The sequence below is a fragment of the Choloepus didactylus genome, chromosome 8 (genome assembly GCF_015220235.1).
Source record: "Choloepus didactylus isolate mChoDid1 chromosome 8, mChoDid1.pri, whole genome shotgun sequence".
In the NCBI taxonomy this organism is placed as follows: domain Eukaryota; kingdom Metazoa; phylum Chordata; class Mammalia; order Pilosa; family Megalonychidae; genus Choloepus; species Choloepus didactylus.
This window is the reverse complement of record NC_051314.1, coordinates 123,456,716-123,517,663: the sequence shown is the minus strand read 5'-3', so window position 1 is coordinate 123,517,663 and position 60,948 is coordinate 123,456,716. Positions and strand designations below refer to the sequence as shown.

The 60,948-nt window shown below is 36.0% G+C and overlaps 1 protein-coding gene across 1 annotated transcript; it reads right to left on the bottom strand.

Annotated features, from left to right (window-relative positions):
- Positions 1 to 570: 570 nt before the first annotated feature.
- LOC119543428 (ovostatin homolog 2-like) lies at positions 571 to 32,559 on the bottom strand. The gene is made up of 28 exons (XM_037848246.1): positions 32,506 to 32,559; positions 28,995 to 29,106; positions 27,510 to 27,619; positions 27,021 to 27,179; positions 26,083 to 26,310; positions 25,057 to 25,111; positions 24,471 to 24,616; positions 23,978 to 24,127; positions 20,246 to 20,416; positions 19,314 to 19,461; positions 18,159 to 18,267; positions 17,453 to 17,681; positions 16,945 to 17,074; positions 13,737 to 13,855; positions 12,985 to 13,036; positions 12,226 to 12,309; positions 10,695 to 10,871; positions 9,843 to 9,924; positions 9,050 to 9,206; positions 7,071 to 7,145; positions 6,059 to 6,224; positions 5,455 to 5,666; positions 4,243 to 4,452; positions 3,719 to 3,843; positions 2,557 to 2,647; positions 2,124 to 2,192; positions 1,465 to 1,567; positions 571 to 755 (listed from the first exon to the last, which is right to left on the bottom strand). Exons 2-28 carry the CDS (start codon positions 29,035 to 29,037, stop codon positions 703 to 705), a joined length of 3,453 nt encoding a protein of 1,150 aa, XP_037704174.1. The 5' UTR covers positions 29,038 to 29,106; positions 32,506 to 32,559; the 3' UTR covers positions 571 to 702.
- Between the last annotated feature and the right edge of the window lie 28,389 nt (positions 32,560 to 60,948).

Below are 60,948 nucleotides of genomic sequence, written 5' to 3'. Positions count from 1 at the left end.
AAATTCTGAATGCCACAATGTCCAAAAACTTGAATTCAGAGTTAAAAACAATAAAGCAAAATATCTTGGTTGCTATCAAACCAGGCCCTGAGTTTTCTAGAATGAAAAACTATGAATGATGCACTGGAAGAAAAGAAAACCATAGACTCAGATGCAAAATCACAGCATTTAATGGGATAATAAAGAAATAAAGTATGACAAGACGTCACAGCAGATTGCAGACTATTCCAGATGTGAGGTGGTTCATGGTTCTCTCCCAGGAATGACAGAAGAATGAGTGGGTTCAAAGTAAGTAGTTTCCACCTGGGATTTAAAAAATAGTGTAAACAATAAATAAATGTTTGCATATATAGATATAGTTCTATAGATATAATAACATATATGTACATATACAAATACATATATGACATATATATATTTAATGATGTTTCATCTTATAAAGCAAACAAGAGTGATTTATAAAAGGTGGATAAACAGCTGTAAATTCTTTAAAGCTATTTAAAAAAATTAATCAAATCTTAATGACTATCAATATACTCATCTAGCATGTGCAGCTGCACAAACCTTGTGAAATACCGGGAACTTCTCTTTGCTTCATCCATTGTTCTATCTTCCTTAGGTTTTCTTTGTCTTACCAGGTATGCTTTCAGCTGTCCATGATGTATGTAATTTTCTTACCTTTTCCTGTGCTTTGTTTTTTTCTCACTGGGGAACTGAAATGCTGTCGATATTGTAAAAAACAAGTGCATAGTCATCTGGAAAATAAAGTGTAAATAAGTACTTCCTTACTAAAGTTCCAACTTGCTATACCCAGGTTATGTCAGACAATGTACACACACCAGGGCTAATATTTCTGATAATTTTGCAAGAGAGTCACTCCCTCCCTCATTTTACGAATCGAGAACTATCCCCTCAAAGTTTAGGTTGCTTGATGAAGTATTTTGAGTTTGTAAATAACAGAGCCAGAATTCAAATATTCCTTGACAAACTTCGCATGGCATTCAACACGAAATTAATAGCATTAACATTCCAGAGAAAACTTTCATGTCTTTACAACATATTAGTAATTGCTTTGGAAAACAAAACTCTCACAATTTTCCTATAACCCTTCCAGAATGCTGCCCCCTTGCTTTCTTAAATCAAAGTCCACCGAGGTGGCATGGCATGGTAAATCCTGGCATTAACAACAACAACATACCAGGCCGCTTAGCCTGGTTTATACTTCAATTAAAGGGGAGTCTTTTTGCATTATATCAGAAGGATTCTAAGTGTTGAAAAACTCTGGTATCAGAAAATGGCCCTGTCAGAAGACATAAAATAGAGAAACAAAAACAAAAACAAAAACAAAAAAACACAAAAATCCACGTACCGTATAAACCATCTATTATTTGATCTTTGAAGACCAAGGATGTTTTGGGAAAATTTAGCAGCCCAGGGCATTAGGACATGATTTTTGCAGCCTACCTTTTTCATAATAGTCATAGACCATGACTGGGGCTTGCTGAATGTTTGACACAAGGTTGGTTTGCTCAACAGAGAAAGTGAAACTTTTTGCTGTATCAAAAACCTATAAAGATACCAATTATAATTATAACAGAGCAGGTCTGCAAAAAGAAAATCACTTAGCAAATTAGCTCCCCAAATTCATGATCTACTCAATTAAGTGGATCAAGAGTATCATTACCTTACATAATGGCAAAATAATGATTTAGTTAATATTAAATTGTATGCAATGTTAAGTTCCATTGCTTATATCGAGGTACAAAGAATTTAGTTGTAACTGCAGAGTAATGTAGACAGTTGCGTGAATGATAATGATCTTCATGTAGGGTGGCTCTAAAACTCATACCAGCCTCTGCTGGAGTTCAAGACAAGCTATAAAAGAATTATATATCCATTCTGTGACCAGACTATGTTAGCTCCTGGGAGAAATGAAAAACAGAGGCGTTCCTCCACTCTGGAACCATCTGGTCAGGGATCCAAGGTATATATGAAATAACTTGAGAGTTAACAGGGAAAAGATGATTAGTGGGACAGAACATGGGCAATTTTTAGCATCCCATATTTCTGACGAAACCTATCAGGCATATTTATAAACAACAGAAAATTATTGCTGAACTTACATTTTCCAGGTAGAAAAGAACATGGTCATTCTTGACTTCAGTTTTCATCACTCGGCCATTGTTTCCAAGCTTTGAAGAAAGAAATGGCAGGGAGGGATAGATATTAGAACAAATGAAATTATCCTTTTGGAATTGAATACTTCTTGCTTTTTATTTAGCCAGTTATCAAGAATCTATTTTATGGAATGTTCCCACAGTGCCCTGATATTTTCCCAAGCACAGGAAGGAACTAAATAAGGAAATACATTATGCTATGCACCATGGAAAATAATGACTAATTACTAGGAATTAAGGAGTCCATCAGAAATAGAAATATGGACTCTGAGTAAGTTTGTTTCAATGATGAATTCCATGATTCAGTTTGACTAACCAATTATTTCATTTATACATTCTATAGCTTTCTCTGCCCTGAAGATTCGGCTTCTATTTTTACCTCCTCAATGGATGACAAGACTGGAGTAAATCCTGAAAGCATTTTTACATCAACAATGACCATATTGGAGTTATTGCGAGTGCCAGTATATCTGAAAATGAAAGAAAATGAAAAAACACTAGTTGAGACATCAACTTAGAAAGGTGACATCTCATGGTGAGGATGGTGGGTAGGGAGATAGACTCTAAGTCTGGAAGAAAGGCAAAAGCTGAAGAGGAAGCACCTGAAGTTGTTCTGAAGCATCTGAGTATAGGCTCTTCCAGAGTGAAGAAAGATGAGATGACACAAATCAACTTAAGTCAGAGCAAATAATGAATCATTTCAACCTAGCACTTCCGCAAACCCTGTTCTTAAGCTTGCCTGAGGCTGCAAAGTCAGAACTTATAGAAAAAGCTTATAAATTTATATTACATCTACTAATGTTAGCCTTAGATTTGCACAACGCTTGAAAGAGATCTTTGTTTAAAAAGCAAGATGTTGGCGGAACCATAGAATAGACATAGCCCCATGAGGTCTTCTAGGCTATGCCCCTGCCTCTAAATGGGGTTGTTGACACGGAGGTAAGGGTTCCACCATGTATTCATTTCTCTCTTAGCTTGGGTGTTCAGGAGACTTTCATTAAGAAATCCTAAGAGAAATCCCCCAAACTACTTTTACTCAGTGTTTCCCCAACATATTAAACAAGGCTAAAACCCTTTGACTTCTATACATCTAATCTGAATTCACGAGGATTCTTTTACCTACTCCAAAAAATAAAAAATCTAAAATTCTTGCTCTGTACAGTTAGAAAATAAACATTTATAAGCTTTCTAATATAGGAGGAAAAATATCTCCATTGTCCAAAACTGACAGCGCTCCCATAAAAGAAAGTCTAAGCATTGCTGGAATATATGTGTGGCAAAAACTTTCAAAATAAACTTGGATACAGTGCAACATATACTTATATAAATATAGCTCTGATTTTGCTTAAGACATACTAAATTGTGATGTCTACAGAGAAACTTATGAAGTGACCATGCTATAGAAATATTACTGCCAATATGTGAACTCATTATAGTAACCATCATTCATATTTGTAATTTCATAACTGTTTAAAATAATTCTTTTTTGGTATATTATCATTTCTATACTTTTGGTACTGATATCAAAATATGACACTTACTTGAGAGTCACTGTTAGGTCAAAATTAGCTTGGAATATATTTGAAGAGTTTTTCTTTACCATTTCCAAGGAAAGGGAAAATCCAGATGCCTTCTTACTTGGTAGCACATTATACCTAAGGGTAGCCTAGAAAAGATAGCAAATGATAAAACCCAATTCACTTATCCTGTAGTAAAAACTGAAGGACCTATTATTGCTCTATTTCTATTACTAAAGCATTTTATTTCACATCTTTCCAATCAGGGAAACTGCTTAGTTTTCAGAAGACACAAGAATCTTTAACAACACAATTTAAGGAAGATGTCAGAATACTTTCTAGCAGTGATATCCTCAAGAAACTTCTCAATTACCCACCTATACCTAAGAGTGTGTGCCTGTTTATAAAATAACTTACATTTTCAAATGTTGATTAGAAAACATCAGTGAGAGAAAGAGCTGAAGTATGCATAAAGAAAAGCTGGTGCTTCATAAAAAAACTGAACAGCCAGCCTGACCTTTACTCCATATCAGGTAGATTCCTATTACCTGGATAAATATACAACCTTGCCCTTCCACTTCTGCTGTGTATTGTCCATTCACTTTTGTTATTTCCAAACATTGGACCAGTAAGCGGTTGTCACTGTTAACCTGGAAAATCCCACTGGATTCTTCACTTCTAAACGTGACAATGTTTTGATCCTTAGAGAAGGTGCACTTCATGTAGCGGGTTATGGCGAGAAGACAGACTGCGGTGTCCTGCACAGAACATTACAAGTAATTATCTGAGCTCTGTTACGATGTAATATAAATTGTCATTTGGCCATCAACTTTAAATCAGTCCACAGAAATACTTCAAATGTAGGTCAACAGAACACCAAGAAGCAATATCCTTGAACAACAGAAAAACATATTTGCACGTGCATAAAAGTTGCTGCAATTTAAATTAATTTTCTTCTACTGGTCTTAATTAGATTTCAGTTTTCTAAAGAACTTTTATAAAGTATCATCTCTGCTATTGAAAATAAGTGTCAAATCTTTTCTGAAAGTTCAGGTGTTATATAATTCAGTGACCTAACAGCTGCCTGGGACAATGCTCATGCCCAGTCATCTTCAAAGAAGAAATGTCAGCAGGAGGCAAAGCTGCTGGGAGATTTGCTAATATATGATTTTACTCAGAACTTAGGCCTGAATAAAAGAAAGTAAGGAAGAAGTAAGGCCTTTCTCCTGAGGATAAAAGTACATTTCCTTGCATTTTCATTTGTTTTCCTATTAAGGAAAGACACAACTCACTGTTTTCCTACACATTTCTCCTATTAGCCATTCCCTTCCTTTGCTCTTCCCAATGTGTAGACCACAGAAATTGAGGAAAATTCTTCAGCTTTGAAAAATAAGTCATTTGCAAAAATGAATTCATCCAGTCTGACCCTAGTGCTATCAGATATCTAACCTACTATAGAGACTCTTCTAGACTTACATTCTATTTTTACTGTGTAAATGCAGAGACAGAAATAGGGCAAGAGTTCTTTGAAAAGGGGGCCTTATTCCGCAAATTTGTATATAGACACTTCCTAGTAGAGGGCCTGATACACAGTAATGGCCCAATAAATGATTGCTGAATAATAAGATATGACTTATAATATCAAATATTCTGCATCTCAAAGGTATTCTTCTGTGATAATTTTTGGAATATAGATTATTAAAAAGTAGTGTCTTCTTCCTTAAACTTATTGACATTAATATCAGGCCCACATCAATCACCTGGGTGGAAGAGAAGCCTCCATGGGAATTCATCTGCTGGGCAAGCCACTGGACAATCTTACTGGCATATGTGAGGTCAGGAGTTTTTCGGGAAATGACAGCCAACAGCACATAGCAAGTCTTTTCAATCTCAGCGGAAGGCGCCCGAGGAAGGAAAGAGAAGGATTCCTCTGTGTTGGGTTTCTTTGCTCTTTCCCAATAGATCACATTATCTGAGAAAAAAGGAGGATTTTCACACAGTCCCAATAAAAAGCACTGATTACACATAAGAAAGATGCAGATTCCATTCTTGGCCTCAAATAGCAACTTCCTAATGTCAAAAGTGGTATGTGCATGTGTTGCACAAGCAGTTATTTTTGACTGTGGCATGGGCACAATACTTGATTTCCTTTACATCACTCATTTGAGAAGAAAATGGCAGAAAAGGGAAAGCGACAAATAGAAAATACATAATGATCTTTAAAGGAACATTGAGAAATTCCATAAGAGAAACAGAAACATTGTGGTGAAGGTGCTTCTATTGCTAAACATCTACATGACTGCTAAAACTTTCATTATTTTGTTCTCAAAGTCATCTCCATCAACAAAAGCTGATCACACTTACTTATTTTTGTAGCAGATTCATCCAGGATCTTGAGTAAGGGTTCTGCTTGCTCCTCTTTTCCAGCTAATGTAAAAACATAAGCTAGCATTGCATGATTGTAGCCTTTAGTGACACCATTTTCCAATGCCTCTTGTAGGCAAAAGAGCCCATCTCGTAGAGCAGGAAACTACTCAAGAAGAATAATATATTTTAAAACAATGCTTGAACACCTTACAAACTTGCTGAATATTTAAAATAATCATTCTTTCTTATGTATCTAATAAAATATCCTTGAATTATATTTTACACATAGACCTATTCATACATGCACATATGTATTTTAGTTCAGAAGTGTCAGTAAAACAAAATTTTAGTGGTGTTATTAATATGGGAAAAATAAAATGTAAGTATTAAGAAAATGGCAGTTTCTATAACAGGATAGTAATATTTTAGTTAATGATATAAATTTCTTCTATGGGGCAAAGCATATGAATTCATTATTAGACATAAGATGTTTTACTCTTAATATCTAAAATAGAGGCTTACATTCCTAAAGATGATTTTTGAGATCTACTAATGACTCTGAAAATTCCTAGTATCTAAGTTGAGGAATAGATTTTGAGATGAGATAGCTTGATTTATGGATTGGGAGACAGTCAGAATGAACTGCACTGAAGTTGAAAATCTGTATCTACTGAATAGGTTAGAGAAACAATGCTGGTTTATGGCTATCCTTAAAGCAGGGTGCTTCATCTAAAATTCATGGCTGAAGTTCAGCAGTTATATAAATTCCTGTAATTGCATGAAAAGCTTGTGTATGTATGCATATGTGCATTCTCCTGAAGGAAGAAGCCAGTAGTGTTCATCAAGGGTATCTCTGAATCAAAAACATTACAGTAGCATCACCTAAAGGGGGGTTAATGAGTTAAATGCTCTCTTTCATCCTATCTAAGAATTCAAAATCCCTTTGAATCCATAGTCTATTTAATGTGCAGTCAACCGACTGATACCAAAAGATGATGCAAATGCATACGGTGAAGTTGAGCCCAGCTTCAAGGAATGCTCCAACAATATAGGCAGTGAGTAAAACGTCCTCTTCATCTCCACCCTAAACACGAAGGAACAATGAGTCACATAGGACAGTAGAACATAAAAGAGCAGCTATGCTTCTAAAGTGAAACCAGGAAGGAAATACTGGATGGATACAATTAGTCATAAAAATACGTGAAAAGATGTAATTTTTAAATTAGATGACTAGTAGCCATGATATCTGAGCAAGAATCCATCAAGACCAATGTTATAATAAAATAAAAATACAATTAATCTCATATATAATTAATGACACACATAATCATATTTCTGTAGCCTGGTATTAAAAATGTATTCTAAGCAATTTGTATGATGTTACTTGACTCTATTTGGTATTAAAGTGAAAAAGGCAAACAAAGAATATCTGGTGGGGTGAAATAGAAAGTTGCTGTGAAGTTTCCTGAACATCCCTGGAAAGATACCCAAGGAGGTTATGATAATTCTTATACTGTAAAATTAGAAAGGCATTTAGAAGTCATGTGGTTTTCAAACTGACTGTGCATCCAAATCTCCTGGGGAATTTAAAAATTAAAGAAAAACCAGATCCACACAAGAGATTCTAACTCAGAAAGGCAGGAATATGATACAGGGAAATGAACAGTAATGAGTGCTCTAATAAATCTGATAAAAATAGCATCCAGGCTCACATTTGGGATTCACTGATCTAGTATAAATCCCTCATTTTGCCTATTTAAGCAAAAGGCAACCTCCCTTTTCCTTAGAAAAGGAAGTTTTAAAGGTGCAAATAATTGTAGATGGTGGAACCAAAATAAGATATAGGGATAGGGACTCAGAGCACACAAATTATTGCAAGTTGTATCACCCTTCCTCTGCAGTATAAGTTTTCCATTTTCCTTTGCTTCTTTCCTTCTTCCAACATAACACAACGCAACACACACACACTCACAATTCATTATGAAAAGGACTAGGGAAGCTTAGACAAATTGAACAGTGATCAGTAATGAACCCAATAAAAAAGAAAAACATGGAGAAGATCTTTTAGAGAAGAACATAGAAAAGTCTGTGATTTTTCTACGTAGGAACAAGAGCAGTTCTCCATTAGGGTCCTCCCATGTGAGGAACAGGCTTAGACTAATTTAAAGACATTTTTTCACATCAAAAAGAGTAAAGCAATTCAAAGACAATTTGCCTTAAGACTAAATATCTTAGATAGTTGCTATTCATTCATTTTTTGAAGTGGATTAGTTTAATCAACTTTCCATTCCAAAATCCAAGAACAGGAAGAAGGCTCTAAAGGAAAAGTCCAAGATATTCAAGGCACATTATGGCATACTAAAATATTATACAGGGAGATAGAGGGAAACACAAAGTTTAGGGGATTAAAGTACGCAGAGGATGGACTGGAGGTGGACAGCTTCTCTGCAAAGAAAGGAAGTCCTAAGGAAGGGAGAAAGCCCAGTGATTTACCTAATTATGGACAAGGAAAGGGTGGGTACTGCCAAGGACATGCTGTACCTCATTTGTATTTTGGCCTCGGGTAGGCTTGGTTTTTGTGCTCTTCATTGAGAGGGTATTGGAAAAGGTTGCTTCATTGAAACAATGTCAATTACTAGACACTCTTCTGAGCTTTCTCACCGTCCACAGATAGGAAAGAATTATCTCCTCAAAGCCCCATCCCTTAATTCATTGGCTGGTTCCAAATTTACGAATGTTTCCTCTCCGGAAACCCTCTCTCTCCCCTCTCCCCTGTTTACAACTTATTTATTGCAGGGGACTGATTCTATGGAAGGACTTAAGACTGAGTAAGGCACTGAGAAGATTCATGAGAAGTTATAGCTAGGCTATAGGATTTCGAAAGGGCAAGATTCACAGTATCCTGTTCCAGATAGGAGGAACCAGAGATAGGGAAGGTAGGCAGTGTAAAGGAGGAAAGAAAAGCACAGAGTTCTGTTAATCTCTCACCTCCCAGGCATTGTTGAAAAGTTTGCCATCACTTTTAAAGCATCCATCTGTTTTCTGTTTGCTTGAAAGCCAGATTAAGGTCTGTTTCTGAATTTGTTCATCAATGAAAACATATTTCTTCATTCCCTCAAATGTCTTAAAAGTAAGAGCACTGAGCCTGTAATGGAAGTTACCAGAGTGAACGTTAGTTGAAAATGAAGTGATGATGTTGGCTACTTAAAAAGTTTCACTACCATTAATAATTTGGAGTAATTCGATTATGTGCAGAAATTACTCATTTCATCCAACTCATCTAATAGTGATGGGAACCAGTCTTTATTGATAGTGACTCTTTTCTTTGGGTCAGTAAAAGGTCATAATAATAGACAATTAACAGTGTGCTTCCACGTGAAGTTCTTGTTATAGAGTCCATTATATTATCCATACATGGAGATACAATGGGTGTAATCAGATGTTTGGGGGCCTTCTAGTCTTACTTTCCTAAATCTAAATGGGACAGTGAGAAGTGCAGACTAAGATGTGCCATTTTCCATGGCGTTAACCAGCTGTGCAAATATGGGGAGTCATAATTAAATGATCATACTGCTAAGCAAATTGGCATTGTACTCTAGGCATATTGGTGCATTGCAATTAGAACAATAAAATATTTTAGTTTTATCTGATTATCCACTGTAAATTCACTTTGGAACCCACTTCCCTTCTAAATCTCCACTGACTTAATCCTGTTAGCTCCTCCTCAAGCCCAATTCAGATCACTCAGATCATTATTTAAAATAAAAGTTTTATCACTCACCATAAGCTTCCTTCCTGATTCCTCTGTGAAAACACACTATATGAACCATCAAAGTTTTTGAAAGATAACTGCTTTTGATAACCTGAAATACAACATTGAAGGAAATTATTTTTTAACCCATAAAAGTTAGAAGAAAAAGAACGGTGTGGCGCATGCTCTGGACTTTGATGTTAGATGTAAGTTTCTAGGATGAGATGATCATTTAAATTTTAATTGCTAAGACTCGGGTTCTCCATCCATAAATGTGAAAATATAACTCCTACCTTATGGGGTTTTGAAGACAAATAACATATAACATGTGAATATACCTAGTTCAATAACTGGCTCTTAATTGGAACTTAATGATTGTTTAATATCCTTTCTTTAAGATTATTTTAATTCAGTGTTACCTTTACGAGAAGAAAACCCAGAGAAATTATGCCCTTAAACTTTTTCTTTAACATCACATTTTACAAGGGTTATATGCCCTTCTTCTATAAACAAATCCAATCATTTCACTGCAATGGAACATAATTGAGCAGAAAAATATAGAAGTTGATGCACAAACCAATGGCAGCTACTATTATCAACAACAGAAATAACAAACAAACCAGTTTGCAAAATGTTAGATATACAAAAAAGAACTGAGTTCGTAATTTGAAAATGCATAGTCCTAAATTATGAGGGTAAATATTTAGACAGATTTTGAAAACTTTTGAGTTAAAAAGTAAACATAACTAGAACTCAAAGAGCCTCAGTTCAGATTCACTTTTCCCTCATCAGACTTCCTTATAATTATAGCTTTATGAGATCTTGGTATTAATAATAACTGATTTCATCTCTTATATGTATATATTACTTAAATCATCTCACCATTAGATAAGAAAAAGAAAGCCTGAGATTTAACTTCCTCTGTCAACTGTTCAGTGGATTTCAGATAGTCAAGGACATAGATATCAGATGCTAGTAAGGCAATATTCTGCTCGCCACATCCATAGGGCATTTGGAGAAGATTCTCCAGATTTTGTAGCGCAAGTCCTAGAATATCCCCTGAAAACAGGAAAAGCAGAAAATTAATGTGGCTGGTAGGTGCCATCTCAGCCTTCATAATCACAGATAATAGGCACCACGAAAGTGGGAAACACTTAAAATTGAATCCAAAAAGTGGGAACAAGGAAAGTTTTCATAAAGTAACAAGTTTTCTGAAGGTAATTCTAAAGAGAAGAAAACTATGAAGGGTGAAGTTAAAGGGGTTTCTGGCATGAAAATATTTCTGAAAATTTCATATTCTCATTACTAGAGAGAGAAAGGGAGTCAGGAAAGTATATTTGTGTGTTTGATTATTTGTTTTTTGAGAAACTGACCCTATGAATAGGTCCCTTATAAACTGTAATCCCCCCCTTTCTAAAAAGTGGACAAAAAAGTTTGCCTTTTGTTAAACAAGTTTCTCCTTTTATTGAGGAAATCCCTAGCATCTTTAACAGGCAAAGTTTATTCTGTGTGGTAGGGGACAGTCCTAGCTTGGCCTGCTGTCTTTCTTTGGACCCACAAATATCTCCTGTGTTCAAGACTAGATGTATCAGTGAGAAAAAAAAAATCCCCTGGTAGATAAAGGGACTTCCGGTACATTCCTTCCCCTATTGTCCAGAGCATATATAAATATTCACCGGACAGTTTGACTCTGCTGGGCATGTTTTATGGCATCAGGCTCACACCCCTGTGGTATATCTGCTCCCAGAGGACGGGGACAGAGGAAGTTTCCCCCACCATGGCAAACACACATGAGAGAGGAGTCCTTCCTGTAGAACATGGCCATGCACGGGCCACAGATTGACATTCGCCAGCTCTCCAGGAACTGATGCCCACCAATGCAGCTGACCTTGCTCTGTCTCTTCTCTATGTGAGTAAGCATTGTCTCATCCAGTGCTGTGTGAGTCGTGCTTCTGTTGGTGACCCCAACACCTACAAACCATGGAGTGGGGTGGTTCCCCCAGGACTGAGTTCCTGGTGGCAGGCATTGTCAAGCTCTTGCCACTCTCCACGTGTTGAGACTCCAACCCAGGAAGCGCTAACAGGTGTCTCTCCTTCTGACCAATATTCTGCTCCTCCCAGAGTTGGGAATTTCATTTCAGGTTCTTGGGCTATAATAGAATCCTTTGTTTTCTGAATGCCAGTTACCATCTACCAGAACTAGTGCTCTGTAAGGACACAGGTTTGGAAATGGTATTGTAATCCCTTCAAATCCTGCAGGGCAACAAACATAGAGGATGATCCTGAACAATAACTCTCTTCAGCTGATAGCTTAAGAGAATCTTTCCATCCTGTTGTTTTAAGAAAAAATTTTTGAGATTCTCTCACCCCAGATTTTCAAATCATTGTGTAACACAAAGTTTAATAAACTTACCCACAACAGTGAAAAATGCTCTGGCTGACCCTGCTACTAAGCTGTTTGGCAAGTCCAATATTATTGCCTTAGAAGTTTTGGTACCTGGAAAGAAATATTGATAAAAAATAATGTGATGACTTCTTCTTCTAAACAACAGCAGCAGATTTGTGGGACAAATATATTAGAATAAGATTCCATTTGTTTTATTAATTTTACAAGTTGCTTGATAGGAGAGATGAAATTGAGGTTTTGATCTAGTTTAGAATAATGATACATTCAGAAAATAGTCTATAAACCTGTGTGCTAGATACTGGACCCATTATCTATCAGTTTAGTGGCACCTGAGCTACTGCATGTATGAAAAAATGTGAAAACTACTGACTATGACACACAAAGTAGCACACACATAAAGTAAAGCTTGAAGATTCCTACTAGGCATGAAAACCAGCTCACCATCATTCAGGCAAAACAATACTCTTTACAGCCATAAAGGAGGGGGTTGAGGAGCAGTGATTTATCTATGGGCTGTCTCACCCTAAAAATACAGAAGCAAAGATTATATTATGTGCTGTTGGCATAATCCTGATTTCCCAGGGTCCAACACTGTGAGACATTCATAAGGCGAGGAACCAAGAAGCTACAAAATAAGAAAAACAGGCTGAAGCCGATCAATGCCAGAGGTGAACTACAAAGATCTCATAAATACACTTTTTGTTTGCTAAAATTACACAACCAAGATAGGGCGTTACCTTTTGTACAGATCAGGAATACCCTTACCTTTTGTACAGATCAGGAAACTTTGGCTTTCCTCTTTTTCAATACCTTCAGGCTATCCAAGAGAAAACAAACACAAGAACAAATAATGAGATCAGACCATTTTTCCACAAAGGAAAGGTAATCGAGCATTGGCTCACATAGGCATGGCTGGTACATGTTTATCTCTGGAAGATCTGTGCAAGTCCCCTTCTGTTTATATCCAAAAATTACTGACCATTGTCAACACCATTTTAGGGCTTGTGTTTCCAGGAATAAGACAGAGACAAATTGTGTCATTAAAAGTGTCACTGTCAACTCCTCTGACCCTGTCTAAAACCTCCAGTACTCAAATGAAGTGTTTTGCCGAGTAGAGGCAGAAGCCAGAGGACAATGCTCCTTTGATAAGCATTGATTCTTTTGGAGGATGATATTTCTGCATAGGAAGGGAGGACAAATATATTTGTCTCTTGGATTTGAGAGACGGTAAAAAAGGGGAAGGAATAGGTATATAGGAAATAATATGAGTCAGGTGCAAACAAACAATTATCAAGCATTGGGACAAGTGTTAAGTTTCATTATCTTGGGTCTGGTATTAATTTAAGAAAAGATGACTTTGATCCCTGTTTTAATTCCTTTAAAATGGCATGTCTTGCATCACAAGTAAGTATGGTCATTAAAGAAGTCGACTCAATGAAAACATCTTTTGATATTTAACCTGTTGGATACCATCTATTTCTTATTGGGAAGAAATTGATGGTTTTGCATGTACATACCTCTACCAACAAAGTCTTGACCACAGTGTCTCTCCATCTTAGATTTCGCTGTTCATTATTTTTATGTGGGCAAGCACTACTTTGTTGGGTCTCGGCAACTACAGTGATATTCACTCTTCCTGAAAAACATTCCAATATAAGTTAATTGACCACTGGCCCCTTCTGTACTGGGAAATTATGGAGTCTATGAAACAGTTTTTGGATTTGGTGAACCATATCCCATCTTCATATTTATGCCTAGACCAAAATACCTTGTTCTTTCTCCTGTCTGGAGATAATTTGGTATGTTCTATTTTACCTATTTCAAGATTCCTTATATTAAGAATATATTAGGTGATTTACTTAAGTAGAACATAAGAAATTTTTAAGGAAATAACTTTCTGCAAAGCCTACTGATTTGATTCCTTGATATCAATTATTTTTAAAGGGGACATAGGACAAAATCCGCACATAGAATCAGGTATCCATTAACATAGGAATGTAAGTATCAGAGCTGTATTGAAGGAGAATAGGATTGAAAGGGTTGTTTAAAGGCATGTCTCCCACAGATCAGCACCACAAATATAGATAGGGACTTGCATGATATACTTCTAAGGTATGACACTAGCACAGAGAGTTGACAACAGAAGGGTATATGGGAAAAATCTACATATTGCATACTAGGGACTATAATTAATAGGAATAACATACTAGTAACTACACAAATACTAGGGACAAATAATTAAGGACTGACAAGAGCTACAAGATGTTTTGGGTCATGAGAATTGTTTAAAATGGAGAGTGATGAGGATTGTACAGCTAAGTGATGATAATGTGAGATATGCTATATGAACTTAGGAATCCCCTACTTTATAAGAGGCTTGCTCTGGTGAAACTTACGGTTGTAAAGGGGAGGCTAAGCCCATCTATAAATATGCCTGGGAGTCACCTCCAGAGAACCTCTTCCGTTGTTCAAATGTAGACTCTCTCTCTCTAAGCCTAACTCTGCAAATAAATCCATCACCCTCCCCCTGATGTAGGACAGGACCCCCAAGATGAATGAGTCTTCCTGGCGACATGGGACACGGATCCCACAAATGAGCCTGACCCTGGCATCAAGAGATTGAGAATGCCTTTTGACCAAAGAGGGGAAAAGAATGGCAACAAGATGGGTTTTCAGTGGCTAAGAGAATTCAAATAGAGTTAAGTGGCTGTCCTGGAGGTTACTCCTATGCAAGCTTCACCTAGATATGCCAAATGGCCACAGTATGATAGGCCCAAGTCAACAGTAGTCACAAAAAAACTTAAGGAATACCCAGATCCCTATCTGAGACTCTATAAAGGTTCCATTCACTAAGTTTATTCTTCAGAAACTTAAATTCTTCAGAGAACTCCTGTGCCAGCTAAGTCCAAAACCCAGAAGCAATAGCCTCTTCAAGAACATCAACTAGATGTGTCCCCTTTGCTCATAAAGTTGACACCCCTTTTCAACAAGAGCAACTTAGGGTGGTCACTGCTTAGACATCCCTGAAGATCAGGAAAGTGATTAAACTAGAGAAGGTAGTAGCAACAGACAAGATGGAATTTAACAAAGGCTTAAGAATACTGAATCTTTATAAAATTTTCTTTTACTTAGTGGCTGGAGTATTAGAATAGCTAGAAGGAAAGAACTGAAATGGTGGAACTGTAAAACATAGCATCCTTTGAAATTTGTTCTAGAGTTAATTGGTAAATTATAATTTGAAAGCTATCACTTTTTTGTATATATATTTCACAATAAGGAAATAACTGAAACTATGGTACTATAACTCATAAGTAATTTGGAAATTTCGTATATAACTACTTGTTAAAGCATGCTTTGAAAGATACTGCCTTTTTTTGTATATATGTTGTATTTCACAATGGGGAATGACTGAAACTGGAACTGTAACCTATAATATTCTTTGAAATTTGTTCTCTACTTGTTAAATTTCACTTGGAAAGTTATCACTTCTATGTATATATGTTATATCCTACAATAAAAAAATATGATAAAAAAAGAATCAGGTATCTAGGGCTCCTAACCTTGCCCAACAATATAATAAAATGTGATATAGAGGAAAGAACACTGGACTGAAATAAAATGCTAGCAAGAAATCCACTGTTTTTAACTCCCTGTGATATCATGGGTCATATAATTAAAATTGATTTCTAGTTTCCTTGCTTATAAAAATTAGAGCATTGCAAAAGATAATTCTTTAGGTTCTATTTTACTTACATGTCTACTATCAATATACTTTACCAACATACTACTACTCTTGTATTTTGTTTATTAGTTTGCTCTTTTTCATTTGTTTGTTCTAGAAAGCTTTAATACTCCACTCTTAGAAATGTGCTCTCCACTTAATGTCATAAAATAACAAGTTAGTAAGATACTATCTTTCAATTGCCAGGAAAACAATTTTGAAAACCTCATATAGTAAGAAGTTTGAGAAACTTAAAATATAAGAAAAATAAACCGAGGCAGACTAATGTCACAGGTGAACTAGAATGAACTAAAATACATTCTTTGCTTGCTAGGTAATACAATGAATATAGGACATGAAATAAATGAAATTTTAACTAGCAATAATGAGTATTACATGTCTACCACATCTAGCATCCTTTCTTTACTAGACTCTTTTCAACTTTTCCCTTTCCCTACATTTTCAACAAGATATGATTAAATTACTTTCTTATACTGCAGATAATATTGGGAGACAAAACTCTTCTTAGTTTTGTTCTCCATCCAAGTATACTGTGTTCTTGGTGCCTCATGACATATTTAGCAAATTTGCAGATGCTAGAAATTCCATAACTAATCATTGTTATTGGGGAGAATTTTCATATTAGTGACATGGGTTGATGACAGTAAGAGAAGGAGCAAGTGGAAAGCAAAAGAATTTAAAAATTGGATCACAAAGGCAATATTAATGAAAATATGGCCTTAAGAATTGATTTGAGATGAATGTACAATATTCTAATCACACTATGGTTTTGCATAAATGAATGTTAGTTTTGCTCTATGCAAGTATTAGCAACAGAAAATTAGATTATAAAAATAAGATTTTTAAAGGAGAATAAAGGAAAAAAAGAATTAAAATGTGAGGAAGAAAATTAAAGTTTTTATGGAGGATTTAGGGAAAGTAAGTAGAGGCAGTAAAAATGGGTGGGCTTCCCATGAGACTGGCATATACATACAGTTACTTACCCAATTTCTTAGGTAAAATAGTCCAGACATATGTTTTTCTCTCTCCAGCTTGTACAATCTCACCGTCATTGTTTTGTGGAGTGTTGCTATTTGCCTCATAGTCCTCCGATGCTTCCAGCTGAACAGAAATCTGAAGGAACAAGCATTGCAATGCAGGTGGCTCTCTAAGTACTTTTCTGTTATTGTCCTTCTGCCCATCTTGAGAAAACTCTGCTTTATCTATTTTTTTTAAGTCAACAAAGTAAAACATACCAAATGACTCTTCTCACAAGACAATAAATACAGTAGAATGTACATCGTTGTGAAATATCATTCTCAAAGGAGTATTTATACTGTTGCTGGGAATTAAAGCAATTGTTTCTGAGTGAGGAACATGGCATCATGCCCTTCACTTTGTAGTCCAGTTTGCATTTGAGAATACATGAGAATACAGCAATATACAAAGAAATATTAAGGAATCTTTTGGCCTTGTTAGATTTTTGTCTCCAGATCTAAAGATTTAACATACCTCTACACATGTATTCAGGTAGTTGAAGACACTGACAATCAAATCAGATTGTTCATTTCGAACAACTGAAAAGGGTAAGGAAAGTTCAACAAAGAATGGCTGAAAGACTTCCAGAGAAACTGTTGATGAAATGCCAAATCCAACATCACCATTCACACAGAAGCCATTTGCCTCCCACTGGGTTATAGTACCAGGGATGGAGAATGAAAGATCTGCTGAACCTGAGGAACTGCACAGAGAGATTAATGGTAAAACGCGTTTCCTTCTCTTAATCAAGAACCGAAATTTACTCCAAAGCAAAGGAAAGTAAGCAAAAAGTATAAGCTGCAGGTTAAAATGAGTTACAGTGCCTGGGTAGGGCATTAAATAGAAATCTTGATAGCTGAATTTCTGTAAAATTTTATTTTAAAAAGACCACATTTAAAATTTTCATGTTTCTTTAAATAATTGTGCTTTTTAAAATTGAGGCAGTTAGCATCTATATGCATGGAATAAATAGATGAGAAACACCTGGTGAAGAGAAAAACAATGTTAGATTAAAAAAAAATAAAACCAAAGGTACGATGAATGCATACAAATGAATGGAATTATATATTTTACAATTATTTTACTGCTCTATTTTCCTGGGAATAAAAGTAAAGAAAGAAAAACAAAAAGAAAATAGAAATAAAGATACATAAGAGAGAAAAGTGTGTTGTAAACTCACTTGACAGCGAGGAGGGTCCATATCCATGACTCTGGAAAGTTTGTTCTTACTGTTTCCTTTATAAAAGCCTTTTCTGCAGATGTAGACATATCATTGTGGACTCCCAAAGCTAAAAGAAAAGACAAATGCTTTATTTATAGAGGATAAAAATACATGTCTCAAGGCCACACACCTATATGCAAGGTCTTTAACTGTACATTCTTGATGTGCCTCAGTGTAAAGCAATATAGAGATTTACTCCTGGGGCTCACAGCCAATAAATGAACATCTCAACCTGGGCATCACCATTTCCATGCTCAGATATTTCCCATGATAAAAACAAAACCAGAAACAAGGCAAAGTAACAAATATCCAGCCAGCATTGCTCCTCCACAGCCAAATTTAGAGAAATTTGTGCCTATTCACTAATCGAGTTTCTCATCTGACATTCTTCCATCTGTCGATTCCACTATGGTAACATGACTTATGCTAAAGTTTCCAATGACATTGCTACTGCTAATTCTCATGAACACTTTCTTTTGCTTGTTTGGTCTCTAGGCTACATCTGATACTGTTCATCACTCTGTCGTTTTAAAATAGACACAATTGTTAACTTCCAGAACACCTAAACTGAACTTAGGTCCTCTTTTCTTCTTACTGTGCACCATCTCCCCCATGATATCCTCACCACAAGGTTTCAATGTCGGTGTTGTTTCTGATGTCTCCTAAATCTTCCCACCAGGATGCTACAGATTTCAGAGAAGGTGTGGCCTGCCGATACCTTGATTTTGTATTTCAGGCCTGCAAATTGTGAGCCAATAAATTCCTGTTGCTGAAGCCAAGCAGTTCATGGTATTTTGATATAGCAGCCTTGGTAGGCTAAGACAACCTTCCTCTCATATCTCCTCACATTGTTTGCTCCCATACACTTCTAAAATTGTGTTCTGCCAATAAAAATAAACTTCCTCTCATACAAGAAGCAAATTAATCCTTCCAGTCAAAACCATTTATAGCCTGCCTTATCCTGCTTTGTTCAACTGCAGGGTGTCTAATTGTAGCCAAAATCAGGATATAATTCACATGTAAAATCTCAGTTCTGTATAGTTTTATCTGAAATATGTCCAGTTCCACAAATCCTTGTGCCATCCCCCAGATGTAAAAGTCAAGATTATCCACCTGCTGTTCTAGATGAGATACTCTGCGTCAGGGCATATCCTCCTGCTTTTATTAGAGGTAAGGGCCTAGCAAATGGCAGCCTTCTCTCCACTGCACATACTTCTGGTTTCTGGTAGTGGAGATTGGTAAAGACTTTCAGACCCATATCCTTCAAAGGAAGAAACAAACAAACAAAAGCTGTTGAGCATTCTTTTCCCACAAAAGCCAAAAAAGTCCTATCAGCTATATTGTAATGGCTAAATACACACATCTCCTGTGCTTGCAAGGGTTCTGAGATTCTAGAAGTCAAGACACCTCTATTTGATTTATGGAATATTCCTAATTTAGAGGAAAAATGATAATTGGTATGATTTATCTAACACATTATGTGCTAGCATTTTGCTAAGCAATCTACATAATGCCCTATTTAATGCTAAAGGGAAAATTACTTACGAGATATACACTTTCATTACTCTAATTAATATCAGATATATATACACACACATATACACACAATACTCAGCCAGTAAAGTGGAGAGCTGGGATATGTACTAAAGTTTGTTTGATCTACGCCCCATTTCTTATAAGCCCGTGTCTTTAATTAGCTTACCTAATTGATAACCTAGCTACATATGGAGCCCAGAACTATGTTGAGACTCTTGATTTGACTACTTCCACATGAGATTTATTAGAACTGAAGGCTGTCTCATTTTCTAACATGGCATTTTATAATTCTAGCCACATAATTTATTTCCAATGAAAACAAAAAAATCAAGAAAAATTAATAACTCCTCTTTATAAGACAGTTGCTGAGTGCTCTATTAGCAGATTACAGATACCAAGCTCAAAGAATAGGAAGAAAACTACATAATCAATAAAACATAGATATGCATAATGTAGAACTAAAATTAAAATTGAAACGAGATATTTTCTAAAATCTTTAGTGAACTCACCCTGACAATATTACGAATGTCTCCATCACCATAATTGCTTACAGGCGTATAATACAAACCATTATAAAACATATCCTTCTGAGGAATGCAAGGATCTAGCTTTTCATCATCAAGGTTAAGGCCATGATAGAAATAACCAAACAGTTCCGTTTTTGGAAGCAGACTGTAAACCTATGAGAAAAATCATAGGGTTCCCAGTGATTTTAAGCACTCCTTTCATAATTACAAAATTGGCAAACTTTGTGCTATAACCATCCTTTCCTGTTTTCTTCTTTAAGACCATGACCACAGTATCTGAACCAATACTTTTGAGCCATCTCATCCTTCCAAAAAAGGAAACCTTCAATTTTGTTTTACGCAGTCAAAGTCACGTTCACAACTGTTTTCAGCTTTGGTGCAGGATTTAGGGGAGAATGTGAGCAAAGGATTACCTGGAGATCATTAATTAATTTACGATTAGTGCACAAATAATTCATTGAAATTATAATGCTAAAACTTCCAGGTCTAATAATGGCATAATGGCAGCTGCTTGATTCCAAATCTTCTCAAATATCCTTTTAAAGAAAACATAAAATCAACAAAAAGAATAATAGGATCCATGACTATATCTCAAGCATTTCTAGGAGACAGAGAATACTGTGGACTTCAAATTAATTGTTAGTAGAGAAATAAACACCAAATTCCAACAGAGGTCCTGTTGCTGCTGAAAAGCTGAGGGTGTGGAAAGCTGGAGAAGGAAGGCTTAAGTGACTACATGAAAAAAACAGTGGTGGAGCCCCTCAATTATAAATCAACTACAGACAAAAGAAAGTCCAAATACAGTGCCAAAACACAAAGCCCAAGCACCATCCTGGTATGTGATCACTCCCAGTCCCAGCTACAGGGAAAGTTGGCTTGAGAGTGAATAGGTGGGAGGTGGCAAATTTCAAATATCATGGATAACTGCAAAAAATAAGATAGTAACAGAGGAGGTGTGGTGACCCTTCAGGACAGAGCCACTGAAAGGAAGGATGGATATAAAAGGGGAAAATAAAGGACACTGAAGAAACAATAGAGGAATAATACATGCCACTCTCTCCTCCACCCCCATTTCCCCCACCCCCAATATTTTGCATCAGAGAAGTCACACTGTGCTAAAATAAGAGAAAAGGGCACTCTTTGTCTAGGAATACTGTCACAAAATGCCAAGAATTAGAAAAAAACATAAATTTTCTTCATAAAAATCTGCTATAAGAAGAAAATAGAAAATGAAAATGTAAACATTTCAGCTGATGAAACTTCTCTGCAAAAGTAAGTTAATAGATAATAAACAAAGGAACAAATTCATGAAGCAGAGATGGACACAGTCTTAATAAGCATAAACTGCTTTTTAGTTCAAGGGGGAAAATTATCCAATGAAGACAGATGAAAATATCTTGCTTGAGTGATCAAAATTATCATCATCAATGATGGGCAGATGGGAATTGTGTGCTTCACATGTGATACCCTGAGAAGCACACAACTTCACTCATGAGGTATCCTCCACCTAAATGTGAGAAGGATTGGACAAACCTAAAATGAGGAACGTTTATTAAAGAACTGGTCTGTGTTCTTAAAAAACTCCAATTTTATAAAAGACAAAGGAAGCCTCTGATCTAGATTAAAGGAAACTAAAGTGACATGGGTATTAAATGCACTATGAACTTTGGCCTGGATCTTGTCTTAAAGGAAAAAAAAATGCAGTAAAGAGGATGACTGACAAAAACTGAATATGGTTGGTAGGTTAGATCAAAAGTATTGAATCAATGTTAAATGTCCTGAATTTGAAAACTTTATTACAGTTATATAAGAGAATGCCCTTGCTTTTGGGAAATGAACTCTGAAATATTGACGGGTAAAATACCATAATATAGGTAACTTAATCTCAAATAGTTCAGAAAAACTATATACATACATACATATGTGGGAGAAAGGGCAGAGAGACGGGGAAAAAGAGAGAAATAAAAAAAGGTGGCAAAATGTTAAAAATTTTTGGATCTGAGTATAGGGTGCATGGGAGTTGGCTATATAATTCTTGCACCTTTTAAAATTATTTCAAACTAAAACTTAAACATATGAATGGGGAGAATTAAAAATGCATTCATTTGCATAGCATTTATATTGATTTACACTTGATTTAATGTTAATATGGCTGGATACACATTTGAGCTGGAATAGATAATAAACAAGGAAAATATTTTTGGGCTCTGGTATCAAATTTTGAGACACTTGAATCTTCTTATCTGGTAAAATGCCTCTGAAACTTCCTATTTGTGATTCCTTGAGGATTTTTCTGCAAGGCAGTTTTCCTAAGACCTCACCACTTTTTGTTGCAGGAAGAATGAGCAGAGGCGATTTACTTTGGAACCACGAAACTCCTGGACAAAAAGATAAACATATATATACAGATATTCCACATTTATAGATAAATCTGTCTTTATTTATTTGTTGGTGCATCTCCAGATTCTGAAATCAGTTAGAACATCTCAGTTCCCTCTAAAGTGAAACTTAAATGCATTTAAGTTTTACATTGAGAAAAGTGATACATAGTTTAGGTCATGATTCATGGTTACCAAATATTAATCAATTTTCTAGCTTTATATTTACAACTAGACTACTATTGAGTGTTAGTTTTAAAAGCAGTGAGATTTCAATTTTCTCTCCCGAGAAGTAAAAACGTAAAGAAGCCTAAGTGTGAAGATCATAGGTGATTTAAAAAGTTTCATCCCTTACACCTTTGTATATTTTGCACAGTCTGACAATACAAAGTGTTATGGGTGGAGTTGTGTCCCCCCAAAATATATGCCAAAGTCCTAATCTCTGGTACCTAAAAATATGACCTTATTTGGAAATAAGGTCGTTGCAGATGTTATTAGTTAAGTTAATGGGAGGTCATGCAGGAGGTGAGTTGGCCTTTAACTAACATGACTTGCATCCTTCTAAGAGGAAAAGACACTGAGAAAAAAGGCCATGTGAAGATGGAGGCAGAGGTGGCATGATCAATCTACAAGCCAAGGAATCCCAAGGACGACCGGCAAACCAGGAGCTAGAAGAAGCAAGGAAGGGTTCTCCCTACAGGGTTCAGAGCCCTGCTGACCCTGGGACTTGGAGCTTACAACCCCCTGGACTGTGAGACAATAAATTTCTGTTATTTCAAGCCACTCTGTTTGTAGTAATTTGTTACAGCAGCCTGAGTAAATTAATATACACAGGTGTCCTTTTAATAATCAGGAAAAAATGTTATAATTATTGAACCTAGATTTAAATATGATCAAAATGTCAATAGTTACTTACATATTTGTATTAACAATGAAGAATAACTATCTTATTAACTGATATAATTTTGATATGAAATTCTGGAATTGCTGGTCTGGACATGCTTATGAAAATGTAAATTCCGTTAAGAGATAATAACCTTAGACACTAAGTATCCTTTAAAACAGAGATTTCTTTTGATCCTAGGTTTCAGTATCTATTGTCGTATTTATTGTTGTTGTATTTATTCCTAACCAAGTCTAATTATTTATGGAACTCTGTATTGTTACGAGCAGTGGGTCAGCCAAGTAAAGTAATTCAGTATGTGACCCAAGAAGAGGGAAAGTAAGAAAACATTTGGTATTTTCCACATGTTCCATTTCAAATAAACACATTATCTGAAGAGTACTTGCAGGAATCCACAAAAAATGAGAAACATGAAGACTTCAGGGAACTTACGCTTTCAGCTGACAGCTCTTGTTCCGATTTCAGCAGCAGAACACTTTTATCCACAGCTCTGAGGGCACAGAATGAATTAGCAGCTGCTTGAAGATGGAGATTAACATTGGAGCCAGGTAGCCCCTGCTCCTTGGAGAACGTTAGGCTAACCTGAAGTGCAGAAGGAAGGAATGAGAGTAGAAGTAAATCTGTATAAAGATAATTGGAAGATATTCAATATTTCCCAAATAAATCCTTATATATTTCTGTACCTATATCTCCTCTGTCCACTCTCACCCTCAGCCCTCCTCTCATCTCAGGATCCTCATTGCTGCCAAAGGTTATTCAATCTGTTTGGTGGTTCTTCTATCCCCTAGTAATTTAATTATGTCAACCTATATTGTGAGGCTACCATGTAAAGCTTATTATACTAGTCAGATGAGAAAGAGACAACAGAGAGCAAACTTTTTATCCCCTCTCGCTAGGGGCAGATCACAAATAGAAGTAGCATCACCTTGTTTTTAAAGCACTTGTCCACCTGAAATCTGACACTGTCGGCCACAATTTCCCCACTGGGGTGAAGAGTGTAGACAAACATGACAGCCACAGGCGCCAGATCAGCACTGATGTCAATACGGAATGAGAAGTTTCCATTCCAGGCTGTGTAAAAAGCAGATGTCATCAGCAGACGCAATGCTCAAAATTTCCTGGACCATTGGGTACACTCAGACAAACAAGAATGAATTATGAATAGAAAGAATAATTTGGGCACTATTTTAAAGGCAAATGAATTAAACAACAGGAACTGCATATCCAAATAATGAAGATTGCATAATTTAGGCCATGAAAACATTCGGTTTTTGGATATCACTTTCGTATAATATATCTGATAACCTGGAAATAATAGAAACAGGTTAAAATCTCCTTCATCAGAATATTTAGTAGCTTACCCCAGGCCAAAATAACTGTTGCCCTCCATCCACAAATCAAAATGTTAAAATGTTTTTTCTACCCTCTTGACTATTTCACCATAATATTTCCTTAATAAAGAAAAAAAAAAAGGTGGAGCACATATTACAAAATAAATGTGTTATACACACCTGTGTTTCTGATTTCCTTTTGTCCACTAAGGAAGACAGCTCCTCTCACCATTATCTATGCAGAACACAGAAAACACAATCTATGTTAATATCACTAATGATAATTTTACTCCATAGGATAAGGGAGCCTCCACAAACAAGTATTAAAAATGGACTATGAACAACTTGAAAGAGAACAGGAAAAGTGACTACAATTTGAGAGTCTATTATGTGCAAGAAACTTGTGAACAATGTGCAATGCTCTGAGTGAGGTGGTGTCTAAGGCTCTGAATTCGTCCAGATTGCTGGCTTCAAATCTGCCTTTTATGTATTCATTAGCTCTGTGACCTCAGATAATTTTCACCTCTTTGTGTTTGTTCCATTATCTGTAAAATGGGGCTATTCTTAGGCTGTGGTGAGGACTGAATGAGTTAATACATACGAAGCCCTTATAACAGCACTTGACATACGGTATTTTCTGAAGGGGTTGTCTTATTATTTCCATCTACACATATACAGCTGAGAAAGCTAAGGCTTAGAGAGTTTAAACAACCTGCACAAGACCAACTAGCTTGTAAAAGAAATAGGAGGGAGGGTGGGATTCAAAGTAGGAATGTGTTAATTTCCAATTTTCTGTATCTTTCTACTCTTCAATGTGCCAAATGTGATAAATATAGGGCCAAAACAAAAGGGCTAATTTTTTATTTTGCTTATCAAAATCAGGCTTCCACTTTATTTTTTGGTATCTGCCTAATATTTTACTATCTTGAAGGGTAGTAAATACTTAATATGAATTAAAATGGAATGCTGAAAATAGCATGCTTTACATGGCATTTTTTCAACCTTAGAGGAAACTGATATTGCTTAGATCTTTCTGCATGTTTGTGGGTGTGCGTTTTAAAGGGATCAGATAGTATTCACCATCGAGGTAAGAAGGCTGAGCTCACTTAGATTTACATGGTGTGACTGATGTATTCCTTTCTAAACAATTGTGCTACACATACATCCAATCAGACAGATTCCAAGAAGTCACCAACTGAGACTTACCAAATAGAAGAAGATTACTTTTGAATCATCTGCGTATGCTTCCCTGTTTAGGGAGTAAAGCACAGTAACATTCTTCTGCTGATTGCAGCTAAGCTGCTTTGATTCTTGGACAATCTTCAGGAAGCTATTGGTTCGGGAGTAAAAGCGTTTGACGTAGAAATAAGCATCCGAATACTCAGGCGTCAACCAGCTGTAAGGATAGCAGCTCTTAGGTCGAACATATGTGGCCTGACATAAAAAAGGAAAGCGAAGGATCTTAGACTGTAAATACCTCCCAAAGAAGTAATTACTACAGAATGAAAGGCTTCTGACTTCCTCAAGGCAGAGAGGAATCTTAGCTTGAGGCTGACATTTCCACATTATGTTATTAGAGGTAAAAACCATAATAGCACGCTCCTCATTTTTGTATACAAATCATGGCTATGATTATATGAATGCTTCCTCAGACCTACAATGTATTATTTTTACTTTCTAAATGAAGTCAGAGAATTGGTTTTAAGCCCCATTTACATCAGTTACATCCGAATACTGAAAAATTCGTTTAACTGTAAAATTCTGTTTAAGTAGCAGAAAGACAGAAATCACAGTATCTCCCCTATCTATGCATAAAATGATCTAAGGGAGAAAGCCAAATCATATGTATGAGGTAATTCTGGTTCCTCAGAGAATAGTAGTTGTTAGAGAATTCATCACAACTTTAACAGACTATTAAATAGACTTTAATAGACTTCAATAGACTATTAGCGTCTCATCCTCTTGAATACAAATTCTCATATAGTACTTCACAAATAAGCAAGTTACATAAAATACCATAAATTTTAAAATTGTGTTAAAATATATTCACAGCACAAGTTATGTTTTAAGAGGTTCCTAATGTTAAAAATTCCTAACATTCAAGCCCTTGGTGGATTTGTTTTCATCAACTCTTTGAAACTTACTTTCAGGGTGAACTCTGGATCGAATATACCTGAAGTGTTAATATAAAACTGAGCTTCACCATTCTCATCTGTGGTGTAATTTCCTATAAATTTGTCACTGAGCTCCAACTGCAATAACTTGTTTACCAACGGTACATCATTAGGACCGGAAAATTTAAGCTGTATGAGAAAGGAAGCATTAATATTCTTAACACACAAAATTTTCAAGTTCCTACAGAGCAAGAATTTTCTATTTATAGACATCATCACTTAATTATGATTTTCTTAAATTCTGACAGAAAGATGCTCTTTAAAATAAATATATAATGTGAAAACAGCTATAATTTTATCTGTCACTGTCACTCATCCTAGAACTTTTTCATCAGATCAGACATAGTAATGCTAACTATGTATTAGGAAACCAGGAAAAAAGTGTCTAGAAATTTCCAGAAGACAATCTATAGTCCAAAAAAATGAAATGGGAATATATATTTCTCCAGTCAAACCTACAGTTCCAAAATAAGTAATTCCTCTTCTATAGAAAGTGTCCATGTTCTCAAACTTCACACTCCCAAGTATTTGACTAATAGAAATAGAGGTCTTTTCACTGATCTGCACACCTGTAAGAAAAGGTGAAATGTCAGGGCAGAATGTAAACATTTGATCAAGAATTTAAAACAACAACAACAAATAGCTTAGGGTACATGTGCAAACTTCTATACACAGAGTTATATTCTTGTTCTACAGTGAAAGGGAGTTGTGGATGCTTTAAAGAAGCTTCCAGGGAGCTCTGCATCTATCTGGGGTTAGTAGTTTATTTCAAACTGAATAATGCAATCAATGTGAAAATATTAGAATTAGAAGTGGTAGTAAACCTCTTTAGTTCCTTGTTCCTGCCACTCTTCTCAGTTCTGGCTTGTGATACTTCTTGATGATGCAGAACATCATGGACATCTCAACTGTAAGATTTCACTTTCTGAAATCTTTCTCGAGTCTGCCAAATAACTATGTATTTGGACTTTTACCAGAATTGAAAAATTTCTGATCACAAAGGAAATAAAAATGCCATGTGATAGCAACAAAGAAAGTAGATAAGCAGAGTAAAACATATCTAGCTAAACTACTTTCAACAACATCATAAATGGCACAAACTAACACATTATGAATGCCATCACAATATTGATCAAGAATATTTATATAAAGCATTTTATACATATAAACCAAGCTCTTTTTAAGTAATCAGAAATAACGGTGATTATCTGGTTTCCCTACTCCAAATCTTTTTCTTTTTCTCTTTCATTTCTCTTTTACTTTTTATTCTTTTAACAAATATTTATTGAACACTGCTACATGCCATTGTGTAAATTTCTCACAATAACTTCTGTAATTGCAAATGTTACCAGTTGTGTTCGAACATTGGTTGTCAAACTTTTTCTGTAAAAGTTCTGATAATTAATATTCTAGGCTTTGGGCCACATGGTCCCTGAGTGGCTGCTGCAATGCTCAACTTTGTTATATCTCTATAGCAAGGTAAACAAATGAGTGTGGCTGTGTTTCATTAAAACCTGACTTAACATAAATAGGCAGGGAGCTGGATTTGGTACTTAAGATACAGTTTGTGAATCCTTGTATTAAATCAAAGATTAGGCCCTGAGAAATTGCTTAACAATGGTTTAACATAAAGTTAAAAAGAGATACTCTGTGTTCAGCTAATTTATTAGCTTAGCTCCACTGCTTTAGAGGAAAGCATCTCCATTTGATTGATGCATGCACAGAAGCAGATATAAGCATGCAGCATTTACATGATAATATGATTTTGAATATTATTAAGAAAATCTTACTACCAACCTCCAATTGGCCTATTGGCAAATGTACTTCATTTTTATATTTTAAGCAATGAGTTGATCTGTATTTTGTCCATATTATTGACTCAATAAATTTCTTTCTATTAAGCTACCCTTTATCCCCAAGTTTCCCATAAAACAAGATCATTACCTGTCCCAATTTCTGTAACAATTGCAGTGACATAAAATGACATGAAAAATCCAGAACTGTAGAGTTGGAAGGCTTTTGTATTTACAGTTTGAGACACACAACCATTTCTCAACTAAAAAATGAAGAGATGATATAATTAAAAAATCAGGGATCCAAGAGTCTTAAAATATACATATAGCAGTTTTAGCACAGATATATAACTCCACCCACTCTCATGGCTCCTCACAAATTTATTGAAATTACCCAAGAATTGAAGAGGAAGAAAAGAAGAAGAAAGAGAAGGGGAAGAAAAATTTAAACAAGCATTTAAAACAATCTATTTCTAACAAATTTCAAGGAAATTCTCTTGGAAATGATGTGGATGGGAACAGATTAAAGGCTGAAAACAGAGCAGAATGGTATTTCAAAAGAGTACAAGAATTAAAACCATCTTGAGAGGCACTGACAGGCTACATCCACCCCATGAAAAATTGAATCGGTGGTGTGGAATACAAGTTCAGGAATTTCACTCCCCAAAAAGGGAAAAAGCAGCAAAACTAAAAACTACATGAGATAAGATGATGATTATGGGAGACAAATGATGGTTATGTCTGTGTATTTTAAGCTTCTGTAGAAGAACTAAAAACAGATAAAAGAGAATCGTTCACATATATAACAGTATAACACTATTCCTGGTAAATTCTATAGATAATCTTTCATCAATGACATCAATAGTTAGAGAAATATAGAAATGGAAATTCAGTTATATGTTAAAATAAAATGTGCTAATTAATTCCAAATATAAATGTTAGCAAGATACATCAATTCATTTGATCCTCAAAACTGCCATGTGAGCTAGGCCCTATTATAAACCCCCTAATATAAACGAGTGAACTGAAGCTCAGGTAGGTCATATAACCTACCCAGGGTCACGCAGCTGACAGGTGTTGGCACTAACTAGGCAATCTGGTCCAGAGTATCTGCTCTTCTCAACTATCAAATATTACATCAAATTAAACAAACAACTTTAATAATAAGTGACCAGAAGAAACTTAATTGCTTTGAAATTAAGAAAAAACGTTTCTCAGAAAATCTTGAATCAAAGAGAAAATAAAAAATCAATAACTTTGGATATTAGTATAAAGAAAAATGCTTTGCATCAAAATCTATAGTGTTAAGCTTAGATTAAAAGAAAGTGTAAAACTAAATGTTACCTGCTACTAAAGAAGTAGCGAACATATTAAAAAGATCAATAGAAAACAAAAATTATTAGGAAATGAAACAATAAGATAACAGCTAAAATATGTGATTTAGTAACACAAAAATAATATTGGAAAGAAAACAATTAAAAGCAGAAGTCAGAATAAGGACCACTAAAATTTTATGAGCATGATTTAGAATAAAGAGAGAAAGAACAAAATTTTTGCAAGATCAGGAGCTCAAACAACTGATCTGGGGGGGGGGGGACCACACCAAAATTCCTTATTTTAGACCATAATCAAAAATTAAAAAAAAATTTATTAACTGTATTTATCAAAAAATAAAAAAAATAAAAAATAAACATTTCCAGATAAAGGAACAGAAAAACAAATATCCTGATATAACTTTATTGCTTCCAATAAAAAATTAACAAACCATAGTCATTACTGAACATTCCCATATCTTTAAGATTACCCTCAATATCTTATCTGTTCCTATTAGATTATCATAATTATAAAATAATATAATCAAAAATTAACTCTATGTGGATTAGGGAAACAAAAAGCAATCTTCAAAGGATACCTGATGGCTACATGTACAGCACAGGGGCAGAGGAGACCTTTTTCTAAGGCTAAAATCCCATAAATATTAGAAATTTGGTATGCCAAAATTCCAAAACGTCAGTGGTTAACAGAGTTGAATATTTTTTTTTACTTAGTTGATAGAGGGTAATCTTTACAAGAAAAGAAAGTTTCAATTTCACAAGAACAAGGAAAACTATACACTAGAAAATAGCAAAGGAGCGGAGGGTGACCCCCCCGCTCCTGAGCGTCCCATTGATGTGTCAAGCAGATCTCGGACCACGCATGAGGTGGTCTCAATTACAGGCTCAGCGTCACGATGAACTAAACACATCCGGCTCCAGTGTTTGCAAGAGAAGACTGATTGGAAAATTTGTTCAGGGCAGTCAAAAAATTTGTCATTAAAAAAAAAAAAAAAAGCCCACACAAAACAAACATTTCTTTTTGATGAGGTGTACTAATCAGAAGGAAACGATTTGAGAAATTGCAGTCTCCATTTCATAGTGAGATAAAACCACCTGAAAAGGTTGGAAAATGATCATATTAATCTAAGAGGGTCCTTTTTTTAAAAAAAAAAAAAAAAAGGGAAAAATAGGCAAGGGGTAATCAAGAGTTCTCAAAACAACAAATCCAAATTGATAACAGAAATATGAGAAGCTGCTGAAACTCACTTGTAATTAGATAATACAAATCAAAGCAAAATAAATTTGTGTCTATCCAAAATATATTGCTGGTAGCAATTGGAGAAATATGGTATTCTCATATATTGCTGACAGGTATTTGAATGTTTAAAAGCTTTTAGACAGCACTATGCTAATACTTCTTAGAATTGAAATTTTATATTTATATAAAATATGTTTATATACTTTGACTCAGGAAACCCACCCCAAGAATATTATTTCAAATTAATAAAATATTTCATATATATATCTTTTCATTTATATAAAGACTGTTTTCACCAGACGGTACACTGGGAAAAAATAAATAAAACATTAGCTGCATAAACATCCATCACTGGGTAAAATGGTTGACAACATTCCATTATAACCACTCAATGGAATGAGTGTAATTCCACTTAACCCTCCAAAGCCTGCACTTCCTATCTAAAGGTAGGTCTATGTCTGTCTTTACCAAATATTGATATTGACCTAATGAATGGTCACCAAATTTGGTGAGTAACTTCAGGACTATCAGACTTAAAATATAAACTGTGTGGTACATACAAATTTCATTTTTAGACTTCCAAAGACAATCCTCAAAGAGATTGGTAGAGCTTTTAGCTGATGGAGAGATTCAGCTACAGATGGAGAAATCAAATGGTGACTTCAAATATGAACTGCAAGTCTAAAGTAATAAAAGTAGATGCTCTGAATTGTGGACATTTGCAAATGAGCTGCTTCCCATAGAGGCAATTCTAGGTTTCATAGAGAGTAGTATCAGAGATTTGTTTATTTGAAGGATGATTAATGATTCTCCAAGGTAGCAGCAGGGAGACCACTGAGGCAGTATATAAAAAAAAGGCAGCCAATGAGATCAAACTCTAAAATACTTATAAATTTATAGGTGCATAAGAATTTGCATGGCCTAGAGAAAATGTATTTTCTCTTCAACCTTCATCTTCTCTAACTGCAACCGCCACTATCCACAAAATGAAAACAATGTTAATTCCCTTTTATAATAAATGGAATCAAAGAAAAAATAGTAATGAAAAACATGAGAGAACTTCTCAGAGTAAAGATTGTGGTTTGTACCTGTGCAATAAATTGTTCACAGATTGCATTGTTGTCTGTCTCACAGTGTCCAGAGGAAAATGATTCCCTGCACACCTGGATTTCGGTTTTCCCTTGCACAGGTTGGCCATAGGTATACCTAGTGGGTGAGGGTATACTTATAGTTACGGGTGGGCATACCATAGTAATATTTTATAATCTTCAGAAAACATGTGTGAAATCCTGAAGTCATGAATATCCCACCCCACCTAAATTCAGTTGGGAACTCTCATCTATTACTGTGCTCTTCCCCACAGAATTTAGGTTAAATTGGGCTTTTTATCTGTTATGAGGATTGGATTCAGCTGTTTGCTTTTTTTTTCCCATCAAATTCAAAGTGATGTAGAATCTAAAATAATCTAAAATCTCAGTAAAAAAGATTTAATGATTAAACTGAGTTTTTAAAATTGTATTTTAATCTTCTGACCAAAATATTTTAAAAATTGGTTGCTGCTATTTCTTCATCAGAAAATATTTTTGAATACAAATATAACATGGATGATTCATGACTTTGAAGTATTCACAGGTCAATATTTTAGACAATTCTCGTTTTATCACTCAATAAATAGAAAAGATATGGGGATTGGCATAAACTAAATAAGCAATGACCAAAAGCATAACACTTCCTGGGTTGAATAAATATCTCATTTTCCCCTAAACTACACACAAAATTACAAAAAAAAAAATTTTTTTAAAGGTACAATCTTTTGTTAATTGAGGATTTCTATCAAGGTTTATAAGACATAAATGTAAAACTTGTATAAAGTAAAACTGAATATCTTTAAATCTGCAGATTATAAAATTTCTTCCTATTTACTGAATACTGCATTGACACATTATCTCATTGCTTTTTCTCAGCGACCTTGAAATTTAGGTATCTTATCTCATTTCACAGACTAGCTAACTGAGATCGAGAAACACATGTCCTCACATTATAATTGACGGAACTAAAATTCAAACTCAGATCTTCCTGATTCCAGATCTCCATGCTCATTCCATTCCACTAATCTGCTTTTCTATCTAAAAATCTTTAATGCTTTTGAGATCTAGATTTAACTCGATCACTAAAATCATCTTTCCAATCTGAATGTCAGCAACATGAAAAATAGAGGCCAGACTGAGGTTAGGTAAAAAATGCTATGCTTGAACATTGTTTAAAAATTATTTCTTCTTACTTTATTTTATTTACAAAAGGAAACACTTATCATAGTAGTATCTGCAGGTGAATGCATAGTTCAGCTCTTCAGATGAAACAGAGTATGTTCTCTGGGTAATGTTCTTCCTATAAGAACATTCTCCTTTTGTGATCTGAAAAGCTACTGAAGACTCATGCAGTTTCTTGAAATCTTGCTTATGGCAAATTTTCCTCTCTCTTAGAAGTCTAAGTCATCTCTGAGGCTGTTTGCTAAAATAATCTAATTTGCTGGTATATTCTCTAGCTGTTTCAAGCTGAATCCCGGAGAATACAATGCACAGGCATATTATAACCACCTGAGGTAGGCAACAACTGATGTTAACTTCTAGATATACTGATTTCATTCAGCATATTCTCACAGCCTGCCCAGAAATCACCTTGTAGTAAGCATAGCTCCTATCTGAGTTGCCTGGCTTTGTGTGGCAGGACCTTATTATTGCTAATATGACTTACTACTTAATGTCAAAGCTATCTTGAATGTAATGATAAAGAAGTTTCAAGAAGTCAAAATAGTGGATTGTAAGCTGATAAGATGTTGAGGAACACAAATTCCATGTAAGAATTTAGCTTAGCAAGGCTTTTGTAATGGCCATACTTTATGAACATTTTGGCTCTCCTGATTTGTGCGTGTTGTACTTTTCTAGCATATCATTGAATAAATAAATAATTGGCGATGTTAATCCAAGTGATAATTCCCGGTTTTGTGAAGGGCTTTCCTAGTGAAGCCAGTTTAGGATCCTGTGTTTCTTCAAGCCTATATTGGTTAGCTGATCAAGTTTTAGATTGTCTAGGATCACTCACATATAACATTTACTACTCTTCAGTGAAACCCAGAAACTTTTTATGATCATTTTTCTAGACTCTGAAGGAGATTTTAAATACTGTAAATAAAGGCTAAAAACTGGCTTTTAAGACTTTTTGAGGCATCTTTGAGCATAGTCCCACAAGTTTATTAGACAGTCTTTTACACATGCATCTTTATCATACTGCTGAAAGTTATTCAAAAGCAAATAATTTTCATATTCTCAATTAAATAAAAAGTATTTAAAATATATCAGATGCTAATTTTTTTTTCAGTTTATATAAAGTATCACAGAAGTGTTGGTTAGGATGGTAGCTTTGATACCAAACAGCCTAGGTCTAAATTCTGGTTTTGCACCAAAAAGCTCCATCAGTTTTGACTAGTTCTTTAACCTCTCTCTGTCAGTGTATTTCTTTACAAACTAGAGATGATAATAGCTCCTAGCTCATAATATTGGAGTAAGAATATAATATATAGGGTGCTTAACAGAGTACTTGATACTCAACAAATATTAGCTATTTTTTATTATTACAAATCTGAGAAAAAGCGTCACACTAAATAATGGACAAAATGCATTAGAAATGACTCCCCAAAAATAAAATCAAGACTTTTCAAATCATATTGGGAAGTTTTTACCTTAAGGAGATTCAGAAAGATTCAAATTAAATTGATGAGATGTCTTTTTTCCTTATGATATTGTCAACAGTTTATTTTCTTTTTTTTTTAAATGAAAATACCTAATAATGGTGAAGATGCAAGTAAGCAGGTAATCTCTAGCAGCTGATAAAATTGTATATTGGCACAACATATTTGGTGAACAATATGGCAATCAAAAGACTAAAAATTGGCTCCATATATAGTCTTGGCAATTCCATTTTTGAAAATCTTTCTTAGGTAAACAATTTTTAACATAAAAACCATTTCTTACACACTCATACATAAAGGCATAATTGCAAAATTATTTATAACTACTAAAACAAAATGAAACATCCTAATGTTTGGTATAGCCACATAAAGATATGTTTATGCAGCAAGGAATTGGAATTCATGAAAACACTGGCATAATATGGAGACATGTTCTCTTAATTATAGTGGATAGAAAAATATGATTGCAATTGTGGGAAAATATTCATAAAAGATTAAAGGAAAATAAATCCAGTGTTAGTGGCAGTTGGTAGAATTATAGCAATTTTTATGTTGTTCTTTGTATTTTTCAAATATTCCACAAGGAAAACTCATTACTTCTCTAATAATACTAATGGAAATATATAAATAAAGTTGCATGAAAAGCTCATTTCTCATCCTCTCTGAGCTCTGTAGGGACAAACCCCATGAATAAAGACTTACTTGGCACATACACGCACTTGGAATTCATCATCTGAAATCGTTACTGTTTGGGGTGCAGTGATCTTAGCATCAAACTTGGGCAAAACTAGAAACAAAGAGATATGGTTACTTCAGCCCCCACAATCACTGGCAAGCAAAGCTTATTGCACTCATGTAGCTAAGTTTGCCCCCATATACAATGTTTTTATATACACACACATACATATGCATATACATATACATATAGCTATACATATGCATATGCATATAGATATACATATACACATCTGAATAGACCCCATTTCAATTGTCCCAAATTCTCTGGCACTAGTCTACCACAATACCTGATGGTTTCTCATTAAATATTAATTCTTCCCCTTTCTTTTGTCTTTTCTATTCTCGGAGCTTCACATTTTATTTGTTTTAATCCATTAGATCATTCCTAAAAGACTGTCTGGACTCTAGAAAATGAGATATTTCCTAGGGAGAAAAGGAAGGGGTCAAAATAAGGATGTCAAGTAAGGATCAAGAAAGGAGAGATGATAAAATGGAAAAGGCTAAGAAAGGAAGATGACAGAAAACTAAATCAAGCCTCACCTACTTTTGCCTGAGTCTAGCATAAAAATTGTTTCATTCAGGTCTTTAAACTCATCATGTATATAGAACAACCATAAATAGAAATTGGTTACCATATTTCTGAACAGTAAATTGGTGTCTCACTATCTCTCCTGATTTTGTATTCACATCTATTGAGTAATCTCCAAAATTTGGTTCTGAAATCAGTTGGAATGAGAGCTGGGTAATATTTTGGAAAGGAGTCACATTTCTCCATTGAAAAATCCTATTGTTTTGAGGATCCTAGAAAATAAAAATGGGATTAAAACAATGAGAGTATTATCCTTTCCTTCTTTATTTTTGGTCCCTTTTGTATTCATTGGAAGTAAAGAAAGCCGTTGCTTGAAATAATTATACTAAATCGTAAGAACAATGTAACTTCCTCAAGGTATTAAAATTCAATTATATAGTATATCTCTCTTCAGCCCAAAATGATAAGGAAAAAATGTAACTTCCTCAAGGTATTAAAATTTAATTATATAGTATATCTCTCTTCAGTCCAAAATGGTAAGAAAAAAATGTAAGTAAGGCTTTTAATTTTGATCTTTCTGAACCTGAGTTGCACAGTTAAGGAATTAAAAATTCAATGTGCATGTTCTAAAGTAGTGCCCTCCAAAGCAGAGTGGACACACATCAACAGATGCACAAGGAGATACTTATCCTACAAATACTTGTACAGAACAACATAGATTTTCACTTGGTCTGCATCAAAGTTGGTTGTGAGTCACACACTGCATGCAAGAGCTGCTGAATGGAAGTTCCACCATAAGAAAAGGTTGATCATAACTCTCTCCTTTATTTGCTTTCAGCCTATTGAGTATGTTGCAGTCTACATGAGTTTGGTTCTAGAAATTTATTGATATCATCCAGCTATGACTAAAGATACCCTGATAAAAAGATTTCCACAGAGAATAAAACATTATTCATTACCCACTTTTCTTCTGCTTTCCTCTACTATAAAGTTTAGAAAGTTAAATTAATTTCCCAGACGTCCTTTCAGCTAGTATTGCCCATGTGACTGGGCACTGGCCAATGAAATGTAAGGGTAAGTCACTGGGTAATGTGTCCAGAGATGCTTTCTAAAAGAATCTGACTCAGCTGTCACAGCCCTTTGCCTTTGCTCATTGTCTTTTCCCCTTCTTCCTCTGTGAAATGGAAGACATGATGTCTAGAAGTACAGCAGCCATCTTGTGACCTTGAAGATAAAGCAATGCGTTAAGGTGAGCAGAGAGGATGAGCAAAAGAACCCTGGGTCCTTGGTAATTTTGTGCTGCTGCTGTCCTAACCCTGATCTGCTCATACCCAGACTTAGCTTAGTGGTTTGTGAGAACAACAAAACTTTTACTCATTTAAGCCAAAGCGAGTTCTGTTGTTTTCAATGGAACACAACATTACTTGAATCAGAATGTAAAATAATATTATTTATAGATTGCTACTGATTCAGAAAACATGAAAAGGATGACCTGATATACCACTAGTAGGACGAGCTATTTGCCATGTGTGTAACAAAGCCAAAAATATCCAAATTATGAAGACGACTTGACATGTATTTACACACATAATCATTAATGATGAGCCTAGATCTCACTGTATTACCCTTCAGAATTAGGTAATAATAATGTACATAGTATAGGTAGAGATTAAAATAATATGTTGGTAGTGATTGATACATGGCATTTATTCATAGGCATAAGAATCCAAATAAGAATAAAGGTCATGACTCTAGAGATTTGAATTGGTAGAGAGTCTCCACTGACTATTTTCTGAAGGCAAAGAGTCCATTTTGTAATAATATCACCTTCTACCTAATCTCTAAATCTTTAGGTGCTTGTGTTTTTCTGTTTCCTTAAAACAAGATGTAGCTCAATTAAGTTTGAGAAGAGACCAGCAGACAAAATTAATCAGTTTCAAAGACAGCCGCCCCTGGAAAGCACCAAATCTTTTATTTTTCAGAAAAACCAAGCGGCTGCATTTGCCACCCAGCTTATACTAAAAGTGACAGTCCTTTATTTAGAGCTTCATCTGATGCTTTACATTATTTATGCACATAAAAAATTTGTCTTCCTCTTATTTCATTTATCTTTGTAATTATGCATCATGAAAACTAGACCCTTATCGTTATTTATCTGAATATTTTAAATAATAGGAGTGAAAAAGCAGGTATCTTACCTGAAGTGTGATTAAAGGATACTGAAAGAGGAAAAAAAAATCAGGTTAATACTGCAATAGTAAATTCTTTTTATTTCCCTAACTATTGCATTGAAAAGATTATATGACTTCTTAATTTAAGTGTTTAAACTTAGCCCTCACTTTCCCAGAGGATGAAGTTTTGATAGCTAAAGACACAGAGAAAACCCAAAATGTGAAAGAGATCCCAAACTTCTTCTGGGAAGTGGAAAGTAGGTTTCCTGAAACCCGTTTTCTTCATATGTGAGGGAAAGACCTAAACAGGTATAAATCAGCTCACCATAAATAAAAGTCTTGCATGTAAATTTGAGGTTTAGTATTAAGCTGCACACATATAGTACTCCATGTTAGAATCTATTTCCATGCCTACTGAAAGCTTCTTGAAAGCATTTTTTAATAGAAATGGATTTATTTAATTAGTTGGTTTACATTTAATCGTACTATTAGGAACTATTGAACTCACCAACTCATCAACTGGTTTGAACTTGGTATCCAGAGTCACAATGCGAAACTGAACTAAAATAAAGAGGAAGAGGGGACAATATTTTTGCCTTATTTCTCTCTCCAAGCCATGATAATAAACAGACATAGCAATGTGTTGTCTTACTGTCAGAGAATACAGCCCTCCTCTATTGGCTTTGTTTTGGCCCTTGGAGATTTAGGTTCCATTTGGAAAGATCCCTGATTGCACCTTTGTAATTCCCCTCTGACGAATTTTACCAGTGCTGATACTGGCTGCTGCCCACACAGCAAACTTTTACCCGAAGAGCCCAGAGAGATATTGGTGGCAGAGTTAGTCATAGAAGAACAAATGTAAAATGTCTATGGTAGGAGGTAAACTTAATTGCCTGGAAAAATATATTGATGCTAGCATAATTGCAGAATTCCAGGGAAAGCGATTTATCTACTTTTACATCTGTAACTGTCACTAAGTCCAAAAGAGAGAATATAATACAGCAAAGATCTCACTATAAGAGTTCCATTCTTGTTCTATTTCTCTTAACTAAATCATAAAATCACATAATATTAGTCAAAGCAAAATGTAGAGATACTCCCATCCAACCCACTAATTTTACAAATGAGAGAACTGAGCCCCAAACATCAGAATTTACTTGGTAAAATAATTTATTAACAGGGCGAAGACCCAAATCAAACCCTTCTGAATCTAGCTTGGTGTTCTTTCTGCTACCTCTATTTATGACAATAATAAAGAAAATAGAAGGACTCTGCTGAGGTTATTAGCTTTAGGATTACTTCAACTACCCCATTAATAATTATTATTAGCATTTATGGAGTCCTTATTGTGTAGCAGGCACTTTTTACATTGACTCTCTTACTTTATTCTCACGCTATTCCTATAAGGGAGACATTTTTATTATCCTCATTCTACAAATGAAGAAATTGAGCCATAAAAAGAGGTTTAATTAACTTGCCCAACTGGTAAACGTGGAGCCAGGATTCAAACCAAACACTTCTACTTCACCTCCTATGCTTATAAGCATTGTATTATGTAAGCCTGTCTATAGAATTTGCAGACAAGGAAAGTGGCGTGCAAAATGTTGGGAAACAAAACTTTCAGTTACTGGTGTTGGAGGGCAGTATTTCAAAGTTGGCCTGGACAACCCATAAAAATTCTGGAAATCTATGACCCTATGACATTATGGATAAATTTAAGACTAAAACTTATGCGTTTGGATTACCCTCAATTTAGAGAATGTGCTCCTATAGTCAATATTATAAAAGAAACATGACTATTGACTCACCTGTCTCTTCAGGTTTAAAGATGGGTTTATCTGTCTGCACAAAGGTTACTGTTCCTCCTGATGTGACTGCTACAGACCTCCTCTCAAAGACTTTAAGAGTATTTCCCCTAACCAACAATGTCACAAAAGCCAGTTGTTCAGAAGATTTCTGATTTATCTGATTATGGAGGAGAGCAGAGAAAGGAAAAATCATTTTTGGACATGAAGACAGTAAACAATGTCTTAATTGGGCTTCTAAGGCTGAGTGAGAGAGCCTTGTAAACCCATTATTGTTTAATATTGAAAGCAATTTAGCCATCACTTGACAGTTTCTAATAAACTTACTATGTTTGCTTGCTTTCTATAATCTTTTTTTGTTGCCTTGAATTCCAGTCATTCATCCTTTACCTAGATTCCCTTTCCTCATATTGTGAAACATTTCTATTGTCTAAAAAGTGGCAATTATGTCTCATTATTGGCCCAACAATATAAGAATGAAAATTTCCACAATTTTTTTGCATGTATAAATTTTACTTTTATTTCTTGGCTCTCAGGAATTCTCCAGTTTTCCTCCCTAGCTTCCACAATCCATCAAACATCAAGATTCATGAACTTTCTACCAATAATTTTTAAGTAATAATTTCATCTTCCCACCTGAAGTTTTGAAATGGCAAATTCAGTGCCTCACCTTGAAATCTGCACAAGCATAGAAGTTATCCACTTCCACAGACTGGTCAAAAATAGTAGCACTGAATCCATCATATTCCAAGACAACACTCAAGGATATAGACTCATTAAGGTTTAAAAGGTGGATGCAAGACTTTTCTGTAGAATGACTCTCTATCACAGAGGAGATCCAGAGGATGTATTGCCTAAGCAAAGAAAGCAACCAACACCTTGTAAACAAGTGTAGGAGAAATGGAGAACATACATGAAAAACATATTTTAGCTCATTGAACTATTCCTGAAACATGCACAGTTTTCATAGATAGGATTACAACACACTTGGGCATGCAGAGAAAGTATCTTAAGAAAGAGGTATCAATTCTCATACACTTATTTAAACCTTATGGGGCAAAGCAGCACCCAGTGTCAGGAGTTGAAATGGTAAAATGAAATCAAATCCTAACAAGGAACATATTAAATAAGGTCATTCTGCTAGCACTTTAATAGAACAGAGAGTATAATGTTTCCTTACAGTTCTGAAGCCACAGCAGTAGTGAAATGAATCAAAAAGATGCTCAGGAAAATGGTGGACACCATTTTATCCCAGTGCCTGAGCAGTGAAGACTTCAAGATATTCTCTCTCTGTTATTAGAAGCCAGCTGCCTCAACTCTCCACTTTCCTTCCTTCTGCTTTGCCTCTCTCTGCATATTGTTGCTTTTATAGGTTCATGTGTGGGAGATCAATTACTTTTTGGAGCAAGTAATCATGAGACCCATCAATTACATTTATTCACCTTTCTCATTACTTCTCCAAGGGGTGTAACTTTATATACAAATTCCTGCTTAGGTTCACTGGATTCTACTGAGATTTTGGAATCAAAAGCACTGGTCAGACAGGAAGAGAGAGAAAAACAAAGAAAGTAGTTGTGTGATACTTAGGGTTTCACTTAACCAACCTGTTCAGTTTAATTTAGCGCCTCACTCACGGGGCCGAAGGCAGTACCCAAAGCATTGCTAGATAAGGATTAGCACTTGGAAGAAAAGTACCTCTCAGGACTGCTATTTCCCTTTCCAAAAGGTTAAATTTTTCTAGATTCTGAGAGAAGTAGCATTTCAGATGTTGCCAAATTGCAGATGCAAACAGGTATTTCAATACAGGCTCCCTTTACAGATAATTGAAACTGCTAAGTTATCCTTTTATAATTTGATCTTACAGAATACAGCATTACAGACGTTCACATCCTTCACACCAAGTATGATTCTCTCAGTGAGGTTTTTGCTACAATTTTCAGTGACCTTTTGGATGCTAAATGCAATAAGGCAAAAATGAAGAAAAAAGTTTAAAATTTATATAAACTAGGCATTTCGTAGCATTTTGACAGTAAAACATTTCTGTGAGACAGATGAGACATGTCAAAGAAACCAGCAAACTTGTCAGGGTGCCCAGTGTGTAACATCATTTTTATTTCAAATACTGATGGAGTTAGCACATAAGACTTGAGAATGTTGCATTGAGTTAGGAAAGACAGGGATTGGCTTCAGTATCTTTGAAATGGGTAGCAACAAATATAAAGGAAAGTACAACAAAACCAATTCTAATAGATGAGGAGCTATAATGCCAATAGTAAAGGACAAGCTACCATGAATTCTGGGAGATGTGGGGCTAGGGGTCCCTTGTGGAACACATTTCATGCTCCAGAGAACTGTGTTCATGAAAACTCAGATGAGGGTTCTTTAAAAGTAGAGTTGAGACATTGTTTCCTTCCCCATTCCCATTTAGGACTTTTTTGTTTTGTTTTTTGTCTGCCTTTCCTCTAAACTCTGCTTTCCACTGGAATTTCAAACTACTAATCTACTTTTGACCAGTCCCCTTTCCTCTGGTAACCTCCTCTGCTTATAATTAGAACCAACACCCCACTCAAAAGATAAATTCAGTCACCAGCTTCCAAAACAAATAAAGCTCCCCTTCACTCCCCAGCTTTCAAGATACTACCACAAGGTTGATTGTCGCCCAACCAGCGCAACCAATTCTTTGTCTCAAGGCTTATCAATCTAGAGGAATAAAACTTCTGCAAAATATGTTTACTGTTCCAAATCTACAATTTTTATGCTGAGTACATAATTCTATTGATCTTAACATTAATCAATGCAATTTACAGATAACAAGATGTATGTTGTATAACATTCTTGCAAGTCATCTTGGGAACTAGCATGTTTTCATAGTCTCTCTCTTCAAATATGGAATACTTGAAAAAGTTTCATATGCTTAACATGGCCTCCAGATTAACAGAATCTTATCTCAGAAAATTCAGGTGTGTTTCAATTCCAACAACAGCTATGGAATGTTTATTAATCATCAACTGTAGTGCTAAGTTCTAGAGATACCAAAATAAATAAGACATGATCATCTAAAGGATTTTACCTTCCAGAAGAGGGAGGGAGGGAGGGAAGAAGGAAGGAAGGGAGGCAGGTGGGCCAGTAGAGGACGGCTGTGGTTAGCTACATGAAAACCTTTTACTCTGTGCTAAGGAGTTTGAATATTATCCTGAAAGGTAATGAACTTAACAACTCTTGTGCTCCATGGAGGATGGAAAGCATGAGGGGTGGTAAGAAACCCTATATGAGTCTCTTCAAAGACTAGATTACATGTGGGATGAGGGACTGAATAACAGCAGGATCTCTTCAAGAGACCTTTCTTCACTCCAACTGATAGGTATTGATGCTGTGAATATGGGTATGAAGAAAAGCGAGAGGGTTGGGTTGACCTGATAGGGAAGGCTGTTGTAATTAGACAAGACAGGGAAAACAAAATAAATACATAAAAGGAGTGATTATTTTGGTTTGGGATATATTAAGTTTGAGGTGATTGCTAAAATAATAAATCTAGTGCTCTGGAGAAAGAAAGTTGAAAGTAATTTGGGATTCATTACACCATATAGATAGAGTTTAATATCATGGGCACTGATAAAATTATTCAGGGAAAACCTTTACAGAGAGAAAGACAATAGCCAGTGGTAAGAGAAAGGCTGGTGAAAAAAATCTGACTACTCTGCCATTCTGGCTGGGTGATATTTATCATCAGGCATGGGACAATATTGACTTATTTCTCTAGTACAACTGAGTGGAATCTGAAGCAAGGCCTTAAAATGTTTTGTAATATTTATCTTACGGATTTTTTTCAAACAATAGGAAATATTTTGTTGATTTTCCCAGCCATATGATTCGTGAAAGTCCATTGTAAGAGTCAGAAATCTAAAATCTTTTTCAGAGTTCGTGAGGACTACTTGAATTTATAGTTTTGTTTTATGAAATGTTCATTCAAGCTAACACTACAAACAAGAACATTGCCCAAGACAAGTAATGTATGAGCAGTTAATTTTATTAAGAAAAAACAAAACAAAACTCTGTTCAGTTCCTGGTGTTGCAATCTATTGAAGAGGAAATCACCTTTTCCTCTTGAAGGAAAACCTTCTTGGCAAGCGAAATTACCCTTCTTGTGTGCAGACACTTAAATCCTGCATCAATGATTGATTGTTAAAGTTGCCAAGAAAGTTCTGATCATAATGTCCACCTGTGGGTAAGTGGTAGGAAAAGAAATGGGGAAGAGACAGGTAGATAATGAAAGTCAAATGAATACTATTGATGTGACTGGGTTTGTAGAGCCAAGTTTTTTTTTTAACTCTGCTAAGTTCAACAGTTTTAAAGATATGATCTTTTGCAGGATCATTCAGAGCCAATTTTTTTTTACTTCTATTTGCCTAAAGATCCACAGATCCTGAATAATACCACTTGACTCAAGCAAAAAGCCAGATACACAAGCGTAAACTGAGTCTTACTATTCGCTACTACCAATATGTTAGCTCAGGCATCTTAGTTCTACAATGTTTTTCCTTACTAGGGAAAATCTTCAAGGCTTGAGTTGAGCAGTAGATGGTGTGGGGGATGTCATAAAGGTGAAGGAATATAGTATCGCATTCATAAGTCTGCAATTTATTACTGAAGCTACCATACTCCAGGAAATTCTTGCATCCTCACTAGGAGAAACATATCCCTAGCAAAATGCTTAGCATCCAACAACATTATCCATTCAACACAGAGACTTACTCATTGGCTCAAAAAATATTTGTTGATATCTGTGTTAGGTCTTGTGATTGGCTGGATAGAAACAAAGATCAATTTTTTGCAAACTTTTGTCAAGGATACAGTGTTATAATTGGTGCAATAAACATGAAAACAATTCCTGTGAACACAACAAGAGAGGAATACACATTTTAGGAAGTTTTCAACCGGGAGTAGGGCAGGAGCAAAGGGGATTACAAAAAGGGAGTGCCACTTGAGAATCCTCAAGTTTTTTGTTTTACTATTTTCTAAAAGTCAGAGGTCTTAATGAGAGGTGTAATCCTCAGCCAGGACTGTTCATACACATTAACGTGAATAGATTGGATGGAGCAGCAATAAATGAAACATGGGAGCAGTAGGTAATGAAACTGTGGGGCCACAAAAATTTGCGAATTTGAGACCTAGACATAGGTCTGAGTAATGAATAATTTTCCCTTTCCTCCCAAGAATTGAAGGGAATAAAATTTATATGGGCTTCTGGGGTCTTCTGAACTGGTAGACTTCTCCCTCCTTCTATCATCAACTCCCATTATTGGTAAAACTAACTAAGGAAGCACTTCTTTCAAGAACAAGGGAGGCACTGAAGTCAATATAGCCTTGTTCTCTTGCATCCTTTCCTTTGCTTGAAAAATGAAGGCACAGTAAAATAAAGTGAAGTAACCTTAGCAGAGTGGGTCTGATCTACTTTGCTTGACTCTCTGGGCAATCCTCAAACCACTCAATATCCTCTGGTCTGGCCACTTAGCTCATTGTGATCTTTAAAAGAGTATGTTTATGGATGAATCTTGCCACCTTATTTCACAGAATTTTGCATGAGTCTTTCCATCATTTCCTGGTATCATAATGATACAGTGATGATACATTTGGTAAAAATAAGTTGTGTTGCTCTGGCCTGAGCTGTATTTTCAAAAATACTTTCTCAGTCTATTTTGTCCTAGGCCATCCCTATTTCCTTCTTACTCTGACTTTGTGCCTGGGACTGTACATATCAAGAATATTAAGCTAACTTGCTATAATGCCACTCATGGAAAAAGATATAACATAATGCAATAATTTGGCTCAATTGCCATTCTATAATCAGACAATCCATTCATAGTTAGTTGATCATGAACTTTCAGGAGTATTTCCAGGGGATGCTTATGAAGCTGCTTACCATGCATGACACATAGGAGTTCATCATTTCCCTCTTGTCTTTGGACTCTTGTCAATCCCTGTAACTCAAACTTTGCTTGAACAGGCTGCCAAACAGTTAACTTGGCAAAGATATAAAAAGCTGGATACATTGTGTAAAACAAAATGTCATTCATTTAACAAGTAGTTACTGGATACCTACTGTTTCAGTTTGCTAAAGCTGCCAGAATGCAGTATACCAGAAATGGGTTGGCTTTTTCAATGGGGTTTCATTAGATTACAAATTTACACTTCTAAGCCTGTGAAAATGTCCAGATTAAAGCATCAGGAGGTAGATACCTTCTCTTACAAAAGGCTGCTGGCATCTGGGGTTCCTCTGTCACGTGGGAAATCACATTATGACATCTGCTGGTCCTTGTCTCCTGGTTCTGGTTTCAATGGCCGTCTCCAAATGTCTCTGGGCATTTTTCTCTCTCTCCCCTCTCTCTCTCTGTGTTTCTGCCCTTTATCTTCTCATAAAGGGCTCCAATAAAGGATTAAGACCCACCTTGAATTGGGTGGGTCACATCCCAATTGAAACAATCTAAATAAAAGGTCCCACCCGCAATAGGTCTACACCCACAAGAATGGATTAGAAGAACGTGGCATTTCTGGGGTACATAGCAGTTCCAAACCAGCACACCTACTATCTGCCAAACATTGGTAAAGGTACTGGGGATTCAACAATTAATTAACAAGACAGATATGATTCCCATCCTCAGAGAATTTGCAACTGAACAGAAAGACATTTGAAAAGGCAATTATAAAACAGTGTGATGGGTGCCTTTATTGGAGCAGTGAAATCTGCAAGAGGAACTCCTAAGAGTGGTGCCTTCCACAGACCTCAGAACTTCATGCCTCTTGTGAAAGAAAGATATATTGTCTGTTGGTGGGGTAGGTCCCAAATGAAGGTAAAAAGTAGGCTGAAGGTTGAACGTAAGAGAGTGTGTGTCAAGAACAAGGATTCATAGTGGCCAAAGTAGCTGAAATGCGAAGACGGTAGGATGCAGTAAGACTTGAGGCAGTGTGCTGGTTTGAATCTATTTTGTACCCCCAGAAAAGCCTATGTTCCTTCAATCCAGTCTTGTGGGGGCAGAAATATTGTGGGGGGACCTTTTGACTAAGTTGTTTCCATGAAGATGTGACCCTGCCCATTCAAGGCGGGTCTTAATCCCCTTGCTAGAGTCCTCTATGAGAGGATAAAAGGCAGAGACATTTTTGTGAGAGCAGAGAGGAACTAAGAAAGAAAACACCCTGGGAGAAGCAAGAAAGATCAACAGAAACTGAGAGAGCCATTTTGAGACCGGAACCCAGGAGAAGAAGAGCAAGCAGATGTCACCATGTGCCCTCCCATGTGACACAGGAACCCCAGATGCCATCTGCCTTTCCTCAGAGAAGGCACCTACTTCTTGGTGCCTTAATCTGGACATTTTCACGGCCTTAGAACTGTAAATTTGCAACCTAATAAATTCCCATTGAAAAAGCCAACTCATTTCTGCTATATTGCATTTCAACAACTTTAGTAAACTGAAACAGGCAGCAAGCAAATTGTGGTACCAAATCATGAGGCCATGTTGTTGTTACTTTATTCAAATGGAATCTGTAATGACTAAACAGTTTTATGTATGGGGATTACAGGAAGAACATTTTTCTTTTAAACATTTGATTGTAGTAACGCATCAAAATTGCCCATTTTAGCCACTTTCAGATGTATAATTGTGTAGTATTAATTGCATTCATAATATTGTGCTACCATCACCAACATCCATTATCAGACTTTGGAATTGGTCTTAAGAAAGCTCCAAGACTGGTATTTTTTCAGGTTATCAAACCTAAATGTTCAGGATGTTAAGGATACACTTGCTCTTTTACATCTATCAATCCATCTGACATCTCTTCAGCATATAAAATAACCATTTTTCCATTTTTCCTTTTGGTGAGTTTAGTATACTGAATTAAATTCAGTAATAAATTTATACTATGAGTTAATTAATTTAAAGAAAACAAATGTATATGTATTTAATTATTTATTTGTTGATTGCTTCCCCCACTAAAATGAGGGCAGGTATTTTGTATTCCTAACAGCAAAAGAATGCCTTGTACCTGATTTATACTCATTTACTACTTATTAAATGAGTGATTTAGAGGCTCATCTTACACGTTCCCTGCTGCAGCTCTAGAATAAGTCCTTTCTCCAAGGAGCTCTGATTTCTTCAAGCAGAGGATGGTATTTAGAAGCCAAGATTTGAATGGGCTCATTATTACTAGACTGTCATTGTTTCTAGACCCTCTCAGTGGACAGAGAACTAGAAAATAGAAATAGACAAATAGATAGAGGTTAAATAAAGAGAGAGAGAGAGAGAGAGAGAGAGAGAGAGAGAGAGAGACAGTAGATAGACAGATGGATAGAGAGGGACATATATGAGTTCACAGATACCTATGTGAAAGAAAAATGGAGTAACTTTGGCCAAGAGACTTAAAATGGAGTCATAGAGCTATGCATACAGAAAGGCTTTTACACCATCTGGACACCCTGAAACTGGCTGTTACAAGTAAAACTTAAGCAACTAACAAAGCTACTCCCTTTCTGAAAAAACAAAACCTATTTCTAAGACCTTTGCCTTAACAAACTTCTCTCCCTTTTTTTCCTCTTTTTCCCTTTAAAAACTCTTGCCTCACAGCCTCAACTTGGGACACAATTTGGGTTTCTACTTGGATCTGTGTTCCCCTCATTTCAATTCTAAGACCCCAAATAATCACTTCTGTTGCTTTACAGCTTAGTCTGTTATTTCTCGATGGACACCTACAATTCCAATCCATTCCTCTTGATTAGTTTTCAACATATTTACACTGCCACTTTGGGGCTAAAGAACTGTTTACAGAGAAATCTTCTTGTGAAAGATTTCTCCCACTTGAAATTCAAATTCATAATTTGTAGATCTAGGACAATTGGAGTACCAAAAAATAGTGAGCCTTTCTCATTTATTTATTTTTTCTGTCCTTCCCATGTTTCAAATATTACTAATAAACATTTTTGAGAGAGTATGAGATAGTCTGTTTCCTATGACATGGTAATCTACTGGATCTAAATGAAGTTACATATTAGTTGCTAGGAATGCCATTCTCTTAGTGAAAATATTATTCTATTTTAAAAACTAAAATAGATATTGTCATTGCCACATTTACTTCCTAAATTCTACTTCTACTTTATTTCATTGTTCTAATTTTGGGGGTATAAATTTGAAATTGTTGAATTAGATGGATCATGATGGCTTTGGGGAATTTTGTAAATATACAACATGGATTATAAGATATTGGATGCCCTCCCAGTATTGAGCATTTTAGGTTGACTCTCTAATATTCATTTGACCCTAGCTGATATGTATAAGTCAGTCAAGGTAATTTTATCTTTGAGTTTGGTTCAAAGATGAGCAAGTTTAAACCAATATGGGATAATGAGACATAAGGAAAATCTTGCTTTGGATATTGGGAATGAGAAACTACCCCTTTCCTTTTGCTAAATGCTAATATGGCAACATGTAGCATTGATTTCTATTACCGATCATTTGGTGATCTAACAGGAAAATAAATTTGGAATGAAATCTGTACTGAGAATGTCAGTCCAAAGAAAGGAAAGAAGTACAATCCTAGATGAAATTAGTGAGTTTGTAATTCAAACAACAGTAAACCCTACCCTGTATCTTGACTTATTATATGATGTAATACATTTAATAATTTAATTTATCCTTTGTAGTAGGTGTTCCTGTCAATTATAGTTGAAAGCAACTTAACTGAAACACCCTATCATATTTGAATTGTGATTCTAGATTACCTAACCATGAGTTCAAGTCCGGTGCCTATGTTTTTAAATTTTATTTATTTTTGTTTTGCATATCAATCAAATGACTCAAAAACCAAAACAATATAAAAATTATGTATTGGGAATCTCATTCCTACTCTGGTCCAAATTTGCTCCATTCCTCTCTCAGACCTCACCATTTATAAACAGTTCATTAGTTTCTTGTCTATTTCTCAAGTGTTTATGAGACACAAACAGATATGACTGTGTGTGCTTGTATGTGTGAATGTATACATGTGGCTGTGGGTGTGAGTATGCATGGTTATATATATTACAAGAATTATGCAGGGTCAGAGATTTCCCCCCACTTGCAAGCTGACAAGTTAGCCTGCTATATTTCAAGGATGTTGACAGAAACAGGAGACTCCTGGGTCAGAGACAAGCAGCATGAGCTTCATATTGGAGACAGTTTTCCTTGCCCTCTCCCCCACCAAGTCATGTGGACCCACTCAGGTAGATGCTGCATGTGCACTGGGTTTAGTTATTTCTAAGGAACCCAAAGCTTAGGAAACATTTGCTTAGGAAACTTTTTTTTTTAATTGGGCTGGGCATGCAAACCCGCCTTATTTTTGTTATACCGAACAACAAGCAAATCTGCTCTCTACTTCTAAAGGAGAAGCTCCCTCTACTTCCAAGTCTGTTTGCTGCACTAGCACCCCTAAAAAAATAGTAAGGAACAAAAGCTAACAGTTCTTCTGACTGCTCAAAATGCAGAAATGTGGAAGATCTATGGGCTGCCTCCCGACAATAGTCACCCCTCATTTCTATACCATCTTGGCTTCTGATGGATTTTCCAATGAGTATGCTATTTCGTCAACCACTATGAGTAATATGACCAACAGAAGCTTGTACCAAATTTGTTCGACTCTTCCCATATGGCATTTAGATATGGCTACTATCAACACAACTCCAAGTGGCAAGAGGAGGCCAACCTGCAGTGCTGATCTCAACAATGCCCTCCCCAGGCTCCCAGACCAAATCAGCTAAACAAGTACCATAAACCACCAGAAAATACCTTAGGGAAGCCAGGATGTTTTCTTCTTAAGTTTCTTTATTGGAGTTTTCACTTGGCCCAATGCATTAATCCAGCAGAGCAGAATGTACTAGCAATTGCAGTCTCCACCTTGGCCCACAAGGAGGAAAGCTAACACAATTCTAATATTTGTAACTGTGGCAGCCCATGGCCTGAGCAAAACAGGCCTGCAGATCTTTGGTGCACAGCAGTCTGCATGACCTAGGCAGCTAAATGTTTAACCTATTGTCTTTCTAGGCTAGTAAAGAGAAAAAAGGTAAATTGACCTTAAAATGTAACTTTATGCAAGCAGACAGGAAGTGAGAGGCTCTTGGTCTTACAAAAAGAGCAAAATATAATTGTTCAAGTGTTATTCTAGTCCTTCCTGCACCACCCCCAGGTCAGAATGACCTGTTCCTGCATCTATGCTCCCCCCACCCTTAGGAGGGCCTTTGTCTTAAACCCTTATAAAAGGCTTTCTGTGCTTTTTGCATTGCTTGGTCATCTTTCCTACAAACGCAATGCCTGCCCGGCCTGAGAGAGCCGTCATGATCTCTCCACGACTTCTCACCCTGTAAGTAAGCCCTGAATAAAAGTTCATGTATCAGACAATGCTCGTTGTCTTCTTTGGCCTTTGGACTGGCATGGACCTATTGGGCTGTGACAGTAACAACCATGACTAGTGAGTGGAAGCTGATCTCAATGCCTTTCAGAGCCAAGGCAGTGATATTGCTGACTTCAACTAAAGTCAGAGACAAATTTTGTACCAACTTTTCTAATTGATGTTCTCAGTATAGGGAAAACTGTCCAAAGAGTGTTTATAAATGGCAAGTCAGTTATCTTCTGGCAAGTTTCCCCAAATAACCAAGAGCAGCCTCATTTTTGAGAGATCTTCACAGTTGTTTGATAGCTGCATGATCTACTGGTGGTGTTTTTTAAACACCTGTAGATCTCATGACCACCCATAAGGTGCAAGTCACCAGGTTTTGGAGAGAGAGGAAAGTCAATGCCTGGTTTCCACACAGGAAGTACAGTCCCAATGGTGTACATGGTGTCCCTAGAAAGAAGATGCTGTGTACACATGTTGGGGCTCCCAAGTGGGACCCACATCACCCTCAGCAAGTCCAACATGGCATCCTGGCTGGCTGGCATAATTTACGAATTCTGGTTAAGTTCAAACAATGGAGTCTAGTCCTTATGGGTAGTTCCTCAAGACAGCTCTTTGTCTCTGCCACCAGCTGGGTGGCATCTAGGCCACCGAAAGCCTGAAAATAGGGGTGGGAAAGTTACCAGAAGAGCCGACAGGGATATTACATGAGAGGATCAGGAAATGGGGCCATCCCTGTCTGCAGTGGACTTCCCAGTAAGGTTAAGGAGAATGACAGGTAAGACAGTGGTAGACTCTTACTCCTTCCACCTACCCACCCTTGGGTAAGAACATTTGTTTCCATGGAGATGTGACCCAACTAGGTGATAATTTCCATGGAGGTGTGCCCCACCCATTCAGCATGGGCCTTGATTAGTTTACTGGAGCACTATAAAAGCTCAGAAGTAGAAGGACATCAGAGGAGCTGCAGCTGAGACAGACATTCTGGAAACAGCTGTTGAAGGCAGACTTTTGCTGACACTTTGCCCCAGAGATGCTAAGAGAGGACAAACATACCAAGAGCAACATTTTGGAGAATACCATTTTGAAATTCAATTTAGGATTAAGCAGACGCCAGCCATGTGCCCTCCCATCTAACAGAGGTTTTCCAGACACCATTGGTGTTATTCAGTGAAGGTACCCTATTGTTGATGCCTTACCTTGGACACATTATGCCCATAACACTATAACTTTGTAACCAAATAACCCCCCTTTATAAAAGCCAATCCATTTCTGGAGTTTTGCATTCTGGCAGCATTAGCAAACTGGAACGCCTTCCCAATCTAATTGAAGGATGAGATGCTTCTATAGTGCCTTCTAAAACTTTCATGATATTTTTTTGGTCAATTTAGAATTCTTCCCGTTAGACAGTATAAGGTTTGGTTCCAACTTCTTCCTTTTCTAGATAACTGTCTAGTTGTTAAAACGTAATTTACTACCTCACTGATTTTTGGATGCTATTTCAGAGCTTTAAAAGTTTTCAGCAAAGCCCTTAGTGTTCTGCTGAATCTAGAATATATTTCTATATCTACATTGGTGTATTTCTTGCTTTTCTGGTACATTCCATTGGTCTAGCCATCCTGTAAAGTGTCATTTCCACCTGGTTCATCAAATTTGCAAAGGACCTGCTATATGCCTGGCACTGGGAATCATCATATATGAAAGCAGAGGTAGGGAAGGAGCTGGGGTTTTGTTCAGGTCTCAGAAAAATATTCACTGGATATCAAGATTTGTTAGTATTAACTGACCAGGGAGAAAACTGTAGTATAACATTTGTAAAGGAAAATTTGTTGGTTATTTTTGAGGTGTAATATATTTAATGGATTTAATGTTGAACTGCTTGCTGCATTTCATGAACACATCAATGGTGAGTACAGATATTAGAAAGGGATTCACCATTTCTTAAAACCATCAAATACAAAATTTATGGATGAACCTTGAAATATAATGCTAAGTGAAATAAATTAGACACAAAAGGAGAGAGATTGAGTTATTGTATATTGCCACTTCTATGAATTCCCCTGAACAATGTAAAATCAATGGCTTATAATGTAGAATATTGGAGACCTAGTGATAGACAGAAGCTATTGAGGAGGAAGGATAATCTAATATGTTCATATATGTTGATGATGGTGAATTCAAAGGTATGGGAATGTAAAGGGGTGATGATTGTTTGTTAATGGAATTATAAGTATCAGAGCTGTATTGAAGGCAAATAGGATTGAAGGGGATTGTTTAAAGGCATGTATTCCACCGATCAGCACCACAAATAAAGATAGGTGCTTCCACAGAGAGTTGACAATGAATGGTATATGGGAAACATCTACCTATAGCATACTAGGACCATAATTAATAGGAATACCATATTAGTACCACACAAATACTAGGGACAAATAATTAAGGGCTGAAAAGAGCTACAAGGTGTTTTGGGTCATGAGAATTATTTAAAATGGAGAGTAATGAGGATTGTACAACTAAGTGAAAAAAATACAATATTAAGCTACATTTAAAAATAAAATATTTAAGTTATATTCTTAACATTGAAAAATATATATCAAATATGACTTACATATTTACAAATGATGTTGACATAATTAAATGTGAGTAATTGGTTAGGCGATATTGCTAATTACAAAGCAATAGAGAGACACAATATGAAGTGTGGGATCTGGAGTCAGACTGCCAGGGTTCAATGTAAGATTTTTCAAATGCAAACTGATTGACATTGGACAAATTGCTAAACCTCTTTGAAACTATTTCCTCATCTGTAAAGTGAGGAAATCCATAGCACCTACCTCATAGGGTTTTTGTGAGGATTAAGTGTGTTATTCGAGATAAATGGCTTAGGACAGTAAATTCTCAATAAATGCTAAAGCATACAAGGTGAAATGGAAGAGTGACTTGTCCTCATTTCTGCTTTTGTAGAATGTGACCATTGTACAATACAGATCCTGTGTGACTCCTTTTATGTTTATTCATCCCATCCCTGTGGTTAGATTGATATTCCAAATCTGAAACTAGATCAATTGTTTAAGGAGGCAGATTGGATTGGTGCCAGCAGTGATTTGCATTGTTCCAGGAAAGAGGAAGGAGCACCAATTGTGTGCTATGACCTGGAATCTGCCTAATTGAATTGTGCAAATTAGTACAATATTTGGTTAACTTAGTCCAAAAAAAAAAAAAAAAAACAGAACAACAGAACAAACATGGGGAAATTGCTTCTTACCCAAACTCCCTCCAGGATTTAAAAAAAAAAAAAGGAGATTCAAGTGTAACTGACCTCTTATTTTCCTTTATGAAAAAAGATTGTACAAATAAGAAAGCACTTATTTGGGATTAGAAAACATTCTAGGTTAAGCAGAACACTAAGGGCTTTGTTGTAAACTTTTAAAGCTCTGAACTATGTGTGTTTCCTTTGCCCATTAACCTGTAATGTCTTTAAAGTATTATCAAGAAATACAAAGAAGAGCTGCCAATGCTATCATCCTACATCAGACAAAGAGAGACTAGAGCATTGCTGTGAAACCTTTATTATTCATGATAGCCTGACCAAAAAAACAATGTACTTCTACATTTAATCATGGCCTTGTTTTGAGGAAATAACACAACCACATAGATTAATGACCTGAAAGCAAGACTTCTGGTCACCCAGCTAATCAAGTCACTCAGCATAATCTGAGAATTCTAACTTTTCCAAGGTTTCATCCTATTACACAAATAAAATTGAGAACAGCACATCTGATTTCCCTCTATTTCCTCTCAAAAAATTTCAAGTAGATTTGAAACCATTTTTCCTCAACTCTTTTCACTTTTTGACAGATGAGTAAGTGTCTCCCCTCCATTTAAGTATGGATACAACTCTTCCACTTGTATCCATACTTTTCTTTTTTTTTAATTCTCTGGTACTTTCAGCTGCCAGAGCACATGAAAAAAGCACAATTCTCTGAATAAATTGCTACTAGTGATTTTCCAGTCTCTGCTTCTGCCCCATCAAGTACCTTATTCATGAATGCTCTACCTTTTAGAATGATGTCTTGTACCAAAATGCATTCTAATTGACCCCCTCTTCTAAACAACTACCGATTTTCTCTTTATTGTCCTAAAAGTTTTGGATTCTTGAGAAAATGAAGACATGAGGGTAGGTGGAAAGATAAAATGAGAGAAATAAAGACAAACGGTATCTGTCCACCTCACACAGCAGTCCCAGCAGAGCCGGAAATCCATTTTTTTCTAGTTTGGGTCAGGTCTTGGATTTCTGAGTGGGTGTGCCAGTTTGAATGTATTATGTCCCCCCAAACACCATCATCTTTGATGTAATCTTGTGTGGACAGACATATCAGTATTGATTAGATTGTAATTCTTGTAGTGTTTCTGTGGAGATGTGCCCCACCCAACTGTGGGTGATGATTCTGATTGGATAATTTCCATGGAGGTGTTACCCCACCCATTTAGGGTGGGTCTAAATTAAATCACTGGAGCCACATAAATAAGCTGACAAACAGAAGGAACTCAGTGCAGCTGAGAGTGACATTCTGAAGAGGAGCTACAGCTGAGAGGGACACTTTGAAGACTGCACAGAAGATGAGAGAGTAGCTACAGGTGAGAGATAGTTTGAAGACGGCTGTTGAAAGCAGACTCTTGCTTTGGAGAAGCTAAGAGAGGACAAATGCCCCCAAGAGCAACTAAGAGTGACATTTTGGAGGAGCTGAAGCCTAAAGAGGAACGTCCTGGGAGAAAGCCGTTTTGAAACCAGAACTTTGGAGCAGACACCAGCCACGTGCCTTCCCAGCTAACAAAGGTTTTCCGGATGCCATTGGCCATCCTCCAGTGAAGGTACCCGATTGTTGCTGCATTTCCTTGGACACTTTATGGCCTTAAGACTGTCACTGTGTAACCAAATAAACACCCTTTTATAAAAACCAATCCATTTCTGGTGTTTTGCATTCCAGCAGCATTAGCAAACTAGAAAAGTGGGGAAATAATTTTATAGGATTTTCTCAACACAGCAATATCTACCTCATAATTATTGCCAATTTCTACATGAATTTAACATTAGACTAACTACTCATGTCAGGTAGAGTCCTTCAGTGTTTGAAATGATCAAATTCTTGCTACACTGCTGCCTTCCTATATTTTGGGTTGTATCACAAGGCAAAAAGATCTCACATCATTCATGTGCTTTCATTTAAGAGGATACTTACAGACATCAAGCTACCTTGGTCAAGAACCAAGCAACATCACAAGGCCACTTCTTCTTGTTCTTGGAGTTAGAAAGCAGAGATAATGTTCCAGTGTCGCTGAACAATGTCTTTTCCTCCAGCTTTTCAGCACTGTGAAATTTCCATAATCCTGAAGGTTGAATACCTTAGTGGTTTAGCTATGATTGAAAGGGATGGCAGCTGTGAGAACAGCACATCGTAAGTGATACACACCGTATGCACCTTCTCTTCCAGCAGGGCCTGCAGCATCTACTCTAAATAAGATCTCCCATCACCGTCTATGTTGATTTTCCAAAATAATGCTAACTTTTGAGACACATAGCATATGTGTTTTTGAGACATATAAAGCATTCAAGGCCTCCCCACCGCCCTTAAAATGAAAAGCAAACACTTTAACATGGCTTATATCTGGCCCCTATTCACCTCTCCAGTCTCATCTGATACTTCCCTCTCCTGTGTTTGCTCCCTCCAGACCTAATGGATTTCTTTCACTTCCTCAAATAAAAGTCTTTCCACCACTAGGATTTTGCCCACGCTGTGTCCTATGTTTAGGATGCTTTTATCCCTCATTCTCCGGCAAATCCCTACACTTGATCTAAGGTCTCAGATAGTGTATCGCTAAACAAAATCTGCAAACTGGAGTAACCCTACCACCACCCTTTTTTATCACCCATGGAACCATCTATGATTTCTCTTCCACATTGCAGTGCACTTGGAATTACTGATTCCTTGTCTTCCCTACTTGAATGTGAGTTCAATGAGGGCAGAGACTAAAAGACTATGTCTTTTTTCCTACTGTGTTTTCAGTGCCTGGAACTTGATCACATTTGGCGTGCTCATTACACCTCATATGTCCCTCTCCCATACACAGGTAGAACCTATTAGACATCATTCATTTATTCAATAATTGTGAATCAGATTTAATTTTTTTAGTTACTTTGGTTTATTAATCCATGAGAATGGATTATAGTGACCCAAAGTGGAAGCAGGGAGATGAGTATGGTGGCTATGGGAGAGATACACACAGGGGTGATGATAGACTTGTACTGGGATGGCAGCTGGGAGATAGCATAAAGAAGGCATATTTGGAATATATTAGGAAGGTGGAGTCTACTGGCTTTGCTCTGAAGGGTGAAAGAAAGTGAGGAATCAGTAATGGATTCTCTGTTTGCTACTGGATGAAGAGTTAGTACCAAGTTCTGAGACAGGGTGCTAGTGAGCAGAGAAATAAGTGTTTCCGTTTACATATATCATGTATAAAATACAAATATTTTTTCAGACATGATGTAGCAGTGTCAAATCAATGATTGGATAAATTGATCTGAAGTGTAGGGACAGATGGTAGCTAAAGATATAAATTTGGGAAATTTGGGCCTCAGTGGCATATAATTGATACTCATGTCAAATATTGCCAAGCTGTTCTGGTTTGCTAATGCTGCCAGAATGCAAAACACCAGAAATGGACTGGCTTTTTTAAAGGGGGGTTATTTGGTTATGTAGTTACAGTCTTAAGGACATAAAGTGTCCAAAGTAATGCATGAACAATAGGATACCTTCACTGGAGGATGGCCAACAGTGTCCGGAAAACCTCTGTTAGCTGGGCAGGCATGTGGCTGGCATCTGCTCCAAACTTCTGGTTTCAAAATGGCTTTCTCCCAGGACGTTCCTCTCTAGGCTGCAGCTCCTCTTTGAAATGTCACTTTCAGTTGCTCTTGGGGTGTTTGTCCTCTCTTAGCTTCTCTGGAACAAGAGTCTGCTTTCAACAGCCATCTTCAAACTATCTCTCATCTGCAGGTACTCTCTCAGCTTCTGTGCATTCTTCAAAGTGTCCCTCTTGGCTGTAGCAAGTTCACTCCTTCTGTCTGAGTTTATATAGTGCTCCAGTGAACTAATCAAGGCCCAGGCTGAATGGACGGGGCCACACCTCCACGGAAACTATCAAATCAGAGTCATCACCCACAGTTGGGTGGGATGCATCTCCATGGAAACACTCAAAGAATTACAATCTAATCAACACTGATATGTCTGCCCACACAAGATTACATCAAAGATATGGCATTTTGGGGGACATAATATATTCAAACTGGCACACAAGCCAAGCCAGTTAATATCTTGTTAGGTATTAAACCAAAAGTAGCAATTTTTTAACATCTTAAGTTCTATATAAAATTAGTGATTATATACTTCCAAAGTTAGCTTATTCTCTGGAAGTTCTCTAGATTCGCAAATTGTGATCATGTGGGACTTTAAAAAAAGTCCAAACTCATAATTTTCTCTTGAGTTCTAATATATTTACATAAGATATCTGGATTTAAAATACAAATCTTAACGTTTTAGGCCAACAGTCTCTCTAAACTTACCAAAACAAAACAAAACAAAACAGCTTTTGGCAGAGCTTATGAAGGTTTAAGAATTCTAGTATCTGTAAGTCTCAGAGAACTATTTATACTACACTTTGGCCATAGATTAAGAACTTGTTCTTCCCTATGCTGATCAGATCAAATTCAATTCGAAAATATTTGTGGAGGGCCAGAAAAAGTTTATTCTGATAGGTCTATTCTTTGATATAATTTGGATGTAAGACTGGCAATCTACACTATGGTTTTACTATCATGTTCCGGAAATAATATCAAGAAGAAAATAGATTATGATTAGGGAGAATAATTCTATATAAACCTTGCCAAACCAAAATGAAAATAATGATTTTATGCATATTTATCTACATACATAATATTAATTTAGCAAATATTTTAAGATTAATTTATCTTGACAGATCCATAATAGAGGAGAAGGTGTGAATTTACTTTTAGCTTCAATATTTATATACAAAGACTTCTGGGAAGTCAACAAAGTACTTGCATGTTTCAGAAAATTAAAGCTTTTTGTGAACTAGATGTATCATGAATACTCACAATACCTGGTATTTAATATAGTATTCTTTGAGATAACTAGCTCCAGGTATTTTTTTCTGCATAGACTTTTGTTTCATTTTTTCACTTTGGAAACTTTTTGTTTCATTTTTTAGTTTTTTCACTTGTTTTCACTTTTTACTTTTTTTATTTAATGCAATTTTATTGAAATATATTCACACAACATACAATCATCCAAAGTATACAATTGCTTACAGGATTGTCATATCATTGTGCATTCAACACCTCAATCAATTTTTGAACATTTTCATCATTCCAAAAAATAAAAATAAGAATAAAAATAAAAGTAAAAAAGAACACTCAAAATATCACATATCCCTCCTCTCCTCCTATTATTCATTTTCTTTTTGTCCCTGTTTGTCCATACACTGAGTAAAGGGAGTGTGGGCCGTAAGGTTTTCACAATCATACATTCACACAATATAAGTTGTACAGTTATATGATCATCTTCAAGAATCAGGGATACTCTATTGCAGTTCAACAGTTTCAGGTATTTCCTTCTAGCTCTTCTAATAAACTAAAAACTAAAAAGGGTTATCTATATAATGCATAAAAGTTATGTCCAGAATGACGTCTTGACTCCATTTGAAATCTCTCAGCCACTGAAACATTATTTTATTTCATTTCTTTTCCCCCTTTTAGTCAAGAAGACTTTCTCAATCCCATGATGCCAGGGCTAGGCTCATCCCCAGGAGTCATGTCCCACGTTGCCAGGGAGATTTACACCCCTGGGAGTCATGACCACATGGGGGGAGGCAGTAAGTTTACCTGCAGAGTTGGCTTAGAGAGAGAGAGGGCCACATCTGAGCAACAAAAGAGATTCTCTGAGGGTGACTCGCAGGCACAATTATAAGTAGGCTTAGCCTCTCCTTGGCAGCAACAAGCTTCATAAGGGCAAGCCCCAAGATTGAGGGCTTGGCCTACTAAACTGGTAGTC

What these genes read in the sequence shown, in the direction of transcription:
- LOC119543428 (XM_037848246.1), bottom strand. Translation starts at nt 29,037, where the DNA reads ATGTCATTTTATGTCACTGCAATTGTTACAGAAATTGGGACAG. An exon ending in TATCTCATCTAGAACAGCAG is followed by an intron (nt 18,268 to 19,313) that starts GTGGATAATCTT and finishes CTTTTCTTTTAG; the next exon opens with CTTTGGGAGTCCACAATGAT. An exon ending in GAGGCTTCTCTTCCACCCAG is followed by an intron (nt 4,453 to 5,454) that starts GTGATTGATGTG and finishes TGTTCTGTGCAG; the next exon opens with GACACCGCAGTCTGTCTTCT.